General features: G+C 43.9%; 2 protein-coding genes across 2 annotated transcripts; one reads left to right on the plus strand and one right to left on the minus strand.

Annotated features, from left to right (window-relative positions):
- Positions 1–19,713: 19,713 nt before the first annotated feature.
- Positions 19,714–28,967, plus strand: tpp1 (tripeptidyl peptidase I). Its single transcript, XM_046366340.1, has 13 exons — positions 19,714–19,846; positions 20,237–20,308; positions 20,414–20,553; positions 20,688–20,838; positions 22,002–22,123; positions 22,265–22,443; positions 22,783–22,981; positions 24,846–25,034; positions 25,533–25,605; positions 25,953–26,073; positions 26,387–26,545; positions 27,015–27,140; positions 27,991–28,967. Exons 1-13 carry the CDS (start codon positions 19,836–19,838, stop codon positions 28,132–28,134), a joined length of 1,686 nt encoding a protein of 561 aa, XP_046222296.1. The 5' UTR covers positions 19,714–19,835; the 3' UTR covers positions 28,135–28,967.
- Positions 28,968–50,963: 21,996 nt separating this feature from the next.
- On the minus strand, positions 50,964–56,962 carry LOC124046215 (transcriptional repressor protein YY1-like). Its single transcript, XM_046366341.1, has 5 exons — positions 56,359–56,962; positions 55,286–55,448; positions 54,809–54,869; positions 52,773–52,931; positions 50,964–51,905 (listed from the first exon to the last, which is right to left on the minus strand). The coding sequence occupies exons 1-5, from the start codon at positions 56,858–56,860 to the stop codon at positions 51,723–51,725; spliced, it is 1,068 nt and encodes a 355-aa protein (XP_046222297.1). The 5' UTR covers positions 56,861–56,962; the 3' UTR covers positions 50,964–51,722.
- Between the last annotated feature and the right edge of the window lie 15,127 nt (positions 56,963–72,089).

Here is a 72,089-nt window from a genome sequence, read left to right on the forward strand (position 1 = left end):
TTCATCTAGATCTTGTACTACTATGTCGGTCCATCTACGCTGGACCGGTTCGGGTGCTACATGCAGTGCCTTGATTGACTCTGGGGCTGAGGGTTGTTTCATGGACGAAGCATGGGTTCGGAAACATAACATTCCTTTCAGACCGTTAGACAAGCCTACGCCCATGTTTGCCTTAGATGGTAGTCATCTTCCCAGTATCAAATTTGAGACACTACCTTTAACTCTCACAGTATCTGGTAACCACAGTGAGACTATTTCTTTTTGATTTTCCGTTCACCGTTTACACCTGTTGTTTTGGGTCATCCCTGGCTAGTATGTCATAATCCTTCTATTAATTGGTCTAGTAATTCTATCCTATCCTGGAACGTTTCTTGTCATGTGAAGTGTTTAATGTCTGCCATCCCTCCCGTTTCTTCTGTCCCTACTTCTCAGGAGGAACCTGGCGATTTGACAGGAGTGCCGGAGGAATATCATGATCTGCGCACGGTCTTCAGTCGGTCCCGAGCCAACTCCCTTCCTCCTCACCGGTCGTATGATTGTAGTATTGATCTCCTTCCGGGGACCACTCCTCCTCGAGGTAGACTATACTCTCTGTCGGCTCCCGAACGTAAGGCTCTCGAGGATTATTTGTCTGTGTCTCTTGACGCCGGTACCATAGTGCCTTCTTCTTCTCCGGCCGGGGCGGGGTTCTTTTTGTTAAGAAGAAGGACGGTACTCTGCGCCCCTGCGTGGATTATCGAGGGCTGAATGACATAACGGTTAAGAATCGTTATCCGCTTCCCCTTATGTCATCAGCCTTCGAGATTCTGCAGGGAGCCAGGTGCTTTACTAAGTTGGACCTTCGTAACGCTTACCATCTCGTGCGCATCAGAGAGGGGGACGAGTGGAAAACGGCGTTTAACACTCCGTTAGGGCATTTTGAGTACCGGGTTCTGCCGTTCGGTCTCGCCAATGCGCCAGCTGTTTTTCAGGCATTAGTTAATGATGTTCTGAGAGACATGCTGAACATCTTTGTTTTTGTCTATCTTGACGATATCCTGATTTTTTCTCCGTCACTCGAGATTCATGTTCAGCACGTTCGACGTGTTCTACAGCGCCTTTTAGAGAATTGTCTCTACGTAAAGGCTGAGAAGTGCTCTTTTCATGTCTCCTCCGTTACTTTTCTCGGTTCCGTTATTTCCGCTGAAGGCATTCAGATGGATTCCGCTAAGGTCCAAGCTGTCAGTGATTGGCCCGTTCCAAGGTCACGTGTCGAGTTGCAGCGCTTTTTAGGTTTCGCTAATTTCTATCGGCGTTTCATTCGTAATTTCGGTCAAGTTGCTGCCCCTCTCACAGCTCTTACTTCTGTCAAGACGTGTTTTAAGTGGTCCGGTTCCGCCCAGGGAGCTTTTGATCTTCTTAAAGAACGTTTTACGTCCGCTCCTATCCTCGTTACTCCTGACGTCACTAGACAATTCATTGTCGAGGTTGACGCTTCAGAGGTAGGCGTGGGAGCCATTCTATCCCAGCGCTTCCAGTCTGACGATAAGGTTCATCCTTGCGCTTATTTTTCTCATCGCCTGTCGCCATCTGAGCGCAACTATGATGTGGGTAACCGTGAACTGCTCGCCATCCGCTTAGCCCTAGGCGAATGGCGACAGTGGTTGGAGGGGGCGACCGTTCCTTTTGTCGTTTGGACAGACCATAAGAACCTTGAGTACATCCGTTCTGCCAAACGACTTAATGCCCGTCAAGCTCGTTGGGCGTTGTTTTTCGCTCGTTTCGAGTTTGTGATTTCTTACCGTCCGGGTAGCAAGAACACCAAGCCTGATGCCTTATCCCGTCTGTTTAGTTCTTCTGTGGCTTCTACTGATCCCGAGGGGATTCTTCCTTATGGGCGTGTTGTCGGGTTAACAGTCTGGGAATTGAAAGACAGGTTAAGCAAGCACTCACGCACACTGCGTCGCCGCGCTTGTCCTAGTAACCTCCTTTTCGTTCCTGTTTCCACTCGTCTGGCTGTTCTTCAGTGGGCTCACTCTGCCAAGTTAGCTGGTCATCCCGGTGTTCGAGGCACTCTTGCGTCTATTCGCCAGCGCTTTTGGTGGCCGACTCAGGAGCGTGACACGCGCCGTTTCGTGGCTGCTTGTTCGGACTGCGCGCAGACTAAGTCGGGGAACTCTCCTCCTGCCGGTCGTCTCAGACCGCTCCCCATTCCTTCTCGACCATGGTCTCACATCGCCTTAGACTTCATTACCGGTCTGCCTTTGTCTGCGGGGAAGACTGTGATTCTTACGGTTGTCGATAGGTTCTCTCAGGCGGCACATTTCATTCCCCTCGCTAAACTTCCTTCCGCTAAGGAGACGGCACAAATCATTATTGAGAATGTATTCAGAATTCATGGCCTTCCGTTAGACGCCGTTTCAGACAGAGGCCCGCAATTCACGTCACAGTTTTGGAGGGAGTTCTGTCGTTTGATTGGTGCGTCCGTCAGTCTCTCTTCCGGGTTTCATCCCCAGTCTAACGGTCAAGCAGAGAGGGCCAATCAGACGATTGGTCGCATACTACGCAGCCTTTCTTTCAGAAACCCTGCGTCTTGGGCAGAACAGCTCCCCTGGGCAGAATACGCTCACAATTCGCTTCCTTCGTCTGCTACCGGGTTATCTCCGTTTCAGAGTAGTCTGGGTTACCAGCCTCCTCTGTTCTCATCCCAGCTTGCCGAGTCCAGCGTTCCCTCCGCTCAAGCGTTTGTCCAACGTTGTGAGCGCACCTGGAGGAGGGTGAGGTCTGCACTTTGCCGTTACAGGGCACAGACGGTGAGAGCCGCCAATAAACGCAGGATTAAGAGTCCAAGGTATTGTTGCGGCCAGAGAGTGTGGCTTTCCACTCGCAACCTTCCTCTTACGACAGCTTCTCGTAAGTTGACTCCGCGGTTCATTGGTCCGTTCCGTGTCTCCCAGGTCGTCAATCCTGTCGCTGTGCGCGACTGCTTCTTCCGCGACATCTTCGTCGCGTCCATCCTGTCTTCCATGTCTCCTGTGTTAAGCCCTTTCTTCGCACCCCGTTCGTCTTCCCTCCCCCCTCCCGTCCTTGTCGAGAGCGCACCTATTTACAAGGTACATAAGATCATGGACATGCGTTCTCGGGACGGGGTCACCAATACTTAGTGGATTGGGAGGGTTACGGTCCTGAGGAGAGGAGTTGGGTTCCGTCTCGGGACGTGCTGGACCGTTCACTCATCGATGATTTCCTCCGTTGCCGCCAGGATTCCTCCTCGAGTGCGCCAGGAGGCGCTCGGTGAGTGGGGGGTACTGTCATGTTTGTCATTTATTATCATGTCTTGTCCCTGTGCTCCCCATTCTATTCGTTTCCCTCTGCTGGTCTTATTTGGTTCTTTCCCTCTTTCTATCCCTCTCTCTCCCCTCCCTCTCTCACTCTCTCGCTCTCTCTTCTCTCTATCGTTCCGTTCCTGCTCCCAGCTGTTCCTATTCCCCTAATCATCATTTAGTCTTCCCACACCTGTTCCCGATCCTTTCCCCTGATTAGAGTCCCTATTTATTCCTTTGTGTTCCGTTCCTGTCCCGTCGGTTCCTTGTTTAGTATTCACCATGCTGTGATTGTGTTTCGCCCTGTCCTGTCGTGTTTTTTGCCTTCATCAGATGCTGCGTGTGAGCAGGTGTCTCTGTCTACTACGGCCTGCGCCTACCCGAAGCGACCTGCAGTCTGTGGCCGCTTCTCTTGTTATTCCCCTCTACAGACTAGAGGATTTCTGTTATTCCCTGTTTGGACTTGAATAAACTCTGTTTCTGTTAAGTCGCTTTTGGGTCCTCTATCACCTGCATGACAGGCCATGGAAGAACTGGGACAATTTCAGCTTCCGGGAATTGTGTACAGATCATTGAGACATGGGGCCGTGTATTATTATGCTGAAACATGAGGTGATGGCGGCGGATGAATGGCACGACAATGGACCTCAGGATCTTGTCACGGTGTCTCTGTGCATTCAAATTGCCACCGATAAAATGCAATTGTGTTCGTTGTCCGTAGCTCATGCATTCCCATACCATAAAACCACTCGCCTACACAAGTTCATACTGCTTGGCACAGTTGAAACCGGGATTAATTTGTGAAGAGCACACTTCTCCAGCATGCCAGTGGCCATCGAAGCTGAGCATTTGCCGACTAAAGTAATTAACGATGCCGGACTGCAGTCAGGACAAGACTCTGGTGAGGATGACGAGCACGCAGATGAGCTTCCCTGTGACGGTTTCTGACAGTTTGTGTCATGTTTTGTCATTAATTATCATGTCTTGTCCCTGTGCTTCCCCTTCTATTCGTTTCCCTCTGCTGGTCTTATTAGGTTCTTTCCCTCTTTCTATCCCTCTCTCTCCCCTTCCCTCTCTCACTCTCTCGCTCTCTCTTCTCTCTATCGTTCCGTTCCTGCTCCCAGCTGTTCCTATTCCCCTAATCAATCATTTAGTCTTCCCACACCTGTTCCCGATCCTTTTCCCTGATTAGAGTCCCTATTTCTCTCCTTGTTTTCCGTACCTGCCCTGTCGGATCCTTGTCTATATTCACCGTGCTGTGTCTATGTTTTGCCCTGTCGTGTCGTGTTTCCCTCAGATGCTGCGTGGTGAGCAGGTGTCTGAGTCTGCTAGGTTCAAGTGCCTTCCCGAGGCAACCTGCAGTTCTTGATCAAGTCTCCAGTCGGTTCTCGTCTTTACGAGTAGTATTATGCCTTTTGTTTTGTTAAGTATCTTACTGGATTAAAAACTCTGTTTTCGCCAAGTCGCTTTTGGGTCCTCATTCACCTGCATAACAGAAGGATCCGACCAAGGAATGGACCCAGCGACTACAGAGGCTCGTAACACTGCCGTCAAGATCCAAGGAGCCATGCTCGGCAGACACGAGCAGGAATTGTCTGCTGCTCGCCATGCCGTGGAGAACCTGGCCGCTCAGGTTTCCGACCTCTCTGGACAGTTCCAGAGTCTTCGTCTCGTGCCACCTGTTACTTCCTGGCCTGCCGAGCCTCCGGAACCTAGGGTTAATAACCCACCTTGCTACTCCGGGCAGCCCACGGAGTGCCGCTCCTTTCTCACCCATTGTGTTCTCTCTCCAACCCAACACATACTCTAGCGAGAGAGCTCGGGTTGCTTACGTCATTTCACTCCTTACTGGCCGGGCCCGAGAGTGGGGCACAGCTATCTGGGAGGCAAGGGCTGATTGTTCTAACAATTACCAGAACTTTAAAGAGGAGATGATTCGGGTTTTTGACCGTTCAGTTTTTGGTGGGGAGGCTTCTAGGGCCCTGGCTTCCCTATGCCAAGGTGATCGATCCATAACGGATTACTCTATAGAGTTTCGTACTCTTGCTGCCTCTAGTGACTGGAACGAGCCGGCGCTGCTCGCTCGTTTTCTGGAGGGACTCCACACAGTGGTCAAAGATGAGATTCTCTCTCGGGAGGTTCCTTCCAGTGTGGACTCTTTGATTGCTCTCGCCATCTGCATAGAACGACGGGTAGATCTTCGTCACCAAGCTCGTGGAAGAGATCTCGCGTCAACGGTGTTTCCCTGCTCCGCATCGCAACCATCTCCCTCCTCTGGCTCAGAGACTGAGCCCATGCAGCTGGGAGGTATTCGCATCTCGACCAAGGAGAGGGAACGGAGGATCACCAACCGCCTGTGCCTCTATTGCGGATTTGATGGACATTTTGTCAATTCATGTCCAGTAAAAGGCCAGAGCTCATCAGTAAGCGGAGGGCTACTGGTGAGCGCTACTACTCAGGTCTCTTCATCTAGATCCTGTACTACTATGTCGGTCCATCTACGCTGGACCGGTTCGGGTGCTACATGCAGTGCCTTGATTGACTCTGGGGCTGAGGGTTGTTTCATGGACGAAGCATGGGTTCGGAAACATAACATTCCTTTCAGACAGTTAGACAAGCCTACGCCCATGTTTGCCTTAGATGGTAGTCATCTTCCCAGTATCAGATTTGAGACACTACCTTTAACTCTCACAGTATCTGGTAACCACAGTGAGACTATTTCTTTTTTGATTTTTCGTTCACCTTTTACACCTGTTGTTTTGGGTCATCCCTGGCTAGTATGTCATAATCCTTCTATTAATTGGTCTTGTAATTCTATCCTATCCTGGAAAGTATCTTGTCATGTGAAGTGCTTAATGTCTGCCATCCCTCCCATTTCTTCTGTCCCCACTTCTCAGGAGGAACCTGGCGATTTGACAGGAGTGCCGGAGGAATATCATGATCTGCGCACGGTCTTCAGTCGGTCCCGAGCCAACTCCCTTCCTCCTCACCGGTCGTATGATTGTAGTATTGATCTCCTTCCGGGGACCACTCCTCCTCGGGGTAGACTATACTCTCTGTCGGCTCCCGAACGTAAGGCTCTCGAGGATTATTTATCTGTGTCTCTTGACGCCGGTACCATAGTGCCTTCTTCCTCTCCGGCCGGGGCAGCGGGGTTCTTTTTGTTTAGAAGAAGGACGGTACTCTGCGCCCCTGCGTGGATTATCGAGGGCTGAATGACATAACGGTTAAGAATCGTTATCCGCTTCCCCTTATGTCATCAGCCTTCGAGATTCTGCAGGGAGCCAGGTGCTTTACTAAGTTGGACCTTCGTAACGCTTACCATCTCGTGCGCATCAGAGAGGGGGACGAGTGGAAAATGGCGTTTAACACTCCGTTAGGGCATTTTGAGTACCGGGTTCTGCCGTTTGGTCTCGCCAATGCGCCAGCTGTTTTTCAGGCATTAGTTAATGATGTTCTGAGAGACATGCTGAACATCTTTGTTTTTGTCTATCTTGACGATATCCTGATTTTTTCACCGTCACTCGAGATTCATGTTCAGCACGTTCGACGTGTTCTACAGCGCCTTTTAGAGAATTGTCTCTACGTAAAGGCTGAGAAGTGCTCTTTTCATGTCTCCTCCGTTACTTTTCTCGGTTCCGTTATTTCCGCTGAAGGCATTCAGATGGATTCCGCTAAGGTCCAAGCTGTCAGTGATTGGCCCGTTCCAAGGTCACGTGTCGAGTTGCAGCGCTTTTTAGGTTTCGCTAATTTCTATCGGCGTTTCATTCGTAATTTCGGTCAAGTTGCTGCCCCTCTCACAGCTCTTACTTCTGTCAAGACGTGTTTTAAGTGGTCCGGTTCCGCCCAGGGAGCTTTTGATCTTCTAAAAGAACGTTTTACGTCCGCTCCTATCCTCGTTACTCCTGACGTCACTAGACAATTCATTGTCGAGGTTGACGCTTCAGAGGTAGGCGTGGGAGCCATTCTTTCCCAGCGCTTCCAGTCTGACGATAAGGTTCATCCTTGCGCTTATTTTTCTCATCGCCTGTCGCCATCTGAGCGCAACTATGATGTGGGTAACCGTGAACTGCTCGCCATCCGCTTAGCCCTAGGCGAATGGCGACAGTGGTTGGAGGGGGCGACCGTTCCTTTTGTCGTTTGGACAGACCATAAGAACCTTGAGTACATCCGTTCTGCCAAACGACTTAATGCCCGTCAAGCTCGTTGGGCGTTGTTTTTGCTCGTTTCGAGTTTGTGATTTCTTACCGTCCGGGTAGCAAAAACACCAAGCCTGATGCCTTATCCCGTCTGTTTAGTTCTTCTGTGGCTTCTACTGATCCCGAGGGGATTCTTCCTTATGGGCGTGTTGTCGGGTTAACAGTCTGGGGAATTGAAAGACAGGTTAAGCAAGCACTCACGCACACTGCGTCGCCGCGCGCTTGTCCTAGTAACCTCCTTTTCGTTCCTGTTTCCACTCGTCTGGCTGTTCTTCAGTGGGCTCACTCTGCCAAGTTAGCTGGTCATCCCGGTGTTCGAGGCACTCTTGCGTCTATTCGCCAGCGCTTTTGGTGGCCGACTCAGGAGCGTGACACGCGCCGTTTCGTGGCTGCTTGTTCGGACTGCGCGCAGACTAAGTCGGGTAACTCTCCTCCTGCCGGTCGTCTCAGACCGCTCCCCATTCCTTCTCGACCATGGTCTCACATCGCCCTAGACTTCATTACCGGTCTGCCTTTGTCTGCGGGGAAGACTGTGATTCTTACGGTTGTCGATAGGTTCTCTAAGGCGGCACATTTCATTCCCCTCGCTAAACTTCCTTCCGCTAAGGAGACGGCACAAATCATCATCGAGAATGTGTTCAGAATTCATGGCCTCCCGTTAGACGCCGTTTCAGACAGAGGTCCGCAATTCACGTCACAGTTTTGGAGGGAGTTCTGTCGTTTGATTGGTGCGTCCGTCAGTCTCTCTTCCGGGTTTCATCCCCAGTCTAACGGTCAAGCAGAGAGGGCCAATCAGACGATTGGTCGCATACTACGCAGCCTTTCTTTCAGAAACCCTGCGTCTTGGGCAGAACAGCTCCCTGGGCAGAATACGCTCACAACTCGCTTCCTTCGTCTGCTACCGGGTTATCTCCGTTTCAGAGTAGTCTGGGTTACCAGCCTCCTCTGTTCTCATCCCAGCTTGCCGAGTCCAGCGTTCCCTCCGCTCAAGCGTTTGTCCAACGTTGTGAGCGCACCTGGAGGAGGGTGAGGTCTGCACTTTGCCGTTACAGGGCACAGACTGTGAGAGCCGCCAATAAACGCAGGATTAAGAGTCCAAGGTATTGTTGCGGCCAGAGAGTGTGGCTTTCCACTCGCAACCTTCCTCTTACGACAGCTTCTCGTAAGTTGACTCCGCGGTTCATTGGTCCGTTCCGTGTCTCCCAGGTCGTCAATCCTGTCGCTGTGCGACTGCTTCTTCCGCGACATCTTCGTCGCGTCCATCCTGTCTTCCATGTCTCCTGTGTCAAGCCCTTTCTTCGCACCCCGTTCGTCTTCCCTCCCCCCTCCCGTCCTTGTCGAGCGCACCTATTTACAAGGTACGTAAGATCATGGACATGCGTTCTCGGGGACGGGGTCACCAATACTTAGTGGATTGGGAGGGTTACGGTCCTGAGGAGAGGAGTTGGGTTCCGTCTCGGGACGTGCTGGACCGTTCGCTTATTGATGATTTCCTCCGTTGCCGCCAGGGTTCCTCCTCGAGTGCGCCAGGAGGCGCTCGGTGAGTGGGGGGTACTGTCATGTTTTGTCATTAATTATCATGTCTTGTCCCTGTGCTTCCCCTTCTATTCGTTTCCCTCTGCTGGTCTTATTAGGTTCTTTCCCTCTTTCTATCCCTCTCTCTCCCCCTCCCTCTCTCACTCTCTCGCTCTCTCTTCTCTCTATCGTTCCGTTCCTGCTCCCAGCTGTTCCTATTCCCCTAATCAATCATTTAGTCTTCCCACACCTGTTCCCGATCCTTTTCCCTGATTAGAGTCCCTATTTCTCTCCTTGTTTTCCGTACCTGCCCTGTCGGATCCTTGTCTATATTCACCGTGCTGTGTCTATGTTTTGCCCTGTCGTGTCGTGTTTCCCTCAGATGCTGCGTGGTGAGCAGGTGTCTGAGTCTGCTAGGTTCAAGTGCCTTCCCGAGGCAACCTGCAGTTCTTGATCAAGTCTCCAGTCGGTTCTCGTCTTTACGAGTAGTATTATGCCTTTTGTTTTGTTAAGTATCTTACTGGATTAAAAACTCTGTTTTCGCCAAGTCGCTTTTGGGTCCTCATTCACCTGCATAACAGTTTGTGCAGAAATTCTTTGGTTGTGTAAACCCACAGTTTCATCAGTTGTCCAGGTGGCTGGTCTCAATATACGGACAGGTGAGACAAAAAAAACAGTTGCTGTTCATTTTGTACAAGATGGAGATCCTATTAGTTCCCTGAAATACATTGGAATAGATATGCTCAAGATGTCATGCAGGGAAGGGAACAATGAGAGGAAACTTCTTCAAAGAGAATCTTTCTGGACCCACAGGCTCAACACTGTCTTTTCTTGGCCTTAATGAGGAGTTCTGCTTAACGTTTTTATGGTTCCAAACTTCTTTTTTTTTCATCCTAATTTGAATATTGTGTGTAGATATTGATCACATTCCTTGTGTATGGTCATATATTTTGATACATTGAATGTTGATATTGTGTTATATTTTTACCTCCTGTTTCAGGAAGTGATGTCTATATATAGGACCTTCCACCCACACCTGGGACTGTTAGGCCTGATGAAGACCCAAGGGTCAAAGTTGTTATTATAATATCACCAGGGACCATGAGCAGCAGTGTGCAGCATTTTCTTTTTTATTCTCTATCTTTTATTTCAGCTCCTGATACATGGGACTAACACTTGACATGTTGCGTTTATATATTTGTTCAGTGTATGTGATCGATATCTACCTATATAACAATTTATGTCTATTGCTTCATAGGCTACAGGGATTCACCTTAGGCACTGGATCCTGAAGAGTAGGAGCGGCAGCTTGTATGCGGAAGGTTCCCATGTGTAAGTAGAATTGATTGTTTCTCGGAATCCTATTCTAAAGTTGTACCATAGGTTCAATAGCACGTCATTCTTTCGGTAAACGCAAACTTTGATTCACTTATCGCTATGATTGTCCACCAAGGGACAACAAAATGCTCTGGCATAGCAACATCATCGCAGAGCGAATGTCAAAAAACATCCTGAAGACCACAACTGGCAGCCGGATCTCAGCGGAACTCGTAAGTCAGAAATGATCTGCCATTTTGGAATGTGTTAATTATGCACAGACATAATAAATGCTTTCTTCTTGTTTTTGTGCCTTTCTCCTCGACAAGAACTCCCAACATGGCTGTGAAGAAGTTTCTCTTTGGGTTCCCAAAGAATTGGAAGGAATACCTTGAGTGCTTTTTGTCTTGAGCCGAAAGGGTAAGTTGTTTCTGAGGTCGGGCAATTTGTGTCAAGCGTCTGCGTAGGAGTGCTATGCTGATCTAGAATCAAGTCCCCGGTGTCTGTGTTGTTATTCATAGCCTGTGTTTAAACAGGCAGCCCAATTCCCAATAAGATCAGCTCTTTTGCCAATAACTGTGCAATAGATCATAATTTGGCTGTCTGTGTAAACACAGCCATAGTGATCGAAAAGGCAAAACTGATTCGAAATCAGCACTCTTATTCTGAAAGGCTTGATGCATACTGTCCCAGATCAGCTCGTTAAAATATAATGTGTAATTTTTAATGACTGATAAATAAAGACAACATATAAAATCCTCTGATTTCAATAGGTCTTTATCTGTCTCTTCGGCTATTCAGGTTTAACAAGTGTTGTAGTCATATCTGTTTGTGTTTGCTCACTGTATTTATACTGGTAGTACTCATGTCTCTTGTTTTAATTAGAATTATATGTTAATTAAATATTTATCCTCCAACAGCTGCTCCTTGCAGTGCCACCTCTGAGGCTACCAGTTTTAAGGTTTCCTGGAGTGGCCGCCTTCTCAAGACCCCTCCGGAGTACTGGAAAGGGGCCAGAGTCATCTTGGATTGTGACATAAACGTCACCATTCATGGGGGTTATGACGAGTCATCTATCCTTCAATTGGTAAGCTTCTGGTCCATTTTTGTCCTGTATATTGTAGAGCAGTGTACCCCAAGCCATTCCACTTATGTAATATATTCCACTTTCAACACACCTGAATCAACTAATCACCAAGCCATTCATTTGTTGAATTAGGTGTGCTGGTTCTGGAACACATCCAATACGTGGGATGACTGGGGGTTGCTGAGATGTTTGGGAAACTGTTGTAGATTGAGTTGTTGTGTTGCTGCATTAAACTATCTTATTTTCCTTCTTTCTCAGCAAATAAGTACACCTGTAGCCAGAGTATTGTCACTGCTACCACCAAAACCACCCAAGGTTTTTTTTACCTCCAGCAGAAAGTATGTTTTTTTCTATACATAAGCTTGGGAATGCCTTTATCCTCGTATCCCAGCTCCAACCAAGATGGTGACTGCAGTTTATTTGACAGTGTTACGTTGTGTTCTACAGAGCAACTGCGAGATGACACCAGTGAGGAGGAGGCAGTGCCACTGAGAAAAGTGACGGCCTATCACAGGTCGAAGCCAGAGAAGAACTCCTCTCCCGGGTCCCCCAAGCTTCAGAGGTGTAAAGCTGAGGACAACTCCTTTCACAGGGGCCACAGAATACCCAAGAAGACTAGTCCAAACTTTCAGTGGTCTAAGCCTGAGAACCTCTCCACCAGAGGCCCTGGAAAACCCAAGAGGGCCAGCCCAGCATCTCTGAGGTCCAAGTCTGAAGTCTAAGCACCTGGGAGAGCCCAAGAATACCAGCATACCAGATCTCTGAGTGCAGCAGCGCTGGCTGCATATGCAGACCCCACACACAAGTCTTGTATTCTTCCCACGTGTGTCCTTAAGCCCATATAGATATAGATTGTCATCTTGCTTGCATGTGCAAAATGTATATTTAACAACGACTGATACATATACTTAATTCTCTTCCATTTCTAAAAGCTTGTATGTGCAAAATGTATATTTCAATACAGCCGATAGCTTTACTTGCTTCTCTGAAGCTTATAAAAAACGTGCAGCAGTCAGAAAGGTAGTGCCTGAACTAAGTGTGTGCTCTCTTGTGAATTAGTTGCCCACAGTGTCTCCCAATGGGAATGATGATGTGTTCATGAGCTCTGAACAGGATCTACAAACCCCTAGTTCATCGGGCTTCCCATCAGTGAAAACTCCTCAGTGTCTCCACATCACCCCGAGCATGATGGGCTCAGTGAACCGGTAAACAGAACTATCCCACTGACATGGTGGTCCTCTGTAGCTCAGTTGGTAGAGCATGGTGCTTGCAACGCCAGGGTAGTGGGTTTGATTCCTGGGACCACCCGTATGTAAATGTACAAGTATGACTAAGTTGCTTTAGATAAAAGGGTTTGCTACAATTGCATATATTCTGAGATGAAAGGCTAACCCAATCGCTGCTTATATGAGCGATTTAATACTGTATTTAAGTTGTAATGTGCATTGTAAAATCTGAAACTTTTCATCTCATTTTTCAGAGGCGGCGTATGTCTACCAACTTAAAAAAAATGAAAAAAAGCCAAGCGAAACTGCATAAGTTGGGGGCTGCTTCAAAGGTATGTTTTGGTTGGAATATTTCTGAGGAACTTATCAACAAAATAATGGCTTTGTTCAGTCATGTACAGTATGTCTTGGGCCATTGTGAAAATGAAGCTGTCTCAAAGATGCCAGGAGCAACTGCCTAGTGCAGTGCTCTGGCGAAAATGTGCTAGTCAGGAGACCTTTTAAAGTATTTCACTGTTTATAGTTTAGAATTCTTATTGTTATACAGGATGTATACAGAATGTTATATAAAAAAAAGTAAAATTAGCATTTTCCATCTAGTACATGCCAACTCCATCAGACAAACATGTTTTGAAGAGATGCAATATTGTATTGTACACTTTTGATGAACTTGAGAATTTGGAAACCTTATTCATTCAATAATGTGTTTACTTGTCTTTCAGCTGAGAATAATTCTACTTTTGTGGTGTGGGAAATGTTCCCTGACAAGGATGACCATGCAGTGGAAAGTGGGAAAGAAGGGGACTAATTATTTCATGGATTACGACTGAGCTACAGATTCACCATTGGTGTATTCAGTAGACATCAGAGGCAAACGGGCTGAAACGGGGAGGCACCTACCTGAATATGTACAATAGAAAACGCTCGAAGTCGTTGCAAAACGTTTTGCTATGGTTTGCACTACCCCTTGTTCGGATTATTTATTTTTTTAAATCAGGAAGTGAAATACTCCAAGATTCTCAATAGATAATATAGACTGTATTATTATGTCAATTAGGTTATTTGATTCAATCCCCACTGCTGTTGCTTAAAATGTTTTGTTTGGAATATTGTGCCAATGAAGGCAAAGTTGTTTATATTGTGCAACAAAAGGCAAACAATTTTTTTCATCGTGATTGTTTCCAATACATTTTTCACCGAATACAGACCAAGATGATACCTTCTCTAGTATCCTGTAATGCTCAGTGGTGGAAAAAGTACCCTATTTCACAATCTTGAGTAAAAGTAAAGTAAAACTTAATAGAAAATGTCACCCAGTAAAATGCTACTAGTCTGAAAGTATTTGGTTTTAAATATACTTAATTATCAAGAGTAAATCAAATAAATCAAGAGTATATCTAATTGCAAAAAAATATACTTAATAAGTAATAATATAATTTCAAATTCCTAATGTTATTAAGCACCATTTTTATTTTACCTTTATTTAACCAGGCAAGTCAGTTAAGAACAAATTCTTATTTTCAATGACGGCCTAGGAACAGTGGGTTAACTGCCTGTTCAGGGGCAGAACGACATATTTGTTACTTGTCAGCTCGGGGGTCTGAACTTGCAACCTTCCGGTCACTAGTCCAACGCTCTAACCACTAGGCTACCCTGCCACCCCATTTACAGAAAGCCAGGGGCACTCTCCAACACTGAGACATAATTTACAAACAAAACATTTGTGGTTGGTGAGTCCGCCATGACCGGGGATGTTCTCTTGTTAATTGTGTGAATTGGACTATTTTCCTGACCTGTTAACCATTGACAATGTAACGAGTACTTTTTTGGTGTCAGGGAAAATGCATGGAGTCAAAAGTACATTATTTTTGTTAGGAATGTAGTGAAGTATAATAGAAAAGTACAGATACCCCCAAAAACTACTTAAGTAGTACTTTAAAGTGTTTTTATTCAAAACCTCTACAAGATCCCCCTCTAGTTGAGTTGAGCTAAAGTAGGCTAATGCGAATAGCATGAGGTTGTAAGTAACAAGGACATTTCCCAGGACAAAGACATATCTGATATTGGCAGAACGCTTAAATTCTTGTTAATCTAACTGCAGTGTCCAATTTACAGTAGCTGTTTATTTTTATTTTTTTATTTTTTATTTTTCACCTTTATTTAATCAGGTAGGCTAGTTGAGAACAAGTTCTCATTTGCAACTGCGACCTGTTCAAGATAAAGCATAGCAGTGTGAACAGACAAAACAGAGTTACACATAGAGTAAACAATTAACAAGTCAATAACACAGTAGAAAAAAAGAGAGAGTCTATATACATTGTGTGCAAAAGGCATGAGGAGGTAGGCTAATAATTACAATATTGCAGATTAACACTGGAGTGAAAAATGATCAGATGGTCATGTACAGGTAGAGATATTGGTGTGCAAAAGAGCAGAAAAGTAAATCAATATAAACAGTATGGGGATGAGGTAGGTAAAATTGGGTGGGCTATTTACCGATAGACTATGTACAACTGCAGCGATCGGTTAGCTGCTCAGATAGCAAAGTCTCCAACTTCAGCGATTTTTGCAATTCGTTCCAGTCACAGGCAGCAGAGAACTGGAACGAAAGGCGGCCAAATGAAGTGTTGGCTTTAGGGATGATCAGTGAGATACACCTGCTGGAGCGCGTGCTACGGGTGGGTGTTGCCATCGTGACCAGTGAACTGAGTTAAGGCAGAGCTTTACCTAGCATGGACTTGTAGATGACCTGGAGCCAGTGGGTCTGGCGACGAATATGTAGCGAGGGCCAGCCGACTAGAGCATACAGGTCGCAGTGGTGGGTGGTATAGGGTGCTTTAGTAACAAAATGGATGGCACTGTGATAAACTGCATCCAGTTTGCTGAGTAGAGTATTGGAAGCTATGACATCGCCAAAGTCGAGAATCGGTAGGATAGTCAATTTTACTAGGGTAAGTTTGGCGGCGTGAGTGAAGGAGGCTTTGTTGCGGAATAGAAAGCCGATTCTAGATTTGATTTTAGATTGGAGATGTTTGATATGAGTCTGGAAGGAGAGTTTACAGTCTAGCCAGACACCCAGGTACTTATAGATGTCCACATATTCTAGGTTGGAACCATCCAAGGTGGTGATGCTAGTCGGGCGTGCGTGTGCAGGCAGCGAACGGTTGAAAAGCATGCATTTGGTTTTACTAGCGTTTAAGAGCAGTTGGAGGCCACTGAAGGAGTGTTGTATGGCATTGAAGCTCGTTTGGAGGTTAGATAGCACAGTGTCCAAGGACGGGCCGGAAGTATACAGAATGGTGTTGTCTGCGTAGTGGTGGATCAGGGAATCGCCCGCAGCAAGAGCAACATCATTGATATATACAGAGAAAAGACTCGGCCCGAGAATTGAACCCTGTGGCACCCCATAGAGACTGCCAGAGGACCGGACAGCATGCCCTCCGATTTGACACACTGAACTCTGTCTGCAAAGTAGTTTGTGAACCAGGCAAGGCAGTCATCAGAAAAACCGAGGCTACTGAGTCTGCCGATAAGAATATGGTGATTGACAGAGTCGAAAGCCTTGGCAAGGTCGATGAAGACGGCTGCACAGTACTGTCTTTTATCGATGGCGGTTATGATATCGTTTAGTTCCTTGAGCGTGGCTGAGGTGCACCCGTGACCGGCTCGGAAACCAGATTGCACAGCGGAGAAGGTACGGTGGGATTTGAGATGGTCAGTATTCTGCCCTTGAGTTGCGTTCCCATGCAAAACTAGACAGATAGCTAACAACTAAGTCTTCAATAAAACTCCCAAGGCATGACTTTTCTTGAATGAATATATTGAAAACGTTTATGTTGTGGAGCTGCAAAATACAGAAAAGAATATACTTTAGTATTCAATTCACACCGACATACTGTAGCTGTACATTAAACATTTGAAGTTGCATAAATACAAAGCACGCGCTAAGGTACCATGCATATGGCATGATGCCAAACCATATAGCTAATTGTTAACCATATTGTAATTATCTCCTTTCATTACTCTAATAATGTATAACCATCTATGTAGAATAACAAAGCATATTACACTAGAAACAGTAACAAAACTACAGTATTGTATATTTTACAATTCGTTTGCATGATGCATGAGCAAAGTAATACAGCTAACGACATACATTAAAGGCATTGCAATTTGTGAGTAAATGCAACCAATATTGATATGTAAGCAACTCTATCAATAACAAGATTATCATCATTAGCTAAATGCTTGAATCCAATTTACAAACAAATATTTTTCCAAGGCTGAAGCGTGACAAGAAATAACTACATTGAAAGACCTGCACCGTAGCGTTGTTTGTAGCTGCTTCTATGCGTGCAAAACAAATTCTGTACTTCCTGTTTGCGTCGTCTATCTAAGTACCAGAAAGCGCCACTAGGGGTCAAATAACACCATTGAACACAATGAAAATCCAATTTACCATTGTAATAAAATAATCTGTTACCTTCTAATAGGATGGCAGCACAGTCAGTGACCTGTTTGTTGACTTGGCTTTCGAAGACAGGATGGATATAGGTCTGTAAACAGTTTGGGTCCAGGGTGTCTCCCCCTTTGAAGAGGGGGATGACTGCGGCAGCTTTCCAGTCCTTGGGGATCTCAGACGATATGAAAGAGAGGTTGAACAGGCTGGTAATAGGTGTTGCGACAATGGCGGCTGATAGTTTCAGAAATAGAGGGTCCAGATTGTCAATCCCAGCTGATTTGTACGGGTCCAGGTTTTGCAGCTCTTTCAGAACATCTGCTATCTGGATTTGGGTAAAGGAGAACCTGGAGAGGCTTGGGCGAGTAGCTGCGGGGGCGGGCAGAGCTGTTGGCCGAGGTTGGAGTAGCCAGGAAGAAGGCATGGCCAGCCGTTGAGAAATGCTTGTTGAAGTTTTCGATAATCATGGATTTATCGGTGGTGACCGTGTTACCTAGCCTCAGTGCAGTGGGCAGCTGGGAGGAGGTGCTCTTGTTCTCCATAGATTTCACAGTGTCCCAGAACTTTTTGGAGTTAGAGCTACAGGATGCAAATTTCTGCCCGAAGAAGCTGGCCTTTGCTTTCCTGACTGACTGCGTGTATTGGTTCCTGACTTCCCTGAACAGTTGCATATCGCGGGGACTATTCGATGCTATTGCAGTCCGTCACAGGATGTTTTTGTGCTGGTCGAGGGCAGTCAGCTCTGGAGTGAACCAAGGGCTATATCTGTTCTTTGTTCTGCATTTTTTTGAACGGAGCATGCTTATCTAAGATGGTGAGGAAGTTACTTTTAAAGAATGACCAGGCATCCTCAACTGACGGGATGAGGTCAATATCCTTCCAGGATACCCAGGCCAGGTTGATTAGAAAGGCCTGCTCGCAGAAGTGTTTTAGGGAGCGTTTGACAGTGATGAGGGGTGGTCGTTTGACTGATCCGTAGCGGATACAGGCAATGAGGCAGTGATCGCTGAGATCCTGGTTGAAGACAGCTGAGGTGTATTTGGAGGGCCAGTTGGTCAGGATGACGTCTATGAGGGTGCCCTTGTTTACAGATTTAGGGTAGTACCTGGTGGGTTCCTTGATGATTTGTGTGAGATTGAGGGCATCTAGCATAGATTGTAGGACTGCAGGGGTGTTAAGCATATCCCAGTTTAGGTCACCTAACAGAACAAACTCTGAAGTTAGATGGGGGGCGTATCAATTCACAACTGGTGTCCAGGGCACGGCTGGGAGCTGAGGGGGGTCGGTAGCAGGCGGCAACAGTGAGAGACTTATTTCTGGAGAGAGTAATTTTTCAAATTAGTAGTTCGAACTGTTTGGGTATGGACCTGGAAAGTATGACATTACTTTGCAGGCTATCTCTGCAGTAGACTGCAACTCCTCCTCCTTTGGCAGTTCTATCTTGATGGAAAATGTTGTAGTTGGGTATGGAAATCTCAGAATTTTTGGTGGCCTTCCTGAGCCAGGATTCAGACACGGCAAAAAGCCGCTAGCAGTGGCTAATAATGACTAAATGGCTTGTAGCTAGTTAGCTGGTTAGCTTCTGGAGGTTCTTGAATGTGTTCAAAAAATTTAAAATAATAGCGATTTCGTATCACATTGGGTGAGGCAGGTTATCAGAAGGTATAATCAAATTAAAAATCGAAAAGAGATTGAATGTAAATATGGGTCCAGTGGGTGGTTGGGCTGGCTGGGGACGCGACGATTCAGACAGTTAGCAGGCCTGTGCTAACAAGCTAACAGTTAGTAGGCCGGGGCTAAACAAGCTAGCAGTTAGCAGACCGGGGCTGAACAAGCTAGCAGTTAGCAGGCCGAATTAGCAAGTAAGCAGATAGCAAGGGCTAGAAAGTTAGCCTTTGGGGGACGTCGCGATGGGGTTAAGTCTGTTTATGCCTCTTCATGCGGTGACATCGATAGACCGGTCGTGGGTCTGGATATTGTAGCCCAGGAGTATGCGTTGGTGGTAGCACAGGAGCTCTGGCCGGGCTAGCTTCAAGCAGTGGATGGAAACGCTAGCCAGGAGTAGTCATCCGGGGTTGCGGTTAGCTAGTTGTGAAGATCCAGATGAAAATGTTCTGTTTGCGGTGGGAATACCATGCTATTGTTTGAGAGTGCACAGTTATGTACTTAAAGTTATTAATAAACCAATTAGGCACATTTGGGCAGTTTTGATTTTAAAAAAGTGGTTGGAATAATACATTATGGCCGCTCTCGTATTTCAAAGATGATGGTGCAAAAAAATTAATTCATTTCACATTTCCACAAACTTCAAAGTGTTTCCTTTCAAATGGTATCAATAATACATATCCTTGCTTCAGGTCCTGAGCTACAGGCAGTTAGATTTGGGTATGTCATTTTAGGCGAAAATTGAAAGAATGGGGCGGATCCGTAAGAGTTTTTTTAAAGCATGAGTTTCACAAATCTTGTTCATTGCATCACTCATACAAATGTGGATTCTAATGAATAATTTATTTATGAAATTCTAAAGTAAGAATAAGCACAGCAAAAAGCTGACGGCAACATGGGACTTGAGTTTACAGCATTTTGTCCTTTAATGCCGTTAACTAGTCACGTGACAGGCTTACAGCTCATATGGTCATGTGATGAGGAACCGACACTAATATTATCCAGCAAACAACAATTCGAAAACAAAGTCGTTCCTTGCGTTGAGAGTCAACGAATGTAACCAAAATGAGGGTTCTGTAAGTATTTCAATTATAATTATCCACATTTGATTGTTTAGAATGGGACAATAACACCTGAAGTCCTTGTGGTTTTTGTTTCTAGCTAAAAGCATACATTGTTGACCTATTTTACATGAAGACCTTTGAGCTATAACGTTACTTCCTAAGCTATTCTAGATATTTTTGTTTTGTGCACGATTTCCACTGAGTTGTCGAGAATCTCTGCAGCCTTGCACAAGCAGTAAGGCAGATCCTTTGTTTAGTCCAGAGTTCAAACGTTTTCAGAATGTTGTACTTTAATTTACCAGATGTATAACGTTAATGCTTTCGCGCAATTTAAGACATTTATGAACTTTTTTCTCTGATATTTTGTTTTTAAACACCCTCTTTTAAATTTTTTTATTTTAGGTTGGCCTTCTGTGTCCTCATATGCAGTTCATTGATTTTGTGTGAACATCTTGAGGCTGATCAAGACATCTTGTGAGCAAACAACCCTGACATTGTACAGCTTTTGTAAATGAACTACTACAATGTGCGTTTTTTTTTTACCATCATTTGAAGCTACTTCACATAATGTATTTTCAGGATACCAGAAGACTGGACTCGTGTAGGCAGGATTGACCCCACAGAGAAGTTGGAGCTGACCTTTGCTTTGAGGCAGCAGAATGTGGATCAACTGGAACACCTGCTGCTACTGGTTTCGGACCCTGAGTCGGCACAATATGGTAGAAATAATTTCATGCTTACAACGGAAAACATTTTAGGCCATTAGATTTTGAACTTCCTGACTTTTATCCCCTCTGATAATGGATTTTGCATTACCATGTACTCCTTTACAGCACTGTCAATTTTGTCTTAGGCAAGCTTCTTACTCTAGAGGAAGTGGCCGCTTTAGTACGTCCATCCCAGCTGACCCAGAAAGTGGTTCGTCACTGGCTGCAGAGTCACGGGGTCACAGACTGCCAGACCATCCTCACTCAAGACTTCCTCCAATGCACCATGAACACGCAGTAAGGGCCTCTCAGCTTCCACTCTTCTGGGAAGGGTTTTCACTAGATGTTGGAACATTGCTGCGTGGACTTGTTTCCATTCATCCACGAGCATTAGTGAGGTTGGGTGATTAGGCCTGGTTCGCAGTCGGCATTCCAAATCATCCCAAAGGTGTTCGATGGTATTGAGGTTCAGGGCTCTGTGCAGGCCAGTCAAGTTCTTCTACACTGATCTTGACAAAACATGCTGAAACAGGAAAGGGCCTTCTCCAAACTGTTGCCACCAAGTTGGAAGATTTTTTTTTTTTTTACCTTTATTTATCTAGGCAAGTCAGTTAAGAACACATTCTTGTCATTGTATGCTGTAGCATTAAGATTTCCCTTCACTGGAACTAAGGGGCCTAGCCCGAACCATGATAAACAGCCCCAGACCACTATTCCTCCTCCACCAAACTTGACAGTTTGCACTATGAATTTGGGCAGGTAGCATTCGTGATTCATCACTCCAGTGTTTCCACTGCGGTGAGCTTTACACCACTCCAGCCAACGCTTGGCATTCGCATGGTGATCTGAGGCTTGTGTCCGGCTGCTCGGCCACGGAAACCCATTTCATGAACCACCCGACAAACAGTTTGGGCTGACGTTGCTTCCAGAGGCAGACTATTTTATGCGCTACACACTAAAGGACTCGGCGGTCCTGTTCTGTGAGCTTGTGCAGAAATTTGACGCGCTGGCTTGTTCGAAAGGTGGCATCCTGTGACTGTGCCAAGTTGAGTAACTGAGCTCTTCATTAAGGACATTCCACTGCCAATGTTTGTTTATGGAGATTGCATGGCTGTGTGCTTGATTTATACACCTGTCAGCAATGGTGTGGCTGAAATGGCTGCATCCACTCATTTTAAAGCTGTGTGTGTGTGTACATGAAGGCAGGGTAAAGTGACTAGGTATCAGGATTAATAATAATAAATAGAGTAGCAGCAACATAATGAGTGGAAAATGTGTATATCTTGTGAGTGTGCATAGTCAGTCCGGGTAACCATTTAATTAACTATTTAGCAGTCTTATGGCTTGGGGTAGAAGCTGTCTTGAAACCTGTTGGTCCGAGAGCCGACGCTCCAGTACACAGGCCCAGCACTCCATACAGATGCCACAGAGAGTGAGGCTTTCTACTTCTCCCGTTTCAGAGTGGCAGAGGCCCTGCTTCCAGGCATTGAGTTTCACCGCTACGTAAGAGATGGCATCTCCCTGGTGAGGTCATCATCTGCATACCACGTGCATGAGGATGTTCTCCAACATCTTGACTTTGGTGAGCAGCAATTTCATCTTGACCATTTCTTATCGACAGAAATGCTATTATCTTATAGCTTGTCTGGTAGTAGTATAACAACAAATAAGTTAAGAGTATGACAAACGATGTTATGGATGTGATTTGTTTTTTCACCCATAGTTGGCGGTGTTCACCGCTTTCCACCCAAGGGGCAGGACCTCAATGAAGTCTTGACAAAGAGGAGACGGTCTGGAGCGAAGTTTCATCTTGGAAACACACCCGCCACCCTCCGGTCTCGCTACAACCTGACCGCAGCGGACGTGGGTTCAGCTCAGAACAACAGTCAAGCCGTGGCTCAGGTATTTGGCCCCTTGTTACGTCAATACCAATGGGATAGCTGTGTCAGACGAGAACAGTTGATAGAAAATACAGGGGGCAAATGCTTTGCCTCATTCTAACAATGAACTTGCCTGTCTGGTATAATGGGAATCTAAAGGCTCAATTCAATTAGCACACTTTGCTCAGTAGCTCTCTTTCCCATTGTCAAGTAAACTGATCTTTGGTACTGTATATAAACCTACAACTACTGCCAGGTACCCCCCCCCCCCCCCACAGATATAGGGTGAAATTTGTATGGTGGATATGGTTTGTTTGAATTCCAGCATAATATTATATTAGCTATCATCTTATCTGTCCAGTTCTTGGAGCAGTTCTACCACCCTGCTGACCTGGCTGAGTTCATGACGCTGTTCGGACGTAGCTTCCAGCACCTGTCTAAGATTGACCGGGTGGTTGGTGTTCAGGGAGCAGGGAAGGCCGGTCTGGAGGCCAGCCTGGATGTAGAGTACATCATGAGCACAGGGGCCAACATACCTACATGGGTCTTCACCAATCCAGGTATACTAACAATGACAAACCAGAGTGTGAATGTAGCCTTAGTCACATGACAAGTGCAGAGGTTTATTTTAATTTGTATGTTCATCCTTTGGCAGACGTGACTTATAATAAGTTAATTGAACTAAGGAATTTGAGACGACCACATATCATTGTAGTAAGTAGGCTAAAACCTTTCCAGAAAAGCTAGCAATGGCCACAATGCTATTGAGATCAAATACCAAGTGGTATATATTTAGCCTCTTCCAACTATCTTTAGCTATGTCTCATATTGTACCAATCCAAAGTTTGGACACCTACTATTTCAAGGGTTTTTCTTTATTTGTACTATATTGTAGAATAATACTGAAGACATCAAAACTACGAGACGACACACATGGAATCATGTAGTAACCAAAAAAGTGTTTTAGATTCTCTACATTTGCCACCCTTTGCCTTGATGGCTTTGAACACTCTTGGCATTCTATCAACCAGCTTCACCTGGAAGTCTTTTCCAACAGTCCTGAAGGATTTCCCAAATATGCTTAGTACTTCTTGGCTGTTTTTCCTTCATTCTGCAGTCTCTCATCTCAAACTATCTTAATTGGGTTGAAGTCAGGTGATTGTGGAGGCCAGGCCACTCCTTCTTGGTCAATTAGCCCTTCCACAGCCTGGAGGTGTGTTGGGTCATTGTCCTGTTGAGAAACAAATGATAGTCCCACTAAGCGCAAACCAGATGAGATGGCGTATCGCTGCAGATTGCTGTGGTAGCCATGCTGGTTAAGTGTGCCTTATTCTAAATTAATCAGTGTCACCAGCAAAGCACCGTCACACCTCTTCCATGCTTCACGGGGGGAACCACACATGCAGAGATCATCTGTTCACCTAATCTGCATCTCACAGACATGGCGGTCAAAATCAAAAATATGACATTTGGACTGATCAGACCAAAGGACAGATTTCCACTGGTCTAATGTCCATTGTTCGTGTTTCTTGGCCCAAGCAAGTCTCTTCTTATTGGTGTCCGTTAGTAGTGGCTTCTTTGCATCAATTTGACCATGAAGGTCTGACTCACACAGTCTCCTCTGAACAGTTGATGTTGAAATGTGTCTGTTACTTGAACTCTATGAAGCATTTATTTGGGCTGCAATTTCTGTTGCTGGTAACTCTAATGAATTTATCCTTTGCAGCAGAGGTAACTCCGCGTCTTTCTTTCCTGTGGCGGTCTTCGAGAGCCAGTTTCATCATAGTGCTTGATGGTTTTGGCAACTGCACTTGAAGAAATTTTCAGAATTGACCGATCGTGTGTTAAAGTAATGATGAACTGTCGTTTCTCTTTTACTTATTTGAGCTGTTCTTGCCATAATATGGACTTGGTCTTTTACCAAATAGGGCTATCTTCTGTATATACCACCCCTACCTTGTCAGAACAACTGATTGGCTCAAACTCATTAAGAAGGAAAGAAATTTCACAAAGTAACTTTTAACAAGGCACACCTGTTAATTGAAATAGGTGACTACCTCCTGAAGCTGGTTGAAAGAAGAGTGCGCAAAGCTGCCATCCAGGCATGATGTGGCTACTAGAAATTCAAATCTAAACTATTTTGATTTAACACTTCAATTTTATTTTTTACATTATTTCATAGTTTTGATGTCTACACTATTATTTTACATTGTAGAAAATAGTCAAAATAAAGGAAGAACCCTGGAATGAGCAGGTGTGTCAACTTTTGACTGGTACCATATGTTTATACTAATATACCACTTTAGAATGAAGCAATGCATTGGGGTTGCACTCTTAGTACAGGTAGGTAGTATGGTGTTGATGTTGAAACAGCCTTTTTCTGATAGTGGTTTGATAATGGGACACTGCTTGACTGCTCATCAGGTCGGCATGAGACCCAGGAGCCATTCCTCCAGTGGATGTTGCTGCTCAGCAACATGACAGACATACCTTGGGTCCACACCATCAGCTACGGGGACGATGAGGACAGCTTGTCCTCCGCCTACATGATGCGCATCAACACTGAGTTCATGAAGGCTGGCGTACGGGGCATTTCTATACTGTTTGCCTCAGGTTAGTCTGTGCTAGCCTGGGCCCAAATCTGTTTATGCCAACACCAGTTGTCATTGTCACACATTTCATGTGACAATGACCAATGGTGTTGGCAAAAGCACACAACTAGTTCTGGAACCAGGCTAAGTCAGTGCCACAGTCAGTGCCACAAAATTTAAAAAATATTACTTGGAAGTGTTTTACGATCTTGATTGAGTAGTCAGTGACAGCGGATTTAATATGGTATAGACTATTTGAATAGTTCAAACTCAAGCAGGTGTTGTGGATGTTGTGTGAGGTGGCCTTGGTTTTTGTGGGGCTGCCATTTAGTTACTCTGGAAATGTGTGCGTAATATCAGATGAGTCAGGCAGGCCTATGAAACATGAACAAGTCACCATCTATAGTTGAGTAAATTGACGACTAAAATTGTGGACAACAGTTTTTTTTTATAATCCATAAATCATGAGTAAGTTAATTTCCTTGGCATTTGCTTTCATACTTGAACTGTCTTGCCTCAGGTGATAGTGGAGCTGGCTGCAGACACTTGACTAAAGGAGAGAATTCTTTCCGACCAAGCTTTCCTGCATCAAGGTGGGTCATTGCCACTGTCTAAATAAACTAATGGCACTTGTATTTTTGGGGGTATTTGATGTTTTATTTGAATCCATGAAGTATGAAAAGTGTTCAATCCAGGTGCGGGTTATAGGCATTGGGTTTTTAAAGGGAATTTCTCGATTGATTTCACATGTGCAGTGTTTAATGTCGCAACAGCATTTAAATGCAGCAGTGCAATGTGTGTGCTTCTGAGGCTCTAAACTAGTCAACAATAGTCTGTTTTGTAATCTGAAATCAATAAAATAAGAACCAGTGTCTTTGGTCTGTTTTCCTGTCCATACCCAAATCATCTGTTCTCTGAAGTTACGTTTATATGCTTTCAGCCCATACGTGACGACAGTGGGGGGAACTTCATTCAAGAATCCATTCAAAGTCACCTATGAGGTCACAGACTACATCAGTGGCGGCGGCTTCAGCAATGTTTTTAAGATGCCGGACTACCAGGTATTAAGAGCGTCTGTCTATACAGGACATAAAGCCACAGATACGGCCATAGGTTTTCCCAGATCTGTGCTTTTTAAAATTGATCTTTAGAATTTGAAAAACGATATGTTGTACGTAACTGAGTGAAAAGACTAACATGTATTCACTAACTATCAGATTAGGTACACAAAGGTTCTGTCAACAAATGAGGTCCTGTCTACTGGTAGAATTAGCCATCACTGATGCATAGTAAATGTGTGAAATATTTATTTCCGTATGGTTTATTTGGCTAGACTTATTCAATCATCTGATAGCCTGTCACTTTTTGCCACAGGTCGGTGCTGTGGAGGGTTATCTGAAAGCAGTGCCGGGTCTCCCTCCAAAGACTTACTTCAACACCAGTGGAAGGGCCTACCCAGACATAGCTGCTCTCTCAGACAACTACTGGGTGGTCACCGACAGGGTACCCATCCCCTGGGTGTCTGGTACTTCTGTAAGAAAATAGTATCTCATAGGGTGAATCTCAAAGTATATTTTGTTGATTCCTCATGTCCTCTCACAACCTCAACAGATTGGAGAAGATATGAGGTTCCTTCTCTCAAACCTCCAATATACTTTGAGAAGGAGGCAAAGTAAAAACTCAAGACTTTTTAGATTCACCTATAGATTTTTTTTCTTCTCTCACCTGCTTATCTCCCAAATATATAAGGTTTTCAATTATCTGAGAGAAATATTATATTTACATTTTAGTTATTTTAGACTCTTATCCAGAGCGATGTACAGGAGCAATTAGGGTTGTGCCTTGCTCAAGGGCACATCGACATGTTTCACCTAGTCGGCTCGGGGATTCGAACCAGCGACCTTTCGGTTACTGGCCCAATGCTCCTAACCATTAAGCTACCTGTCGACTCTTGGATCATATAATGCATTAACAATTAATATTTACTCGTGTTGTTCTTTAGGCCTCCACCCCTGTGGTTGGAGGAATCCTCTCTCTGATCAATGACCAGCGCTTTCTGAAAGGCCTGCCTTCTCTGGGCTTCCTCAATCCCCGCCTGTATCAGCTGCAGGGCCAGGGACTCTTTGATGTAAGTCACTGATCATTAGATATGGAAAAATAAGACTAGTTTCTTGTTGTGTATGGTAGTGTCATGTATTTATCTTTTGTGTATATTCACAGCAGTGGTGGAAAAAAATGACCCAATTGTCATACTTGAGTTAAAGTAAATATACTATAATCAAAACTGACTCAAGTGAAAGTCAACTGGTAAAATACTAGAGTAAAAGTATGTGGTTTAAAATATACTTAAGTATCAAAAAATAAATGTAATTTCCAAAATATCTTTATGTATTAATCACTTAACTCCAACCACACAGCATTTACTTATTGATAGCTAGTGGCACACTGTAACACTTAGACATATTTACAAATGAAGCAATTGTGTTTAGTGAGTCACCAGCTCAGAAGCAGTAGGGATGACCTAGGATGTTTTGATACGTGGTTGAATTTAACCATTTTCCTGTCCTACTAACTAAGCATTCAAAATGTACCTTTGGGTGTCAGGGAAAATGTATAGAGTAAAAAGTACATTATTTTCTTGAGGAATGTAAGTAAAGGAAAAGTTGTCAAACATAAATGGGAAAGTACAGATGCCCCCAAAACTACTTAAGTACTACTTTAAAGTATTTTTACTTAAGTACTTTACACCATCTGATTTGCAGCAATGGAGCATCTTGTGTCGCGGTCCTAGAGTACTGCAGGGGATCTGCAGCCAGATTAATGTATATCATTTTTTAATGTTACTAAAAACAGATTAAACTAAAAGTTTGAGAACCCCTGATTTAGTGTTTCCCAGTTTTCTATTCTGAACACCACCAAAAGATGGCAGTAGAGAAGAGTCATTGCATTTACTGACTGTTTTCTGTTCCTACCCCCAGGTGACTGATGGTTGTCACCTGAGCTGTCTGGACGAGAAGGTCCAGGGGCAGGGATTCTGCGCGGCACCGTCATGGGACCCAGTCACCGGATGGGGAACGCCCAACTACCCTGCTCTGCTGGCTGCCCTGGTGTTGGAGAAATGAACTCCTGGGGCTCTGTTCAGACAGTGGAAATGTAACGAAGCTAGTGTGTGGAACAAACCTTTGTAGAGTAAGGATTGTTGTGTCAGCTCTATATTTGTTACATTTCTAGCTGCAACATTCTGAACGTTTCACCTCAGAATACACCCCTGACACATTTGAAGTATTTCAGCTGCCTGCTTATATGGTGTCTAGCAATGTCCCTTTCCATTGTAAATTACACTGGACAGATTCTTCATTTTTAAATGGAAAATGCCATTTTGGTGTTTCTTTCGTCTCAGGTTGTTTGATACTTTTTGAAGGATGGACTAATATAATGTGGTCAGTGATGTAAAATGTACATTCATTTTCACAAGTTCATCAGTCAGCCATATGATTGTAACCAGATCAGGTGGGGTAATCAATGACAACGTAGGTCGACATAAAAAAAACCTGTGTATCTTGTTTTTGCATGCGTGCTCTGATAAATATTTCTGCTCAAAGGAGGTTAAAGTTAGGCCCATGCTTTACATTTATCTGAATCTTGGCCAGAGTTTTGTATGAGGAGAGAAGCAACATTTACCATTGCGTTACTGATTTAAAATATGTTCTGCTGTGGTTGCACACAGAGGCCGATACCAAATACTTACCAATTTTACTCTTGATGTGCTCATTGAACAAATTAATTCTGCTAATCTCTATCCACCAGAATTGTTGCACTTGTTTTTACTTTTTTAATAGATTTTGGGGGAAATGGTCCATGCAATGTATTAAAGACTGCATATGTCACATTAATTAACAAGCATGTTTACAATCAAAGTCTTTGCCTTTAGGAATTAAACTGTGTGTACGTGAAATTGTATCAGTAATAAGACTGAATAACCAACCACAAATGGATATAGGAACAGGATGATTATCCATGGGTCACTGTCCGAGTATCAAACTGCAGAGCAAAATCAGATGTGTGGCAGAGAAAGGAAAAAAATAGAAGTGGCATTCTGACCATTTATTGAAAAGTCATTGTACACAAAGTTAGTACACCATGTTGGTACTTATTGGGAACAGTCCTTACCAATAGGAAATGTCACAACAGATTAAATATTTTATTTTATCTGTACAACCTTAAAGGGGCGCTCTTGCAGGTACTGCATCAAGTTTTGGACATATGATATTCATCCATTTGATTCTTGACTATTCACTGTGTACTAAACATTAAGGACAGCTCTTTACATGACAGGCTGGCAAGGTGCATGCTATGATCCTTAATTGATGTCATTTGTTAAATCTACTTCAATCAGTGTAGATGAAGGGGAGGAGACAAGTTAAAGAAGGATTTTTAAGCCTTGAGACATGGATTGTGTATGTGGGCCATTCAGAGGGGGATTGGGAAAGACTAAGTGCCTTTGAGCAGGCTATGGTAGGTTCAACAGTTTGTTTCAAGAACTGCAACGCTGCTGGGTTTCTCATGTGTTTCAAGAATTGTCCACCATCCAAAGGACATCAGCATCTCTGGAATGCTTTCGACAGCTTGTAGTCCATGCCCCAACGAATTGACGCTGTTCTGAGGGCAAAAGGTATTCGTAATGTTTGGTGTACTCAATGTAACTTAAATGTGCTTAGTTAATCTGTCTTACTCTCAGAGGGGTATACTATGATTTGAAGCTAGATCTACTCAGGGTTTTCTAAAGCTAGCCAGCCTCACATTCTAGCTCAGGCTTCATCTGTACTACGATGGTAGATCTCGCTCGTCCGCCTGCTGCTGACTCTAGCAGACTCATAACTGCGCGTGCATGTGGCTAGACAAACGCTAAACTCTTTGAGGCAATGCTGAAACATCCAGCAATGGATAGTTACAGGGGAGAGGAATGAGCCAATCATAAACTGTGGATTATTAGGTGACTGGTTTGAGGGCCAGATTGGGAATTTAGCCAGGACACCCCTATTCTTTTTTTATTTTTAAGGGGTGGATCAGCTTAATATTGCGGAAAGAATATTACTTCCATCAATGTAATTGTCTGCATCATTTCCAATCCCCCACATATTGTTTGGGTAAATACACTTCTCAAAAAAATAAAGGGAACACAACACAATGTAACTCCAAGTCAATCACACCTCTGTGAAATCAAACTGTCCACTTAGGAAGCAACACTGATTGACAATAAATGTCACATGCTGTTGTGCAAATGGAATAGAAAACAGGTGGAAATTATAGGCAATTAGGAAGACACCCCAATAAAGGAGTGGTTCTGCAGGTGGCGACCACAGACCACTTCTCAGTTCCTATGCTTCCTGGCTAATGTTTTGGTCACTTTTGAATGCTGGTGGTGCTTTCACTCTAGTGGTAGCATGAGACTGAGTCTACAACCCACACAAGTGGCTCAGGTAGTGCAGCTCATCCAGGATGGCACATCAATGCGAGCTGTGGCAAGAAGGTTTGCGGTGTCTGTCAGCGTAGTGTCCAGAGCATGGAGGCACTACCAGGAGACAGGCCAGTACATCAGGAGACATGGAGGAGGCTGTAGGAGGGCAACAACCCAGCGGGAGGACCGCTACCTCCGCCTTTGTGCAAGGAGGAGCAGGAGGAGCACTGCCAGAGCCCTGCAAAATGTGCACGTGTCTGCTCAAATGGTCAGAAACAGACTCCGTGAGGGTGGTAATGAGGGCCCGACGTCCACAGGTGGGGGTTGTTCTTATAGCCTAACACCGTGTAGGACGTTTGGCATTTGCCAGAGAACACCAAAATTGGCAAATTCGCCACTGGCGCCCTGTGCTCTTCACAGATGAAAGCAGGTTCACACTGAGCACGTGACAGAGTCTGGAGACGCCTTGGAGAACGTTCTGCTGCCTGCAACATCCTCCAGCATGACCGGTTTGACAGTGGGTCAGTAATGGTGTGGGGTGGCATTTTTTGGGGGGGCCGCACAGCCCTCCATTGCTCGCCAGAGGTAGCCTGAGATGAGATCCTCAGACCCCTTGTCAGACCATATGCTGGTGCGGTTTGCCTTGGGTTCCTCCTAATGCAAGACAATGCTAGACCTCATGTGGCTGGAGTTTGTCAGCAGTTCCTGCAAGAGGAAGGCATTGATGCTATGGACTGGCCCGCCCGTTCCCCAGACCTGAATCCAATTGAGCACATCTGGGACATCATGTCTCGCTCCATCCACCAACGCCACGTTGCACCACAGACTGTCCAGAAGTTGGCGGAAGCTTTTGTCCAGGTCTGGGAGGAGACCCCTCCGGAAACCATCCACCACCTCATCAGGAGCATGCCCAGGCGTTGTAGGGAGGTCATACAGGCACGTGGAGGCCAGACACACTACTGAGCCTCATTTTGACTCGTTTTAAGGACATTACATCAAAGTTGGATCAGCCTGTAGTGTGGTTTTCCAATTTAATTTTGAGTGTGACTCCAAATCCAGACCTTCATGGGTTGATAAATTTGATTTCCATTGATGATTGTTGTGTGATTTTGTTGTCCGCACATTCAACTATGTAAAGAAAAGAGTATTTCATAAGAATATTTCATTCGTTCAGATCAAGGATGTGTTATTTTAGTGTTCCCTTAATTTTTTTGAGCAGTGTATATACAGTTGGGCAAAAGTATTTAGTCAGCCACCAATTGTGCAAGTTCTCCCACTTAAGAAAATGAGGCCTGTAATTTTCATCATAGTTGACGTGTACCTATGACAGACAAAATTAGGGGGAAAAAATCCAGAAAATCACATTGTAGGATTTTTAATGAATTTATTTGGTGGAAAATAAATATTTGGTAACCTACAAACAAGCAATATTTCTGGCTCTCACAGACCTGTAACTTCTTTAAGAGGCTCCTCTGTCCTCCACTTGTTACCTGTATTAATGGCACCTGTTTGAACTTGTTATCAGTATGAAAGACACCTGTCCACAACCTCAAACACTGCAAACTCCACTATGGCCAAGACCAAAGAGCTGTCAAAGGACACCAGAAACAAAATTGTAGATCTGCACCAGGCTGGGAAGACTGAATCTGCAATAGGTAAGCAGCTTGGTTTGAAGAAATCAACCATGGGAGCAATTATTAGGAAATGGAAGACATACAAGAACACTGATAATCTCCCTCAATCTGGGGCTCCACGCAAGATCTCACCCCGTGGGGTCAAAATGATCACAAGAACGGTGAGCAAAAATCCCAGAACCACATGGGGGGACCTAGTGAATGACCTGCAGAGAGCTGGGACCAAAGTAACAAAGCCTACCATTAGTAACACAATATGCCGCCAGGGACTCAAATCCTGTAGTGCGAGACGTGTCCCCTGCTTAAGCCAGTACATGTCCAGGCCCATCAGCATTTGGATGATCCAGAAGAAGATTGGGAGAATGTCATATGGTCAGATGAAACCAAAATATAACTTTTTGGTAAAAACTCAACTCGTTGTGTTTGGAGGACGAAGAATGCTGAGTTGCATCCAAAGAACACCATACCTACTGTGAAGCATGGGGTGGAAACAGCATGCTTTGGGGTTGTGTTTCTGCAAAGAGAGCAGGACGACTGATCCGTGTAAAGGAAAGAATGAATGGGGCCATGTATCGTGAGATTTTGAGTGAAAACCTCCTTCCATCAGCAAGGGCATTGAAGATGAAACGTGGCTTGGGTCTTTCAGCATGACAATGATCCCAAACACACCGCCCGGGCAACGAAGGAGTGGCTTCGTAAGAAGCATTTCAAGGTCCTGGAGTGGCCTAGCCAGTCTCCAGATCTCAACCCCATAGAAAATCTTTGGAGGGAGTTGGAAGTCCGTGTTGCCCAGCAACAGCCCCAAAACATCACTGCTCTAGAGGAGATCTGCATGGAGGAATGGGCCAAAATACCAGCAACAGTGTGTGAAAACCTTGTGAAGACTTACAGAAAACGTTTGACCTCAGTCACTGCCAACAAAGGGTATATAACAAAGTAAGTATTGAGACAAGCTTTTTTCCGGATGCCCCAAACAATCGGAAAGGGGATTCATCAGATAAAATGACTTTACCTCAGTCCTCAGCAGTCCAATCCCTGTACCTTTTGCAGAATTACCAGTCTGTCCCTAATGTTTTTCCTGGACAGAAGTGGCTTCTTTTGCTGCCCTTCTTGACACCAGGCCATCCTCCAAAAGTCTTCACCTCACTTTGCATGCAGATGCACTCACACCTGCCTGCTGCCATTCCTGAGCAAGCTCTGTACTGGTGGTGCCCCAATCCAGCAACTGAATCAACTTTAGGAGATGGTCCTGGCGCTTGCTGGACTTTCTTGGGCACCCTGAAGCCTTCTTCACAACAATTGAACCTCTCTCCTTGAAGTTCTTGATGATCCGATAAATGGTTGATTTTTAGATGCATTCTTAATGGCAGCAATATCCTTGCCTGTGAAGCCCTTTTTGTGCAAAGCAATGATGACAGCATGTGTTTCCTTGCAGGTAACCATGGTTGACAGAGGAAGAACAATGATTCCAAACACCACCCTCCTTTTGAAGCTTCCAGTCTGTTATTCAAACTCAATCAGCATGACAGAGTGATCTCCAGCCGTGTCCTCGTCAACACTCACACCTGTGTTAACAAGAGAATCACTGACATGTCAGCTGGTCCTTTTGTGGCAGGGCTGAAATGCAGTGGAAATGTTTTTTGGGGATTCGATTCATTTGCATGGCAAAGAGGGACTTTGCAATTAATTGCAATTCATCTTCTCACTCTTCATAACATTCTGGAGTATATGCAAATTGCCATCATACAAACTAAGGCAGCAGTTTTTTAACATTCTCAAAATTGTACATTCTCAAAACTGTACATGAAATTTTCTGACCTGTGTGCCAACACTTCACACTGCATAATCCACTCAAACTGGATAGTTTTATGTTGATGCTGTTATATTTTCGCTTATATATTTGTATAATATTTTCTAGGTCTGACATGATGTCCCCTTCAATCACTGATGATAGGAATGCTCAGTTGACTACTCGCCTTGAATAGTAAATCGCTTTTTTTAGTGCGTCTCCATCATATTTGTCCCACTGTATTGGGGTTAGTCAATGGAGGTTTTAAACATAAATGTTCACCTTTCAGCCTGGAGAAAAGGTTGAAGGCCACGGGGAAGAGAAACTGGATTGTATGCTGGTTTCTTCAACACTGTGCAGCAATTATGGAAAGTCTGCAGACTAAGATGACTCTCTGTCTGCTGGCTACAATCCATTGGCTGGTCCTGTAGCGCTCTTTCTATTGTGGCCTGGTCAGAAAGTATGCAAGTACTGCAGCCAATTCAGTGTTGTTGAACACTGCATCACACCCTGGCATATCACTGCTAAATCTCATTCACCCAGGTGCTTTGAACTATATCAAAGATTTCTATCATAATTCAAGATTTTTTATGAACATTTCTTAAAATTGTTTTTCAGATGGACAAACCGTTGCTGTGAGGCTCTCCAGAAAAATCAAGCGGACACGAGAGTGAATAAAACAGCAGATCAACGCCTACAATTGAAGGAACAAGTCACCTCAATTCCACCCAAGACTGGAGTACGTGGATGTTCTCCAGAAAGACCATATAGTCTGGTCCTAGTTGTCCAACAATTTGGGGGACAGTCTGCTCTGGGCAAAGCAGCGTGCAGTGATGCTGCATAACATACAAAATTGCCTTTTTTTATTGCCAGAGAGAGTTGGGGCTTTTTGAGGAGGCCCTTGCTTCTCTCGGGCAGTGTGAGGCTGAGCCAACACAAGCATTAGAATGACACATTTCCTGAACAAATTCAGTGATATCTGCTAACCAGACCTCTCATTAAGCGATGGTCAGACGATGGTCTTGTATTGCTAAAGAATGGGTGACTCTGTGCTGCTCCGAAATAAAATGCAGAACATATTAAAGCTCCAGCAAGCATTTTCAATGTTGACTAGTGATGGCTCGGTCAGCACAGATGTAGAGGAGGACAGTGATTCAGAAGATTGAGGAATTAATGTCTGTCTGTGTTTGTGTGTGAGTTCTACACAGACAAACTATACACTGAGTATTCCAAACATTAGGAACACCTGCCCTCAGAACAGCCTCAATTCATCAGGGCATGGACCTGTACCACTGCACATTGACTCGATACCAGTCCCTCCTGTATATAGCCTCGTTATTTTATTGCTACTTTTTAAAAACTTTACTTAGTAAATATTTTCTTAACAGCATTGTTGGTTAATGGCTTGTCAGTAAGCATTTCACGGTAAGGTCTACACCTATTGTGTTCGGCGCATGTGAAAAATACAATTTGATTTAACTCTACAATGTGTTGGAAGCCTTCACCAGGGATGCTGGCCTATTTCGACTCCAATGCTTCCCACAGTTGTGTCAAGTTGGCCAGATGTAATTTTCCCTGTTCCAGGCCCAGCTCCACTCCCATCTCAACTCCTACCGCCAGCTCTAGGCCCAGCACCATCCCCAGCTGAAAACAGATATTCTAAAAATCAAACATTTGCTCTATATTTTCATAATCAGCAGACATATTGGCCCAGAAAAAAACAAGTGGTAGATGGCCATATATAGCAAAGCCCACCGTTGCCCTTTAGCGAGAGCAGTGGCCACAATGGGTATCTGTTCAAAGGGAATGTCATGATTGTCTAAAGTAATGAGTCAAGCCACTGCCTGTACTGTACATGTCAATGTTGTTCATCTCAATGACCAAGACATTACAATTCTGAATTGAAACATTGTAGAGTGTTGCATCTTACTTATTGTGAACTTGATGCCATGGCCTGCCTCCAAAATGGTAGATAGTCGGTCCATGCCATATTGGGAAGGCTTTAAAAAAAACTCTATTCCACCTGGCATGCCCTCTACTTCAATGACCACCTTCTTGGCAGCCACAGCCATATGGAACTCTGCCATGTCCACTTGCTTCATCTAAACAGAAACAGAAATAAGGCTTTAGTGAAGGAAAATCAAGTGTACACATTATTCCACGCTTCTACCAGTGATCCAGAAATCTGCTTACTTGAATATCAACAATGTAAACCAACAAGGCACAGCTACCACAGATGTTTTTATAAATCAAATGTCAGCCCTCTACCTGAGAATTTTAGTGGGTACACCTTTTGCTTTACGGTGATCCCTCATAAACAGGTTGTAAGCTGACATGTTACATTTGTAGAGCTTAGTTTTATTTGAGGGACAGCTTGACTCTGGGCCAATTTTCTTCTTTCATTCCCAAACCAATTCTAGAGGAAACAATAGGAAGATAACACAATAGTAAATAATACTGAATCACATTTCAAATCAGAGCAATTGCACATAGTACTTTATAAAGAGTAGACAAAAATATTGCTCCACCAACTCAGCTTTTTATCTAGCAGATGATTGAAAAAGGAGCCCTGATATAAACTAGAGGCAAAACACAAATCGCTATGGGAAAAGTTTAAATAACTTAGGAATTACTATTATTATCACAACAGCAGAGGATAGGATCCAGGATTGTAATGTTCTTTTTTCAGTCATAACCCTCTGATAGCTAGCCATGGGGCAGGGGTAAGACCTGACAGCAGCAGTTGGTACTGGTCATATAGTCTTAGTAAAATTGTCTGGATTTATGGATGGTTCTTGATTTGTAGAGTGATGGGATGCTTTGAGACTTGGCACTGCCGAACCATACCACCCAAGGAAGCAGAAGGTTAGGATTCTTTCAATTAATGTCTTATTTAAAAGGTGAGGCCAAAGGAAGAAGTCATAAGCCAATTTTTTTGCCCAGAACCCACAGAGATATTACAAAAAGACAAAACCATATCTTATGTTCACGGAATATAAAACAGAACATTATAATGACCCTCACCTCCACCACTCTCTCTGACAGTACAATTCTGGTGAGGCGACTCTGGGATGCTGGCCTTCTAAGCAGAGTTGCACAGAAAAATCCATATCACAGACTGGCCAATAAAAATAAAAGATTAAGATGGGCAAAAGAACACAGACACTGGACAGAGGAACTCTGCCTAGAAGGACAGCATTCCGGAGTCGCCTCTTCACTGTTGACGTTGAGACTGGTATTTTGCAGGTACTATTTAATGAAGCTGCCAGTTGAGGACTTGAGGCATCTGTTTCTCAAACTAGACACTAATGTACTTGTCCTCTTACTCAGTTATGCACTGGGGCCTCCCACTCCTCTTTCTATTCTGGTTAGAGCCTGTTTACGTTGTTCTGTGACGGGAGTAGTACACAGAGTTATACGAGATCTTCAGTTTCTTGGCAATTTCTCGCATGGAATAGCCTTCATTTCTCAGAACAAGAATAGACTGACAAGTTTCAGAAGAAAGGTCTTTGTTTCTGGCCATTTTGAGCCTGTAATCAAACCCACAAATGCTGATGCTCCAGATACTCAACTAGTCTAAAGAAGGGCAGTTTATTGCTTCTTTAATCATCAGGACAACAGTTTCAGCTGTGCTAACATAATTGCAAAAGGGTTTTCTAATGATGAATTAGCCTTTTAAAATGATAAACTTGGATTAGCAAACACAACGTGACATTGGAACACAGAAGTGATGGTTGCTGATAATGGGCCTCTGTACGCCTATGTAGATTTTCTATAAGAAATCTGCCGTTTCCAGCTATAATAGTAATTCTCAACATTAATAATGTCTACACTGTATTTCGGATCAATTTGATGTTATTTTAATGTACAAAAAATGTGCTCTTCTTTCAAAAACAAGGACATTTCTAAGTGACCCCAAACCTTTGAACGCTAGTGTACTTGTTGGTAGAGTTATTAAAGTGACAATGCATAGATAATAACAGAGAGTAGTAAGCAGCATAGAAGAGGGTGGGGGCAATGCAAATAGTCTGGGTAGCCATTTGATAAGCTGTTCAGGAGTATTATGGCTTGGGGGTTTAGAATCCTCTGGGACCTAGACTTGGTGCTACGGTACCACTTGCCATGCGGTAGCAGAGAGAACAGTCTATGACTAGGGTGGCTGGAGTCTTTGACAATGTTTAGGGCCTTCCTCTGACACCGCCTGGTATAGAGGTCATGGATCACAGGAAGCTTGACCCCGATGATGTAGTCTGTAATAGTTTGCGAGCCCTGTCACATCCGACGAGAATCGGAGCCGGTGTGGTACGATTCTATCTTAGTCCTGTATTGATGCTTTGCCTGTTTGATGGTTCGTCGGAGGGCACAGCGGGATATCTTATCAGCTTCCGGGTTAGAGTCCTGCTCCTTGAAAGTGACAGCTCTACCCTTTAGCTCAGTGTGAATGTTGCCTGTAATACATGGCTTCTGGTTGGGGTATGTACGTACAGTCACTGTGGGGACGACATCCCCGATGCACTTATTGATAAAGCCAGTGACTGGTGTGGTGTACTCCTCAATGCTCTCTGAAGAATCCCGGAACATATTCCCGTTTGTGCTCGCAAAACAGTCCTGTAGTTTAGCATCTGCTTCATCTGACCACTTTTTTTATAGACCGAGTCACTGGTGCTTCCTGCTTTAATTTTTGCTTGTAAGCAGGAATCAGGAGGATATAATTATGGTCAGATTTTCCAACTGGAGGGCGAGGGAGAGCTTTGTACACGTCTCTGTGTGTGGAGTAAAGGTGGTTAACCTCTTGAACCTCTGGGGGCAGTATTTAATTTTTGGATGAAAAACATTCCCGTTTTAAACAAGATATTTTGTCACGAAAAGATGCTTGACTATGCATATAATTGACAGCTTTGGAAAGAAAACACTCTGACGTTTCCAGAACGGCAAAGATATTGTCTGTGAGTGCCACAGAACTAATGCTACAGGTGAAACCAAGATGAAACTTCAAACAGGAAGTGAGCCAGATTTTTGAGGCGCTGTGTTCCAATGTTTCCTTATATGGCTGTGAATGCGCCAGGAACGAGCCTACACTTTCTGTCGTTTCCCCAAGGTGTCTGCAGCATTGTGACGTATTTGTAGGCATATCATTGGAAGATTGACCATAAGAGACTACATTTACCTGGTGTCCGCCTGGTGTCCTCCGTCGAAATTGGTGCGTAATCTCCAGGTGCATGTATTTTTCCATGTGATTCAGAGGAGAAACCAAACTGCCACGAATGACTTATCATCAAATAGATATGTGAAAAACACCTTTAGGATTGATTCTAAACAACGTTTACCATGTTTCTGTCGATATTATGGAGTTAATTTGGAAATAAGTTAGGCGTTTTGATGACTGAATTTTCGGGGGGTTTTCTTAGCCAAACGTGATGAACAAAATGGAGCGATATCTCCTACACAAATAATATTTTTGGAAAAACTGAACATTTGCTATCTAACTGAGAGTCTCCTCATTGAAAACATCCAGGTAAATTATTTTATTTGAATGCTTTTCTTGTTTTTGTGAAAATGTTGCCTGCTGAATGCTAGGCTTAATGCTATGCTAGCTATCAATACTCTTACACAAATGCTTGTTTTGCTATGGTTGAAAAGCATATTTTGAAAATCTGAGGGGACAGTGTTGATAACAAAAGGCTAAGCTTGAGAGCCAATATATTTATTTCATTTCATTTCATTTGCGATTTTCATGAATAGTTAACGTTGCATTATGGTAATGCATAGTCAAACATGTTTGTGACAAAATATCTTGTTAAAAACGGGAACGTTTTTTATCCAAAAATTAAAAGAGCGCCCCCTATCTCGAAGAAGTTAAAGTGACTTGTGATACCTTTATTAAATCCATTAATTAAAGTGGACAGTGATATGGGTCTGTATGTTAGTAATGGCTGTTTAGCAGTCTGATGGCCTTAAGATAGATGCTGTTATTCAGTCTCTCGGTCCCAGCTTTGATGCACCTGTACTGACCTCAACTTCTGGATGATAGTGGGGTGAACAGGCGGTGGCTCAGGTGGTTGTTGTCCTTGATGATATTTTTGTCCTTCCTGTGACATCGGGTGCTGTAGGTGTGCCGGAGGGCAGGTAGTTTGCCCCCGGTGATAAGTTGTGCAGATCACGCACTACCCTCGGGAGAGGCTTGTGGTGCAGTTGCCGTCCCCGGCGGGGGACAATCTCTCGATTGTGCATCTGTAAAAGTGTGTGAGGGATTTAGGTGACAAGACAAATTTCTTCAGCCTTCTTCACCACGCTGTCTGTGTGGGTGGACCATTTCAGTTTTTCGGTGATGTGTACGCCGAGGAACTTGAAACTTTCTACCTTCAGCCACTACTGCCCCGTCAATGTTGATAGGGGGGGGGGTGCTCCCTCTGCTGTTTCCTGCAGTCCACAATCATCCCCTTTGCTTTGATGACGTTGAGTGAGAGGTTGTTTTCCTGACACCACACTTCGAGTGCCCTCACCTCCTCCCTGTAGGCTGTCTCGTCATTGTTGGTAATCAAGCTGTTGTGTCGTCTGCAAACTTGATAATTGAGTTGGAGGCATGCATGGCCACGCAATCATGAGTGAACAAGGAGTACAGGAAAGGGGGCTGAGCACGCATCCTTATGGGGCCCCAGTGTTGAGGATCAGCGAAGTGGAGATGTTGTTTCCAACCTTCACCACCTGGGGGTGGCCCATCAGAAAGTTACTGTTACCCAATTACACAGGTCAGCATTGAGACCCAGGGCCTTAAGCTTAATGATGAGCTTGGGGGGGGGGTACTATGGTGTTGAATGCTGAGCTCTAGTCAATGAACAGCATTCTTAAATAGGTATTTCTCTTGTCCAGATGGGGTAGGGCAGTGTGCAATATGATGGAGATTGCATCGTCTGTGGACCTGTTGGGGCAGTATGCAAACTGAAGTGGGTGTAGGGTGGCAGGTAAGGTGGAGGTGAAATGATCCTTAACAAGTCTCTCAAAGCACTTCATGATGACAGAAGTGAGTGCTACAGGGCAATAGTCATTTAGTTCAGTTATCTTTGCCTTCTTTGGTACAGGAACAATGGTGGCCATCTTGAAGCATGTGGGGACAGCAGACTGGGATATGGGAGCGATTTAATATGTCTGTAAACACACCAGCCAGCTGGTCTGCACATGCTCTGAGGATGCGGCTAGGGATGCCGTCTGGGCCAGCAGCCTTTGCGAGTGTTAACACATTTAAATGTTTTACTCACTTCGGCCACGGAGAAGGAGAGCCCGCTGTCCTTCATAGCGGGCCGCGTCAGTGGCACTGTATTATCCTCAAAGCGGGCAAAGACGGTGTTTAGCTTGTCTGGAAGCAAGACATCGGTGTCCGTGACGTGGCTGGTTTCCTTTTTGTAGTCCATAATTGCCTGTACACCCTGCCACATACGTCTCGTGTCTGGGCCGTTGAATTGCGACTCCATTTTGTCCCTATACCGACATTTCGCTTGTTTGATTGCCTTGCGGAGGGAATAACTACAGTTTTTATTCGGCCACATTCCCCCAACCTCTTTCCATGGTTGAATGAGGTGGTTCGTGGTTTGTGCTTTCAGTTTTGCGCGAATGACGCCTTCTATCCAAGGTTTCTGGTTGGGATAGGTTTTAGTAGTCACAGTGGGTACAACATCTCCAATGCACTTCCTAATAAACTCACTCACCGAGTCAGCGTATAAATCAATGTTATTGTCTGAGGCTCCCCAGAACATTTTCCAGTCCACGCGATCAAAACAATCTTGAAGCGTGGACTTCGATTGGTCAGACCAGTGTTGAATGGTTCTTGTCACGGGTACATCCTGTTTGAGTTTCTGCCTATAGGACGGCACAAGCAAGATGGAGTCGTGGTCGGATTTGCCAAAGGGAGCGCGGGGGAGGGCCTTGTATGCATCGCGGAAGTAAGAGTAGCAGTGGTCCAGTGTTTCTGCTAGAGCGGGTACAACAGTAAATATGCTGGTTGAATTTAGGTAGTCTTGTTCTCAAATTAGCTTTGTTAAAATCCCCAGCTACAATAAAAGCAGCCTCAGGATATATGGTTTTCTGATTTCTGATACGAGGCCAATAAATCATCAAATCATCTGAACCAATTATTCGACTATGTTATGTTAACTATCTGTCGTAATACACCCAGAAATTATGAAGCAATGAAGACCATCTGTAATGCACCCGTGTAGGTTTTTCCACCTTGCCGGTTCAGCAATTTGAACCAACCCGTGGGCTAGCAACACAACCACAGCCTAGCAATGAATGCACCCGTGTCGGCCTGCAACCTGGAACGCTCCCGCAGTCTAGCAACGAGACCACAGGCTAGCAATGTCAGTTAAACTAGCCAGCTGGGTCACGAGTTGCCGGAGCTCATTCAGAGGAAGTTTAAAACGATGTTTTAAATATTTTGTATTAATTTCAGAGCTACAAATGCAATGCACTTATTATTTATTAATGACCATTTTGCTTCCTATGGCGGGCAAGGCAAGGGAGGTCTGGTCATCGGCCATGCTGGAAATGTGTTCTCGTGTTATTGTGTCATTGTCAACACAGTACATCTACACCACAAAATGAAACGTTGATTTGAACTATCTGACCAACTAGTGGGTCAGGCGGCGCCCCAATGTCTGATTCATATCGCTTGATTTCTGATGATAGTCGTCGATTATATGATTGTATTGGGTGGAATCAGAGAGGTGCCCGCTGCCTTATGCCTTGATCACACCAACAGTGTCTTACGCAAAATAGTACACAGCATCATCTTGATTTGTGTGTGTAACAAAAGTCCAACATTCACCTTCTGCTAACATTTCTGTCAAACCGTCCACGCATAGTTCGTTAAATCCAACATATGCACCACAGAACGCACTGCATCTGCAACGCAATGCTGCAAGGAAAATGCAGCGTTCTATTGGAAATTAATGTACTTCTGGTGTACCAAAATGCAAATCACGGTTGATGTGATCGAGGCCGATGGGGCAGTTGTTGGGGGGTTAACTGTGTTGCTCATGGGCAGAACGGCAAGTTTTTCCACCTTGCCGGCTCAGCAATTGAACCACCAACCTTTTTGTTACTGGCCCAACGCTCTTAACCGCTAGGCTATCTGCCGCTACCTTAAGCACCTTTTCCAGCCGACTATCGATAAAAAAAGATTAAGTCAAACAAGTTATAACGTGTGTGAAGTTTCAAATTAATTCTGTCATTACTAAATGTGATAGGTATTGTTACATTAACCACAAAATATTTGTTTAAAAATATTTAATCAGTTGTCTTCCTCAATTTCTTTGCAGGAGGGAGGGAATCTGATTTAATTGGTCCTCAATTTACAGCTCAGACACTTCATTCAAGATAATGCTGTTAGCCTGGTTTACAGGTGAATTATCTGATTTGATCCATAAACAAATACACAATGGGCCAAAACCAGAAAGGGTAATTCCCAGGCTGAATGGCAGTTATTCAGGGTACTGAGAAATAAGTCCACCTTGTTAACACGGAAATGCAAATCTAGCTTCGAAATGATGGAAAACCACTAAATCCATTTTACCGAGATTGAGCTTTCAGAAGTTGTAAAAGGCACTCGCATCTATTGATATTAAGAAAGTGGCTGGCCAGGATGAATTAAATGCCCCTCTCACTTTCATCTTAAATATTTAATTGGTGAGTAATACCATTCCAAAAGTCTGGAAAGCAGCCTGTCACGCCTTTAAATAAAGGCATAAGAGCACCTCCTCTCAGCTGCCCACTGCACTGAGGACAGGAAGCACTGTCACCACCGATAAATCTATGATTATCGATCATTTCAATAAGCATTTTTCCACGGCTGGCCATGCATTCCATCTGGCTGCCAACATCTCAGCACCCCTTGTAGCACACCCCAACTGCTAAATCTGGATCCCTACAAATCAGCGGTCTAGACAATCTGGACCCTTTCTTTCTAAAATTATCAGCCAAAATTGTTGCAACTCCTATTACTAGCCTACTCAACCTCTCTTTCGTATCATCTGAGATCGCCAAAGATTGGAAAGCAGCTGCGGTCATCCCCCTCTTCAAAGGGGGAGACACTCTAGACCCAAACTGATATAGACCAATATCCATCCTGCCCTGCCTTTCTAAAATCTTCGAAAGCCAAGTTAATAAACAGATCACCAACCATATCGAATCCCACCGTACCTTCTCCACTATGCAATCTGGTTTCCGAGCTGGTCATGGGTGCACCTCAGCCACGCTAAAATACAGTACTGTGCAGCCGTCTTCATTGACCTGGCCAAGGCTTTTGACACTGTCAATCACCACATTCTTATCGGCATACTTGATAGCCTTGGCTTATCAAATGACTGCCTCGCCTGGTTCACCAACTACTTCTCCGATAAGAGTTCAGTGTGTCAAATCGGAGGGCCTGTTGTCCGGACCTCTGGCAGTCTCTATGGGAGTGCCACAGGGTTCAATTCTCAGGCCGACTCTTTTCTATGCATATATCAATGATAGCCCTTCCTTGGAGACTGTGCTAAAAACCCTCCAAACGAGCTTCAACGCCATACAACACTCCTTCCATGGCCTCCAACTGCTCTTAAATGCGAGTAAAACAAAGTGCATGCTCTTCAACCAATTTCTGCCCGCACCCACCTGCCTGACTAGCATCACTACTCTGGACGGTTCTGACCTAGAATATGTGGACAACTACAAAGTAGGTGTCTGGTTAGTCTGGTTAGACTGTAGACTGTAAATCTCCAATCCAAAATTAAATCTAGAATCGGCTTCCTATTTTGCAACAAAGCCTCCTTCACTCATGCCGCCAAATATACCCTCGTAAAACTGACTATCATACTGATCCTTGACTTCGGCGATGTAATTTACAAAATACCCCCCAACACTCAAACTGGATGTAGTCTATCACAGTGCCATCCGTTTTATCACCAAAGCCACATATACTACCCACCACCACGACCTGTATGCTCTCATTGGCTGGCCCTCACTTCATAGTCGTCGCCAAACCCACTGGCTCCAGGACATCTGTAAGTCATTGCTAGGTAAAGCCCCGCCTTATCTCAGCTCACTGGTCACCATAGCAACACTCACCCGAAGCACACGCTCCAGCAGGTATATTGCACTTGTCATCCCCAAAGCCAACAATTCCTCTGGCTGCCTTTCCTTACAGTTCTCTGCTGCCAATGACTGGAACGAATTGCAAAAATCTCTGAAGCGCGAGTCTTATATCTCCCTCAATAACTTTAAGCATCAGCTGTCTGAGCAGCTTATGTGGAAACCACATATCCTGAGGCTGCATTCATTGCAGCTGGGGATTTTAACAAGGCTAAACTGAAAACAAGACTATATCGATTGTGCTACCAGGGCTGGTAAAACCCTGGATCATTGTTATACTAACTTCCGTGACGCATATAAGGCCCTACCCCGCCCTCCTTTCGGAGAAGCTGACCACGACTCCATTTTGTTGCTTCCAGCCTATAGACAGAAACTAAAACAGGAAGCACCCGCTCTCAGGTCTGTTCAACGCTGGTCCGACCAATCTGATTCCATGCTTCAAGATTGACATAATACGGAACATATCCCAATAGACGTAATCGAAGCAAACAACAACATTGACGAATACGCTGATTCGCTGAGCGAGATCATTAGCAAGTGCATTGGCGATGTCGTACCCACAGCAACTATTAAAACATTCCCCAACCAAAAACTGTGGATTGATGGCAACATTCGCGTGAAACTGAAAGCGCGAACTCCTGCTTTTAACCAGGGCAAGGTGACCGGAAACATGACCGAATACAAACAGTGTAGCTATTCCTCTCCGCAAGGCAATCAAACAAGCTCAGCGTCAGTATAGAGACAAAGTAGAGTCGCAATTCAACGGCTCAGACACAAGAGGTATGTGGCAGGGTCGACTGTCAATCACGGATTACAAAAAGAAAACCAGCCCTGTCTCGGACCAGGATGTCTTGCTCCCAGACAGACTAAACAACTTCTTTGCTCGCTTTGAGGACAATACAGTGCCATTGACATGACCCGCTACCAAAACCTGCGGACTCTCCTTCACTGCAGCCGACGTGAGTAAAACATTTAAACGTGTTAACCCTCCCAAGGCTGCAGGCCCAGATGGCATCCCAAGCCGCGTCCTCAGAGCATGCGCAGACCAGCTTGCTGGTGTGTTTACGTACATATTCAATCAAACCTTATCCCAGTCTGCTGTTCCCACATGCTTCAAGAGGACCACCATTGTTCCTGTTCCCACGAAAGCGAAGGTAACTGAGCTAAACAACTACTGCCCTGTAGCACTTCCATCATCATGAAGTGCATATCACCTCCACCCTACCTGACACCCTAGAACCACTCCAATTTGCTTACCGCCCCAATAGGTCCACAGACGACGCAATCGCAACCACACTGCCCTAACCCATCTGGACAAGAGGAATACCTATGTGAGAATGCTGTTCATCGACTACAGTTCAGCATTTAACACCATAGTGCCCTCCAAACTCGTCATCAAACTCGAGACCCTGGGTCTCGACCCCGCCCTGTGCAACTGGGTACTGGACTTCCTGACGGGCCGCCCGCAGGTGGTGAGGGTAGGTAACAACATCTCCACCCCGCTGATCCTCTCCTGTACTCCCTGTTCACCCACGACTGTGTGGCCATGCACGCATCCAACTCAATCATCAAGTTTGCAGATGACACTACAGTGGTAGGCTTGATTACCAACAACGACGAGACAGCCTACAGGGAGGAGGTGAGGGCCCTCGGAGTGTGGTGTCAGGAAAATAACCTCACACTCAATGTCAACAAAACAAAGGAGATGATCGTGGACTTCAGGAAACAGCAGAGGGAGCACCCACCTATCCACATCGACGGGACAGTAGTGGAGAGGGGAGAAGTTTTAAGTTCCTCGGCGTACACATCGCAGACAAACTGAATTGGTCCACCCAAGGCGCAGCAGTGCCTCTTCAACCTCAGGGGAATTAAGACATTTGGATTGTCACAAAAAGCACTCACAAACTTTTACAGATGGACAATCGAGAGCATCCTGTCGGGCTGTATCACCACCTGATACAGCAACTGCTCCTACCACAATCGTTAAGGCTCTCCAGAGGGTAGTGAGGTCTGCACAGCACATCACCGGGTGCAAACTACCTTGCCCTCCAGGACACCTACACTACCCGATGTCACAGGAAGGCCGTAAAGATCATCAAGGACAACAACCACCCGAGCCACTGCCTGTTCACGCCGCTAACATCCAGAAGGCGAGGTCAGTGCAGGTGCATCAAAGCAGGGACCGAGAGACTGAAAAACAGCTTCTATCTCAAGGCAATCAGACTGTTAAACAGCCACCACTAACATTGAGTGGCTGCTGCCATACATGTAAAAAAATGTTTATCACTAGCCACTTTAAACAACGCCACTTAATATGTTTGCATACCCTACATTACTCATCTCATATGTACAGTGGGGAGAACAAGTATTTGATACACTGCCGGTTTTGCAGGTTTTCCTACTTATAACGCATGTAGAGGTCTATAATTTTTATCATAGGTACACTTGAGAGACGCAATCTAAAACAAAAATCCAGAAAATGACATTGTATGATTTTTAAGTAATTCATTTGCATTTTATTGCATGAAATAATGATTTGAAACATCAGAAATGCAGAACCTAATATTTGGTACAACAACCTTTGTTTGCAATTACAGAGATCATACGTTTCCTGTAGTTCTTGACCAGGTTTGCACACACTGCAGCAGGGATTTTGGTCCACTCCTCCATACAGACCTTCAACAGATCCTTCAGGTTTTGGAGCTGTCGCTGGGCTATATGGACTTTCAGCTCCCTCCAAAGATTTTCTATTGGGTTCAGGTATGGAGACTGGCTAGGCCTCTCCAGGACCTTGAGATGCTTCTTATGGAGCCACTCCTTAGTTGCCCTAGCTGTGTGTTTCAGGTCGTTGACATGCTGGAAGACCCAGCCACGACCCATCTTCAATGCTCTTACTGAGGGAAGGAGGTTGTTGGCCAAGATCTCGCGATACATGTCCCCATCCATCCTCCCCTCAATATGGTGCAGTCGTCCTGTCCCCTTTGCAGAAAAGCATCCCCAAAGAATGATGTTTCCACCTCCATGCTTCACGGTTGGGATGGGGTGCTTGGGGTTGTACTCATCCTTCTTCTGCCTCCAAACAAGGCGAGTGGAGTTTAGACCAAAAAGCTCTATTTGTGTCTCATCAGACCACATGACCTTCTCCCATTCCTCCTCTGGATCATCCAGATGGACATTGGCAAACTTCAGATGGGCCTGGACATGCGCTGGCTTGAGCAGGGGGACCTTGCGTGCGCTGCAGGATTTTAATCCATGACGGTGTAGTGTGTTACTAATGGTTTTCTTTGAGACTATGGTCTCAGCTCTCTTCAGGTCATTGACCAGGTCCTGTCGTGTAGTTCTGGGCTGATCCCTCACCTACCTCATGATCATTGATGCCCCACGAGGTGAGATCTTGCATGGAGCCCCAGACTGAGGGTGATTTACCGTCATCTTGAACTTCTTCCATTTTCTAATAATTGTGCCAACAGTTGTTGCCTTCTCACCAAGCTGCTTGCCTATTGTCCTGTAGCCCATCCCAGCCTTGTGCAGGTCTACAATTTTAGCCCTGATGTCCTTACACAGCTCTCTGGTCTTGGTCATTGTGGAGAGGTTGGAGTCTGTTTGATTGAGTGTGTGGACAGGTGTCTTTTATACAGGTAACGAGTTCAAATAGGTGCGGTTAATACAGGTAATGAGTGGAGAACAGGAGTGCTTCTTAAAGAAAAACGAACAGGTCTGTGAGGGCCGGAATTCTTACTGGTTGGTAGGTGATCAAATACTTATGTCATGCAATAAAATGCAAATTAATTACTTAAAAATCATACAATGTGATTTTCTGTATTTTTGTTTTAGATTCCGTCTCTCACAGTTGAAGTGTACCTATGATAAAAATGACAGACCTCTACACGCTTTGTAAGTAGGAGAACCTGCAAAATCGGCAGTGTATCAAATACTTGTTCTCCCCACTGTATATACTGTACTCAATACCATCTACTGCATCTTCCCTATGCCGTTCTGTACCATCACTCATTCATATATCGTTATGTACATATTCTTCATCGCTTTACACTTGTGTGTAAGGTAGCGGTTGTGAAATTGTTAGGTTAGATTACTCGTTGGTTATTACTGCATTGTCGGAACTAGAAGCACAAGCATTTCGCTACGCTCGCATTTACATCTGCTAACCATGTGTAAGTGACAAATAAAAATGTATTTGAAAATGTTTGAATTGATCACTGTACCTGTACACAGCCAAACTGTAAATAAGCACACCCGACAACCTCAACCCCATATTATTACTTACCCTCTTGCACCTCAGTATCTCTACTTGCACATTATCATCTGTACATCTATTACTCCAGTATTTATGCTAAATCGTCATTATTTTCACCTCTAGGGCCTATTTATTGCCTACCTCCCTACTCTTCTACATTTGCACACACTGTACACAGATTTTTCTATTGTGTTATTGACGGTCTTTGTTTATGTGAAACTCTGTGCTGTTTGTGTCACACTGCTTTGCTTTAGCTTGGCCAGGTCGCAGTTGTAAATGAGAACTTGTTCTCAACTGGCCTACCTGGTTAAATAAAGGTAAAATAAAATAAATAAATCCCACATCTAAACTGTCTGCACTGGCAAAAGATATGTAAAACCTGGTAAACTCACTTTCTTCATAATAACTCAGTCCTCAATTCCAGTCAGGTTTTAGAGCCAAGCATTGTACAATTACTGCAGTAAGTAACATTGTAGGTGATATTCTAGATACCCATGAAGAGAAAAATCAGTTTTTCACATTTTATTGACTTATCAAAGGCCTTCGACACTTGACTATGCATTGCTGTTGTATAAAAAGGTTGGTTTAAAAGCGCTAATGCAACGGATTGGTTCCAAAACTACCTTTCTGACAAAACCGTGTGTAGCACAGAAGGGTATGGAATCAGAGTTTCAAAGGCTTACAAAAGGAGTTCCCCAGGCCTCAATTTTAGGTCCGATCCTTTTTACACTGTATATAAATGATATAGGGAAGACGGTTGACTCTGCAAATCTCCATGCTGATTACAAAATAATTTATTCTAGCGCATCTAATATTGAGGCTTTTCAGGACTTAGTTGCCTTTGATGTTATTCAAAGGTAGCTTTTCAAATTGAAACTTATGATTCTCTTCCCTGAAAGCAAACAGACGGAGTCACTTGCAGATTTTAACTAAGGCCAGCAAATTGATACAGTCACCTCCTATAAGTATCTTGGGAAGTGGTTAGATAAAAAGTTGAATTTTAAACAGCACATAACATGATTGAGAAACTGAAATTGGGTTTCTATTTTAGGAACAAATCTTGCGTTTCAATGTTAGTCAAGGATCTTGTTCAAAGCACTTTATCAGTGCCGGATTATGGCGATAGTCTATATATGCAGGCCTCAGCAAGTACCTTAAACTCTGGATACAGCGTATATTATGGTGTTTTAAGATTTATTACAAATGCTAGATCACTCACCCATCACTGTGATCTGTATGCTATGGTGCAATGGACCTCTCTTAACCACTGGTACACTTGTTTACAAACAAACATTGACAGGACAACTCCCTTCGTATCTATGTTCCTTACTGACCAGATCAGTCACTCAAAGTTTTTGCTCACAGTCGCTGCTGTCCTTGTCTGTTCCTAAGGCTAGAACTGAGATGTGGATTTTTTTTCTCCCATTATGCCCCTTCAACCTGGAACATGCTTCAAAAGATAAAGTTAAGGGACTTCAGTGTCCTTGCCTGTTTTTAAGACTGATCGACAACACTGTTTGCAATAGCTTCAGTTGTTTCTAATCTTAAATTGTATCCCCAACCTGTGACACAGTCTTGTTTGTATTTAGAATTTCTCATGTACACGCTGCCATTTCCTGCCAGGTCACCCTCGCAAAAGAAGTTTAACCTCAATGGGTCTTACCTGGTTAAATAAAAAAATACAATAGGAATTGTCTGAAACAAACAAATCATTGCTTGCTTATGGACAGGTTTTTATTGGCCGATTATTGGGGAGGTCAATATTAGCGAAAGTTAATTGTGCCTGTAAAAAAATATTTCAGTAACGCAATTGTTTCACCAGTTCTGGTTGTATTGTGTGTTCAACTAAACAGAAAGGATTTGATGGATATGACATGTTTTTGCTCTCTGGCAGTGCAGGGATAAAAGAAAACCACTACTTAAAATCACATTGCCATTATTTACATGATTCCAATACATGTGTACGTTACAAGTATACAAAATGAAAATCTGTAAAGAACAACCCTACCCATCCAAATAAACGTTTTACAGGGGTGAAAAGCAAGGAAGTACAATAAACTGAAAATTCTCCTCCAAGAGCCATCATAGATTTCAATCCCCAGGGAAAACAAACATGCATAATACCACTAAGCCAGAGAAAGTGTACAATATGCACACTAAAAAAAAGGGTACAAAATTTAAAAGCAATTATTTTGCTATGCTGATGGAGAACATAACTTTAAAATGTCAATTCCTTCTCTTTGGGTGCTGCATTATAAATAACTTGTCTTATCGGTTGCAGGTCCAAGAACTTCCTATCTTCACAAGAAGAAACGTAATGCTTTTCTTTCAAGATCGTGCCAAGGTGGCAGGGTTGGTGTTAAGCATCATTAGAGTTTGTTGTTTTCTCCTCTGTACATTAGGCGAAGATATGGGGGGGGGGGGGGGTACCCTCACAGTGGTTAGTTGGTTCACTGATTGTTTTTAGCTTTAGCATGTGTGAGGATGTGAGACTTGAGGTTGGTAGATTGGGCAAACTTCTTGTTGCAGCCGTCGAACGGACAGACGTAGGGTCGGTCTCCAGTGTGAATCCGCACGTGCGTGCGTAAGTTAAAGTCCAAAGAGAACCGCTTACCACAGCCCTCAAACGTGCACTTAAAGAGAAGGAGAGAGTAGATTTTATTATGAGGCTACAATGCTGGTTGACAATCTGGGCACCTATGGGTGTATGGCTATACATGCCATGTTTAAGTTAAGTTGAAAGTGTTGCAAATCAAACAAAATGTATACACAAGGTTGCAAACTGGTGAGGGCACAAAAAAGTGACAAAAGCACACGGAAACAAGAAGAACAGTGTAAACTGCTAGAATGGGGTTTTCGGAACACCAAAATTTTACTAACAATGTGATACCAGGACAGGTATCACGATACCGAGTAGTATTGCAGTAGAAAGCGGAGAAGGTAGATCCGGTAATATGGGGCATAACTTTTGAGTGGTTTGGGCTAGAAACTGACAATTTTCAGTGATGTAAAGGCACAAGCATGACTGTCACTGTGCTCCATTTTTCCTCTATGGCAGTGTGACAGCAAAGCAGCTTGCTAACATTAATAACTTTGTGTGTAATAATTTGTGCTTTCAAAACATACATGCAACTATAGTCACATTATTATTTCAAACACAGGTTGCTTACCTGGAGTTGCATTCCAAATGTGATCACACAGGGTGAGACTCAATTGCATACCCCTCGCATCCTCTGGCTGAGTTTTGAGGAGGCGAGGGGAGAGAGGACACGAGGAGTATGCAATTGAGATTCTCCCAGGGAGATCTGTTCATGCATCTCTTTTATAGCGCCACCGCCCGATTTTTATGGCTCTACACTACTCATGTGGATTACCTATTGAGATCAAAATGGCAAATATCGCCAAAAAGTGCAGATGGCATCCCTGTGAAACTGTAATTGTTAGACAAGAAGTAGATCTCTCAATTAGAAGCCATTTTGAAGGGGCTGGGGGAAACATACCTGGAAAGGCTTCTCTCCGGTATGAACAAGTTGATGCCTCTTCAGTTTAGAGCTTTCAACAAAGGCCTTTCCACATTCGGCGCAGACGTGAACACGCGGTCCGTGGGTGTGCAAATGCTTCCTCATCGCCGAGTTATCCCTGAACATTTTAGTGCACCCCTGCAGAGGCAAAGGTAGCAATTAATCATTGTGTAATTTCAGAAATGACAAGATCAAAAGGTCCACATCAGAGCACTTAAACCTTTCTCCAGGTTTCTGTTTTCCCAAAAGCACACTATTTTAAAAAGATGTCCTCAACAATGTTTAAACCACATTAGGAGACTACTCGAGGTCTGGGAAAAATGTAAGAATTGTATTTATGGGTGTTACCCTTTAACGCAAGTGCTCACCAGGAAGAGACTGTTTGGTTACCTTCTTGATGACGGGGGGCAGTATTTTCACATCTGGATGAAAAGCATGCCCAAATTGAAGATACTAATATTATTAGTATTTGGATAGAATTTGGGTAGAAATCCCATTTGGATAGGATTTTGATAGAAAACACTGAAGTTTCTAAAACTGTTTGAATCATGTCTGCGAGTATAACAGAACTTATTTAGCAGGCGAAACTCAGAGGACAAACCATTCAGTTTTTTTTAGGTCACTCTTTTCAATGGGTTTTCATGGGGAATCCAGAGTTCTAAGGGACCTTCTTGTAGTTCCTACCGTTTCCACTGGATGTCACCAGTCTTTAGAAATTGGTTGAGGTTTTTCCTCTGTGTAATGAATTAGCCCTGTTCAAAACGAGGGTCACTTGTAGTGTACTGTTAGATAGAGGCGCGTGACCAGAAAGCTAGCTACAGTTTGTTTTCCTGCTGTATTGAACACAGATCATCCCGTCTTCAATTTCATTGATTATTTACGTTAAAAAATACCTAAAGTTGTATTACAAAAGTAGTTTGAAATGTTTTGGAAAAGTTTACAGGTAACTTTTGAGACATTTTGTAGTCACGGTGCGCAAGTTGGAACCGGTGTTTTTCTGGATCAAACGCGCCAAATAAATGGACATTTTGGATATATATAGACAGAATTAATCGAACAAAAGGACCATTTGTGATGTTTCTGGGACATATTGGAGTGCCAACAAAAGAAGCTCGTCAAAGGTAAGGCATGAATTATATTTTTATGTCTGCGTTGTGTAGCGCCTGCAAGGTTCAAAATATGCTTCTCTCTCTTTGTTTACTATGGTGCTATCCTCAGATAATAGCATCGTTTGCTTTTGCCGAAAAACCTTTTTGAAATCTGACATGTTGGCTGGATTCACAACAAGTGTAGCTTTAATTTGGTATCTTACGTGTGTGATTTCACGAAGGTTTCATTTTTATAGTAATTTATTTGAATCCCAGGTGGGACGCTAGCGTCCCCACGTATCCCACAGAGGTTAAGCAGTGTTGCTGTAGCACTCATATGATTGCAGTTTGCTAAACAAATGGCCACTGGACAGATACCAATAATCATATCATTCTGACAGGTAGCCATGGGCTACTTTTTAGTTAACTGAGAAGGTTTTTGGGAACGCCTTTCCATCTCTACCAGAAGAAAGTTATCATTGGCATCATCGCTAATGGCTACACAACATGTAAACACAAACCAACAAATCGGTGAGCGTCTGCTCGTGTCAAAAGCCACTCTTCCTATTATACCTACCAAGTTAGAAGTTCAAAACCGGCGCTAGAAAGTCTAGGCTCTATCAATGATAGAAATAATGATATGCTTATATACATGTTTTGATGTAAATCTGGATGAGGGGGGGGCTATATCTTATCAGTGTAATCAAGCTGTAGACAATAGAACATCACGCATTTGAATGTTTGAAATTGTAGCGCGGTGGTATAAACGTACATGGCTGCAAGGGATCTTGTCAGACATAAAGTAGGGTGTGGTTTTGTTGCATCCAATGGCAGTGTCTGTGATAAGGTAACGCAAAGGTACCACTTGTGGATTTGACAACGCTAACGATGGAATCTAGTCCTTAAAGACTAGTAGAGCATGCTTACTTTGTGGGGGCAGGCTATCGTCCTGGGAGAGTCGTCCTCCTTTATTTTCCGTGGCTTCATCCTGTAAAAGACATGATAGGTCAAAACTTGTATTCACTACACTTGAGGAGAATTCAAGAGGGGAACGTTGTAACAGTACATAAGCCTACATATGGTTTTATTTATTATATCACGCAACAGGGGCGTCAGGTAGCCTAGTGGTTAGAGCGTTGGACTAGTTAACTGTAAGGTTGCAAGATCGAATCCCCAAACTGACAAGGTAAAAATCTGTCGTACTGCCCCTGAACAAGGCAGTTAACCCACTGTTCCTAGGCGTCATTGAAAATAAGAATTTGTTCTTTAACTGACTTGCCTAGTTAAATAAAAACAGGTAATGTTTTGCAACAGAAAAAAAACAAGGGTTTCTAAATGGACAAGTCCCTCCCAGTTTCCCTCCGTTAGGTGCCTAATGAACATGTGCTTGTGTCACCAGCTCACCTGGCGAACTCTGCCAGCTGTTTGGGGTCTGACAGGTCAATCCCTGGGATGCCTCCAGGCGGGAGCTTCTTCCCTGTCATGTACTCTGAGTAATCGGGAGGGGAACTCTCCCCGATGACATGCTCCTCCACCATAGTGTCATGGTCAATTTCCTTCTTGTCATCTGAGTCCGAGCAAAAGAGCAGAGTTAAAACGGATATTATTTGCATTTGATAATCTCATATTTTACAGTTGAAAGCAGTATTTGGTCTGCACAGTTGAACTGCAAGTGCACATTTTAGTTCCATTTAAATGGCCCTAGTTTTTAAATGGTACGACTTAGGGAATAGCCATAGCTGTACTTGCAACAATGCAGACAGACTAACATCGGGATTTGGAAAAAACTCTAATCAACGTAGCTAGCTAACTGGCTGCCGTTTTAAGTTTGTGAACACACATTCATTTGTTACTAGAATTAAAGTTAGCTAGCCATAGCGAACTGTCTGACGAAAGTCAAATAATCGAACGACATCTTCTCACTCAGGTCAGTCGGTCTCATAAAGCCAACAAGGCAGACTTTGCACAACTTGTTGTTTTTGTTTTAAAGACGCATATAAATAATTGAGATTCCATTCTTGTCGACTCTTCGCCGCGGTTAGAACGGTGGCTAGCTGTAGCATATCCAGTCTGACATCTACCCTCCCCACCCTCCCCCGCTTTTCAAGAGTTTCGAACAGAGGCCCCTGTGTTGAACTGCGCCACAGCGGCCTACTCCTGGAGCCAGCAACAGCGCGCTCGCTCCCAACCGCCGCCATCTTTCCCCGGCCAAATCAACACCATTTTCCGGTCCGCCATACTGTTCCAGGGGAACATGGCGGCGCCCATCAACACATAAAACATGGCTTCCCATAAAAACAAAAACATTTCAAATACACAGCATGCAATTCGGACTTGAAAAACAGTTAAGAATTCTGCTAAAATTAGCCAGAGAACCACGCCCGTACGAGGCCCAGTTTACAGGGCACACAACGCAAGAACACAGCTGGCAAATTTGCAAGAACACACTTTCAATAGAACTCTAACGTTAAACTTACCCGATGCCCACATGGTCACCGAAAACTCTCCTTCCAAAGTCTTTATCTGTACTTGTTTCTGTTCCCATTTTCTACCACTGGCCTCAGGTGCACCCAAGTAACTCTTTTTATTTCTCCTCACGCTTCCCCCCTTCTTCATTCGCCCCGAACTCTTCCCGGCGACAGTCACCAGAGTTTGTTCGATATATTCCTCTTCGGCGGCAGGGACTGGGACAGGTATAAGAATTTGGTCCTCGTAATCATCGTCTCCGTGCATGTCCGAATCATCTTCACCAACCACTTCTTCTCGTGTTTGCACCAATATTACCTCCTGATGATGGTGATGCATTGAGTGTGGATCATCGGAGTCAAGGGGCTGTAAAGCGATCATGGGCTGTTCATCGTCGTCCTCTCCAACAACTGTTGTCTCTATGGTCTCCACTTCGATTTCATGGAGTTCCACTATCTCAGCTGGCATCTCTGAGCCGTCCGTTTCGATGTACAGGGTATCGCATGATGCCATGTTGGAAACCCCTGAATTCCTCACCACCTGTTATGTTTTTTTTTTTACTGTCTTCAACCTACTCAACTCTGTTCTACTCCCGTCTCCACAGCATTGTGAAAAAAATAGCTACTTTAAGGTCACGTGATTATACGGCTACTTTTCAAAATAAAAGTCCCCCTGAAATAATTTAACTAAATTAAAATCACAACAAATATAGTTTAGTTACTTAAACATACATTTATTGAAAAAACGAACAATATATTTTTGAAATCAATTTAATTACACTGAAAATATATGCAACATGTTAAAGTCTTGGACCCATGTTTCATGAGTTGAAATAAAAGATCCCATAAATTTTACATAGGTTTTACAAAGGTTATTTCTTTAAAATGTTGTACACACATTTGTTTACATCCCTGTTAATGAGCCTTTCTCCATTGCCAAGATAATCCATCCACCTGACAGGTGTGGCATTTCAAGAATCTCATTAAACTTCAAGATCATTACACAAGTGCACCTTGTGCTGGTGATGATAAAAGGCCACTCTAAAATGTGTAGTTTGCCACACAATACAATGCCATAGATGTCTCAAGTTTTGAGGGAGGGTGCAATTGATATGCTGACTGCCGGAATGTCCAACAGAGCTGTTGCTAGATAATTTTAGGTTATTTTCTTTAGAGAATTTGGCAGTATGTACAACCAGCCTCACAACCGCAAACAACGTGTATGGTCTCGTGTGGGCAAGCGGTTTGTTGATGTTGATGTCAATGTCGTGTGGGCGAGCGGTTTGTTGATGTCATGAGTGCCACATGGTGGCGGTGGGGTTATGGTATAGGTAGGCATAAGCTACGGACAACGAAAACAATTGCATTTTATTGATGGCAATTTCAATGCACAAAAATACCATGAAGAGAATTTGTTGCATGATGCATTTATATTTTTGATCAGTATATAATGATGATGTTGATCGTAATAGTCCCCTGTAAAAAACAACAACAATAACCACACAATACCAACACTGTTGCCCAGAGGTGTCAAATCGTAACAGAACAGGATTTAATCATACTTTGAAGATAACATTTTCAAATTGGTCCATTCCAAGAGTAACTTTGGATGGGGCACAGTGTCCCCCGACAGCCCCTATGCTGCAATAGCCTGTGTGCCGGGAGGCTATGGTCAGTCTGTCTTATCTGGTGTACCGTGTGATCTGTGTGATCTGGGGTGGCAGCGTACCCTAGTGGTTAGAGCGTTGGACTAGTAACCGGAAGGTTGTGAGTTCAAAACCCCCGAGCTGACAAGGTACAAATCTGTCGTTCTGCCCCTGAACAGGCAGGTAACCCAATGTTCCCAGGCCGTCATTGAAAATAAGAATATGTTCTTAACTGACTTACCTGGTTAAATAAAGGTAAAAAAAAAAAAATCTTAGGCATGCTCTTTCTAATTTCACTCTCTCTCCCTTTCTCTCTTTGTCTCCCCTCCCAGAGGACCTGAGCCATAGGAACATGCCTCTACCTCGCCTGACGACTCCTGACTGTCCCTGTTCCCCAGTCCACCCAGTTCTGCAGTAACCCTGACCTGATTCAATGGGTGTGCTACCGTGTCCCAGAACACCAGTGTCATACTATAGAGATTGACTGCATAAGATACTTTTTTCAGCCAAAATCTACTGTCACCGGTGACAAAAATGGATATTCTGAACATACATGTAGTTCCTCATTTACAGCTGTTTTCTACTGTACTGTTAAAACTATAGAAGTTGTCACCATACAATTTCAGTATCTCCGCTGACGAAAGTTGACATTCTTACCACAGATCCTCATCACAAGTTTCAAGTTTTATTAGTTTAGTATAGGATATGCATGGTATACATTGTCCAACAAAATGGTTACTTGGAGGTTCCTTCTCGACAATACAAGAACAATAAGAAATAGTAAAATATAAGAATACAAATATAAAGTAAATGACAGTAGAATATAATAATATTTTAGCAAAAGTATAATACAGGAAGGCACAATTTATAGTACAATATTTACACGTGTATTGGGAAGGAGGGATGGAGGGCAAGTGTTTAAACTGAGCAGTATAATATAGGTCTGGTAGCCACAGGGATGTGTGATAATGTGCAGAAAGTCAGAGCTTTGCTTGTTGATTGCTGCTAGAAAAACATTTTCAGGTCTTGCCATAGATTTTCAAGCAAATTTAAGTCAAAACTGTACTCAGGAACATTCACTGTATTCTTGGTAAGCAACTCCAGTGTAGATTTGGCCTTGTGTTTAAGGTTATTGTCCTGCTGAAGGGTGAATTAATCTCCCGGTGTCTGGTGGAAAGCAGACTGAACCAGGTTTTCCACTATGACTTTTTTAGTTCTTAGTTCCATTACGTTTGTTTTTATCCTGAAATACTCCCCAGTCCTTAATGATTTCTTAATGATTATACCCATTACATGATGCAGCCACCACTATGCTTGAAAATATGGAGAGGAGTACTCAGTAATGTGTTGTATTGGATTTGCCCCAAACACTTTGTATTCAGGTGTCACTCCCTGACCTTAGTATTCTTTGTTTTCTTTATTATTTTGTTTAGATCAGGGTGTGACATGGGTGATGTATGCGTTTTTGTACTGTCTATGTTATGTTGCATGTTAGCACAGTGTTTAAATAGCAGTCACGTTCGTCTTATCATTTTGTTGTTTTTGTTTAAGTGTTCTTTGTGTTCTTCCTTCAATAAAGAAGAATGTATTCACACCATGCTGCGCTTTGGTCCCCTCCATACGACGATCGTGACATCAGGACAAAATGTTAATTGCTTTGCCACATTTTTTGCAGTATTACTTTAATGCCTTTTTGCAAACAGGATGTATGTTTTGTGATATGTTTTATTCTGTACAGGCTGCCTTCATTTCACTCTATCAATTAGGTTAGAATTGTGGCGTAACTACAATGTTGTTGACCATCCTCTGTTTTCTCCTTTCACAGCCATTAAATAACTGTTTTAAAGTTAGATTTGATTTGTTTATTAGTCACATGCAATGGGTCGCAGATGTAATTGCAAGGTACAGAAAAATTCTTAAGCTCTGAGCTCCAAAAGTGCAGGTCACAAAGAGACCATTGGCCTCATGGTGAAATCCCTGAGCGATTTCCTTCCTCTCCGGCAACTGAGTTAGTCTTTGTAGTGACTGGGTGTATTGATACACCATCCAAAGTGTAATTAATAACTTCACCATGCTCAAAGGGATATTCAATGTCTGCTTTTTACATTTTTTACCCATCTACCAATAGGTGCCCTTCTTTGCGAGGCATTGGAAAACCCCTCTGATCTTTTTGTTGTTGAATGTGTGATTGAAATTCACTGCTCGGTTGAGGGACCTTACAGATAAAATCATGTTACATACTATTATTGCACAGAGAGTGAGTCCATACAACTTAGTATGTGACTTATTAAACACATTTACCTCTGAACTTATTTTGGCTATCCATAACAAAGGGGTTGAATACTTATTGACTCAAGACATTTCAGCTTTCCAACTTTTCATTTTTAATTCATTTGTAAAAATCTCAATCGTATTAATTTTAAATTCAGGCACAACAAAATGTGGAAAAAGTCAAGGAGTGTGAAATACTTTCTGAAGGCACTGTACATGTGCTGTATAATGTTATACCCATCTATAACAGTCAATAACAGTGTAACAACTGTTTATAACAATGTACAGCACATCTAACAATGCACAGATGTTTCAAGAGCATAAACTATTTGATTTCTGAATCCTCAGACCCCTTATTGGGAGCAGACTACAAATAACCACTAGAACTCAACAATATGCCTCAATGCCTCCTAACATGGCATCAAGGAGAGTGGATAGGATCAGAGAAATAGAATGTATCTTGAAACAGGAAAAATATACTATGATTTGTGATCTTGTTCAAGTAAACGTAGGACTTTTAATTTGAAGCTTTTTGAGCAATTTTGAAGCCCTGGAACCCTTTTAGCCATGACCCAGTTAATGTCGCTGATTTCATGGGTCTCGCTTTGGCTACGTAGTCTCGCGAGACTTGTGTTTTACACACACACCTCTTATTGCAGCCGTGACCTAGACACACAGGCCACCCACCAAAACAGGCAACATTCCAACATGATTATGTAGATGATTTATGAATATGAATACTGTATAGGTAAAAAACGTGTAAAATTTACAAGTTAATTTTGCACATTTTTGGGGTATTTTGGGTAATTTCCCTTAGCAACATTGAGGTTGTGTCACACCCTGACCTTAGAGTTCCTTATTATTTTCTATGTTTGGTTAGGTCAGGGTGTGACTCAGGTGGGAAAGTCTATGTTTTCAATTTCTTTGGTTTTGGCCGTGTGTGTGGGGGGTTCCCAATCAGAGGCAGCTGTCTATCGTTGTCTCTGATTGGGAATCATATATACGTTGTCACTTTCCTTTTGGGTTTTGTGGGATCTTGTTTTCTGTTTAGTGTCTGACAGAACTGTTCACGTTTGTTATTTTGAATAAAAGGAATCATGAACACTTACCACGATGTGCGTTGGTCCACTCTTCCTAGCACCGAGAGCCGTTACAGGTTGCCATGTTACATATTTTTAAGGAGTCATACTAAGACCAAGGTCTCTTTTCCAGATGAGCTCTGAATTACAGAAATAGAAACATCAAAATACAAATAGGCCTACTAAATGCAAGCAGAAGAAAACACAAACAGACACATTCATTATAAGGTCCCCGATCAGCTCTCTGAATTGCCCTAGAGGCACCAAAACATCCAATATGAGAATATTTATTCGATTGTTCCATAATTACGGTTCAATAAAACAAACTGATTTACCTAACTCAGTAAAAACAGAAGGGATTTCCAGAGTTATAGCATCCCTACAGGCTACCGGACTGAAGGAATCCTGAAACAATACAAGATCAGAGCTGTTGGAACATGCTAAATACAGTGCATTCAGAAAGTATCAGACAGCTTTACTTTTTCTACATTTTACAGCCTTATTCTAAAATGAATTAAATTGTCCCCCCCTCAGCAATTTACACACAATTACCCAATAATAACAAAGCAAAAACAGGTTTTTAGAAATGTTAGCAATTTTTTTTTTAAAGCCCCTGGAAATATTACATTTACACAAGTATTCAGATCCTTTACTCAGTACTTTGTTGAAGCACCTTTGGCAGCGATTACAGCCTCGAGTCTTCTTGGTATGACGCTACAAGCTTGGCACACCTGTATTTGGGTAGTTTCTCCCATTCTTGTCTGCAGATCCTCTCAAGCTTTGTCAGGTTGGATAAAGGTTAAATAAAGGATTATAAAAAAAAGGACATTCAGAGACTTGTCCCAAAGTCACTCCTGCGTTGTCTTGGCTGTGTGTGTAAGGTTCTGTATTTATTTTCTTAGTCAACCTTGTGTTCTGTTTCATTGTGTTCTTGAACGTAGCCCTGTCTTTCATTTTTGTTCATTGATTTAACCTGTGTTAGTTACTCACCTGGTCTCATCAGCTCCTTATTTAGTTCAGTTCATTCTGTTTGTGCCTTTGTGAGGTATTGTTCATTTTGACTCTACTCAGCCTTTTCCTAACTAATTTGTGAGAACCAGTTATAGCCTTCAGTCCTAGTTTTTTTTCACCTGCCTGTTTGCCTGCCTGTGTATGACCATTGCCTGCCTGTGACCATGATACATGCTGTGAAGGAGAAATAAACACCTGCTGTTCTTTGCGTGGGAATCTACACCTTTTTCTCCCTGAGAATTCATTACAGTGTGCTTAGGGTTGTTGTTGTGTTGGAAGGTGAACCTTCTCCCCAGTCTGAGGTCCTGAGCGCTCAAGCAGGTTTTCATCAAGGATCTTTCTGTAGTTTACTCCATTAATCTTTCCCTCGATCCTGCCTCTGAAAAACATCCCCACAGCATGATACTGCCACCACCATGTTTCACCGTAGGGATGGTGCCAAGTTTCCTCCAGTTGTGACACTTGGCATTCAGGCCAAAGAGTTCAATATTGGTTTCATCAGACCAGAGAATCTTGTTTCTCATGGTCTAAGAGTCTTTAGGTGCCTTTTACTGAGGAGTGGCTTGGTTTTTGCTCTGACATACACTGTTAACTGTGGGACTGTATATCCAAATCATGTTCAATCAATTGAATTTACCACAGGTGGACTCCAGTAAAGTTGTATAAACATCTCAAGGACATTCAATGGAAACAGGATGCACCTGAGCTCAATTTCGAGTCTCATAGCAGAGGGTCTGAATATTTATGTAAATAACATATTTCTGCTTTTGATTTTTAATACATTTGCAAAAATGTCAACCTGTGTGTGTAGATTGCTGAGGATGTTTTTTATTGAATCAATTTTAGAATAAGGCTGTAACGTAACAAAATGTGGAAAAAGTCCAGGGGTCTGAATACTTTCTGAAGGCACTGCAGATTTTTCTCAGATGACATAACAGCAGGACCTTGCTTGTTTTGAGAGCTGTTTGTTGTCCTGTCTTTAGTTTTAATCCAAAGGTCTTATATTAAGTGAGAAAACCATTGTATAATGGTTGAAACATATTTCTTAGTTTTGAGGTTCATATGGATCAGTAACCCGTTGAGCTGATACAAGGACGAACACAGAATGCATAAATAAGATAACGAAAATGTATGTGCAACTTTTACAAGCTTTGAATCACACAGTAGGCTATAAATAATATGTTGCTGAATTTTTGCAGTTCTGTTTTCTGGGGCACGGAACAATTCATTTTTGGTGAGTGGCCCTTGCACTAGGTTATATTATAGCTATTAATTCAGTCGTTCTCAACTGGTTTTGCCTTGCGACCCAAATTAAACCGGTTGGCTCAGTCGCTACTCGTGGCCCAATATTCGCATTGCAAAAAAAACACAAAAATATCTGGAAAAGTATGTTTTAATGCAATATGCAGTTGAAGTCAGAAGTTTACATACACTTTAGCCAAGTACATTTCAACTCAGTCTTTCCACAATTCCTGACATTTAATCATAGTAAATTCCCTGTCTTAGGTCAGTTAGGATCACCACTTTATTTTAAGAATGTGAAATGTCAGAAAAATAGTAGAGATAATTATTTATTTCAGCTTGTATTTCTTTCATCACATTCCCTGGGGGTCAGAAGTTTACATACACTCAATTAGTATTTGGTAGCATTGCCTTTAAATTGTTTAACTTGGGTCAAACGTTTCTGGTAGCCTTCCACAAAATTCCCACAATAAGTTGGGTGAATTTTGTCCCATTCCTCCTGAGAGCCGAGTCAGGTTTGTATGCCTGCTTGCTCGCACACGCTTTTTCAGTTCTGCCCACACATTTTCTATAGGATTGAGGTCAGGGCTTTGTGATGGCCACTCCAATACCTTGACTTTAATGTCCTTAAGCCATTTTGCCACAACTTTGGAAGTATGCTTGGGGTCATTGTCCATTTGGAAGATCCATTTTACAACCAAACTTTAACTTCCTGACTGATGTCTTGAGATGTTGCTTCAATGTATCCACATCATTTTCCGTCCTCATGAAGCCATCTATTTTGTGAAGTGCACCAGTCCCTCCTGCAGCAAAGCACCCCCACAACATGATGCTGCCACCCCCATGCTCCAAACATAACGATGGTCATTATGGCCAAACGGTTCTATCTTTGTTTTATCAGACCAGAGGACATTTCTCCAAAAAGTACAATCTTTGTCCACATGTGCTGTTACAAACCGTAGTCTGGCTTTTTTATGGCGGTTTTGGAGCAGTGTCTTCTTCCTTGTTGAGCGGCCTTTCAGGTTATGTCAATATAGGACTCGTTTTTACTGTATAATTTATTTACGATAGATACTTTCCTCCAGCATCTTCACAAGGTCATTTGCTGTTCTGGGATTGATTTGCTCTTTTCGCACCAAAGTACGTTTATCTCTAGGAGACAGAACGCATCTTCTTTCTGAGCAGCAGCGTAGTCCCATGGTGTTTATAATTGCGTACTATTGTTTGTACCTTCAGGCGTTTGGAAATTGCTCCCAAGGATGAACCAGACTTGTGGAGGTCTACATTTTTTTTTCTGAGGTCTTGGCTGATTTATATTGATTTTCCCATGATGTCCAGCAAAGAGGCACTGAGTTTGAAGGTAGGCATTGAAATACATCCACAGGTACACCTCCAATTGACTCAAATGATGTCAATTAGCCTATCAGAAGCTTCTAAAGCCATGACATAATTTTCTGGAATTTTCCAAGCTGTTTAAAGGCACAGTCAACTTAGTGTATTTAAACTTCCAACATCAACTATATATTTTGATAGCAATTACATGACAAATCGGACCATATTCTAGATGACAGAAACAAACATCTCTCTGGTAAGAAGAGTGGAGGGGGCGTATGCCTCATGACTAACGGGACATGGTGTGATGAAGAAAACATACAGGAACTCAAATCCTTCTGTTCACCTGATTTAGAATTCCTCACAATCAAATGTAGACCGCATTATCTTCCAAGAGAATTCTCTTCGATTATAATCACAGCCGTATATATCCCCCCCCAAGCAGACACATCGATGGCTCTGAACGAACTTTATTTAACTCTTTGCAAACTGGAAAACATTTATCCGGAGGCTGCATTCATTGTAGCTGGGGATTTTAACAAAGCCAATCTGAAAACAAGACTCCCTAAATTTTATCAGCATATCGATTGCGCAACCAGGGGTGGTAAAACCTTGGATCATTGTTACTCTAACTTCCGCGACGCATATAAGGCCCTGCCCCGCCCCCTTTCGGAAAAGCTGACCACGACTCCATTTTGCTGATCCCTGCCTACAGACAGAAATTAAAACAAGAGGCTCCCACGCTGAGGTCTGTCCAACGCTGGTCAGAACAAGCTGACTCTACACTCCAAGACTGCTTCCATCACGTGGACTGGGACATGTTTCGTATTGCGTCAGATGGGAATATTGACGAATACGCTGATTCGGTGTGCGAGTTCATTAGAACGTGCGTCGAAGATGTCGTTCCCATAGCAACGATAAAAACATTCCCAAACCAGAAACCGTGGATTGATGGCAGCATTCGCGTGAAACTGAAAGCGCGAACCACTGCTTTTAATCAGGGCAAGGTGTCTGGCAACATGACTGAATACAAACAGTGCAGCTATTCCCTCCGTAAGGCTATCAAACAAGCTAAGCGTCAGTACAGAGACAAAGTGGAATCTCAATTCAATGGCTCAGACACAAGAGGCATGTGGCAGGGTCTACAGTCAATCACGGACTACAAGATGAAATCCAGCCCAGTCACGGACCAGGATGTCTTGCTCCCAGGCAGACTAAATAACTTTTTTGCCCGCTTTGAGGACAATACAGTGCCACTGACACGGCCTGCAACGGAAACATGCAGTCTCTCCTTCACTGCAGCCGAGGTGAGTAAGACATTTAAACGTGTTAACCCTCGCAAGGCTGCAGGCCCAGACGGCATCCCCAGCCGCGCCCTCCGAGCATGCGCAGACCAGCTGGCCGGTGTGTTTACGGACATATTCAATCAATCCCTATACCAGTCTGCTGTTCCCACATGCTTCAAGAGGGCCACCATTGTTCCTGTTCCCAAGAAAGCTAAGGTAACTGAGCTAAACGACTACCGCCCCGTAGCACTCACTTCCGTCATCATGAAGTGCTTTGAGAGACTAGTCAAGGACCATATCACCTCCACCCTACCTGACACCCTAGACCCACTCCAATTTGCTTACCGCCCAAATAGGTCCACAGACGATGCAATCTCAACCACACTGCACACTGCCCTAACCCACCTGGACAAGAGGAATACCTATGTGAGAATGCTGTTCATCGACTACAGCTCGGCATTCAACACCATAGTACCCTCCAAGCTCGTCATCAAGCTCGAGACCCTGGGTCTCGACCCCGCCCTGTGCAACTGGGTACTGGACTTCCTGACGGGCCGCCCCCAGGTGGTGAGGGTAGGCAACAACATCTCCTCCCCGCTGATCCTCAACACGGGGGCCCCACAAGGGTGCGTTCTGAGCCCTCTCCTGTACTCCCTGTTCACCCACGACTGCGTGGCCACGCACGCCTCCAACTCAATCATCAAGTTTGCGGACGACACAACAGTGGTAGGCTTGATTACCAACAACGACGAGACGGCCTACAGGGAGGAGGTGAGGGCCCTTGGAGTGTGGTGTCAGGAAAATAACCTCACACTCAACGTCAACAAAACTAAGGAGATGATTGTGGACTTCAGGAAACAGCAGAGGGAACACCCCCTATCCACATCGATGGAACAGTAGTGGAGAGGGTAGCTAGTTTTAAGTTCCTCGGCATACACATCACAGACAAACTGAATTGGTCCACTCACACTGACAGCGTCGTGAAGAAGGCGCAGCAGCGCCTATTCAACCTCAGGAGGCTGAAAAATTCGGCTTGTCACCAAAAGCACTCACAAACTTCTACAGATGCACAATCGAGAGCATCCTGGCGGGCTGTATCACCGCCTGGTACGGCAACTGCTCCGCCCTCAACCGTAAGGCTCTCCAGAGGGTAGTGAGGACTGCACAACGCATCACCGGGGGCAAACTACCTGCCCTCCAGGACACCTACACCACCCGTTGTTACAGGAAGGCCATAAAGATCATCAAGGACATCAACCACCCGAACCACTGCCTGTTCACCCCGCTATCATCCAGAAGGCGAGGTCAGTACAGGTGCATCAAAGCTGGGACCGAGAGACTGAAAAACAGCTTCTATCTCAAGGCCATCAGACTGTTAAATAGCCACCACTAACATTGAGTGGCTGCTGCCAACACACTGTCATTGACACTGACCCAACTCCAGCCATTTTAATAATGGGAATTGATGGAAATGATGTAAATATATCACTAGCCACTTTAAACAATGCTACCTTATATAATGTTACTTACCCTACATTATTCATCTCATATGCATATGTATATACTGTACTCTACAACATCGACTGCATCCTTATGTAACACATGTATCACTAGCCACTTTAACTATGCCACTTTGTTTACTTTGTCTACACACTCATCTCATATGTATATACTGTACTCAATACCATCTACTGTATGCTGCTCTGTACCATCACTCATTCATATATCCTTATGTACATGTTCCTTATCCCCTTACACTGTGTATAAGACAGTAGTTTTTTTTGGAATTGTTAGTTAGATTACTTGTTGGTTATCACTGCATTGTCGGAACTAGAAGCACAAGCATTTCGCTACACTCGCATTAACATCTGCTAACCATGTGTATGTGACAAATAAAATTTGATTTGATTTGATTTGATTTGATGAATAAAGTTAATACGCTCTGATTTGAGATGCTGGCTGGGCTGGACCACAAAATCAACAAGGGCTGGGTTTCCCAAAAGCTTCATTAGCACTGAAATCATCTTAATTCCATTGAAACTAAATGGACGAAAGATGATTTTAGTGCTATGAGGCTTTTCGGAAACCTAGCCCAGATCCTCTAAATCAGGTATTCCCAAACTGGGCTACGCACAATGCCGTCGGGGGTACGCCAAATAAAAATGTGATTCAAAATATTTAAATATATATATATTTTTTGCTTCACATTTTCAAACAGTCCATTTATATTTTCCAATGGGTCTATACATTTGGGTGAGGTTTTTTTCTCGCCTTAGTAGCCCCGTCTCACTGCCAAAGATAAGAATTAAACCTCAATCTCATGTTCAGCGAAATAACAACACAATGTCAAATACAGGTAGGCTAGTCAAATCATTAACATCCAATCATATTATCTGTTGCTCTCTCGCGGGAATTCCACTAACTGTCCATATGTAGCCAAACATAGCTGCTGCTGCTCATTCCATTTGCTCGAAAATTGAGAAATGGTTAAAAAAGTAAGGCCAGCGTCCATAGAGACACTTACCAGCTCAACTGGTAGTACTGCTACTACCAGCAGTTCTACATCTGCATCTGTCGTCGATACAAGTTGTTCTGCTTCCACGAGCACGTTCAATGCTGGCATCAGTAATTCTACATTAGTTGTTAGCCCAGCTAGCATGGACACTGGCAGTTGTGAATCTGATGCAGCCGAAGAACAACTGCCCCCTTGCCCGGGAAAGCACCGAATAAGCACCGACCATTTAAGAGAGTTGGGGTTCACTTACATTGGGAGTAGTGCCTTTCCTCAGCCATGGTGTGTTATATGTGCAAAAGTACTATCTCACAACTCGATTAAACCTTCACTCTTGCACAGACATTTAGAAACAAAACATGGCAATTTGAAAAACAAGCCACAGGTGTTTTTTGAGCTAGAATTAAGATGTCTTTTGAGTAGTAAGACATGTATAAAAGCAACAGGTACCATTAATATGAAGGGGCTAGAAGAGTATTATATGGTGAGCTACCGAGTGGCTAGGACAGGCAAGCCCCATACTATTGTGGAGGACTTAATTCTTCCTGCTGCTGCAGATATGGCTAGGACAATACTGGGGCAAAAGGTTAAAAAAAACATACAGACAATGCCTCCATCAAACAACACTGTTTCCCGATTACTGCTTTGCATACAAGGCAGTAAATTCTATGCATTACAGCTGGATGAGTCAACAGCTGTGATGGAAAATGGTATATGTCCGTTATGTTTATGGGGGGGGGGGGTCAATTAAGGAAGACATCCTCTTCTGGAAACCAGGACAACAGGAGAGGATATTTTTAAAGTACTGGATGTAACGGCTCGTCTGTTGCATCCCCAGCCGCGCCCTCAGAGCATGCGCAGACCAGCTGGCCGGTGTGTTTACGGACATATTCAATCAATCCCTATACCAGTCTGCTGTTCCCACATGCTTCAAGAGGGCCACCATTGTTCCTGTTCCCAAGAAAGCTAAGGTAACTGAGCTAAACGACTACCGCCCCGTAGCACTCACTTCCGTCATCATGAAGTGCTTTGAGAGACTAGTCAAGGACCATATCACCTCCACCCTACCTGACACCCTAGACCCACTCCAATTTGCTTACCGCCCAAATAGGTCCACAGACGATGCAATCTCAACCACACTGCACACTGCCCTAACCCACCTGGACAAGAGGAATACCTATGTGAGAATGCTGTTCATCGACTACAGCTCGGCATTCAACACCATAGTACCCTCCAAGCTCGTCATCAAGCTCGAGACCCTGGGTCTCGACCCAGCCCTGTGCAACTGGGTACTGGACTTCCTGACGGGCCGCCCCCAGGTGGTGAGGGTAGGCAACAACATCTCCTCCCCGCTGATCCTCAACACGGGGGCCCCACAAGGGTGCGTTCTGAGCCCTCTCCTGTACTCCCTGTTCACCCACGACTGCGTGGCCACGCACGCCTCCAACTCAATCATCAAGTTTGCGTACGACACAACAGTGGTAGGCTTGATTACCAACAACGATGAGACGGCCTACAGGGAGGAGGTGAGGGCCCTCGGAGTGTGGTGTCAGGAAAATAACCTCACACTCAACGTCAACAAAACTAAGGAGATGATTGTGGACTTCAGGAAACAGCAGAGGGAACACCCCCCTATCCACATCGATGGAACAGTAGTGGAGAGGGTAGCTAGTTTTAAGTTCCTCGGCATACACATCACAGACAAACTGAATTGGTCCACTCACACTGACAGCGTCGTGAAGAAGGCGCAGCAGCGCCTATTCAACCTCAGGAGGCTGAAGAAATTCGGCTTGTCACCAAAAGCACTCACAAACTTCTACAGATGCACAATCGAGAGCATCCTGGCGGGCTGTATCACCGCCTGGTACGGCAACTGCTCCGCCCTCAACCGTAAGGCTCTCCAGAGGGTAGTGAGGACTGCACAACGCATCACCGGGGGCAAACTACCTGCCCTCCAGGACACCTACACCACCCGTTGTTACAGGAAGGCCATAAAGATCATCAAGGACATCAACCACCCGAACCACTGCCTGTTCACCCCGCTATCATCCAGAAGGCGAGGTCAGTACAGGTGCATCAAAGCTGGGACCGAGAGACTGAAAAACAGCTTCTATCTCAAGGCCATCAGACTGTTAAACAGCCACCACTAACATTGAGTGGCTGCTGCCAACACACTGTCATTGACACTGACCCAACTCCAGCCATTTTAGTAATGGGAATTGATGGGAAATGATGTAAATATATCACTAGCCACTTTAAACAATGCTACCTTATATAATGTTACTTACCCTACATTATTCATCTCATATGCATATGTATATACTGTACTCTACATCATCGACTGCATCCTTATGTAACACATGTATCACTAGCCACTTTAACTATGCCACTTTGTTTACTTTGTCTACACACTCATCTCATATGTATATACTGTACTCGATACCATCTACTGTATGCTGCTCTGTACCATCACTCATTCATATATCCTTATGTACATGTTCCTTATCCCCTTACACTGTGTATAAGACAGTAGTTTTGGAATTGTTAGTTAGATTACTTGTTGGTTATCACTGCATTGTCGGAACTAGAAGCACAAGCATTTCGCTACACTCGCATTAACATCTGCTAACCATGTGTATGTGACAAATAACATTTGATTTGATTTGATTTGATTTGATAAGAAGAGAGTCAGACCGAAATGCAGCGTGTAGGTTACTCATGACTTTAATGAATGAAAAACGGTACATGAAATAACTGATAATACGAAAACAACAAACGAAACGTGAAACTAATTACAGCCTATCTGGTGACTACTACACAGAGACAGGTACAAACACCCACAAAATACAACGCCAACTCAGGCTACCTAAATACTGTTCCCAATCCGAGACAACGAGAATCACCTGACTCCAATTGAGAATCGCCTCAGGCAGCCAAGCCTAACTAGACACACCCCTAATCATACACAATCCCAATTAATACAACCCCAATACGAAACACAACATATAAACCCATGTCACACCCTGGCCTACCCAAACATATACCAAAAACACAAAATACAATGACCAAGGCGTGACAGAACCCCCCCCCCCCCTAAGGTGTGGACTCCCGGACACACCTCAAGAGCATAGGGAGGGTCCGGGTGGGCGTGGACGTGGACCCCACTCCATTAATGTCCTATTTCCTCCCCTTCGCGTCCTGGGATAATCCACCTTCTCCGCCGACCATGGCCTAATAGTCCTCACCCAGATCCCCACATAACTGAGGAACAGCTCGGGACAGAGGGGCATCTCAGGACAGAGGGGCATCTCAGGACAGAGGGGCAGCTCAGGACAGAGGGGCAGCTCAGGACAGAGGGGCATCT

This window comes from Oncorhynchus gorbuscha, linkage group LG10 (genome assembly GCF_021184085.1).
Source record: "Oncorhynchus gorbuscha isolate QuinsamMale2020 ecotype Even-year linkage group LG10, OgorEven_v1.0, whole genome shotgun sequence".
Classification (NCBI taxonomy): domain Eukaryota; kingdom Metazoa; phylum Chordata; class Actinopteri; order Salmoniformes; family Salmonidae; genus Oncorhynchus; species Oncorhynchus gorbuscha.

Coding starts and splice junctions, on each gene's coding strand:
- tpp1 (XM_046366340.1), top strand. Junction 25,606..25,952: donor CCAAGCTTTCCTGCATCAAG/GTGGGTCATTGC, acceptor ATATGCTTTCAG/CCCATACGTGACGACAGTGG. Junction 27,141..27,990: donor AGGGCCAGGGACTCTTTGAT/GTAAGTCACTGA, acceptor TCCTACCCCCAG/GTGACTGATGGTTGTCACCT.
- LOC124046215 (XM_046366341.1), bottom strand. CDS start 56,860: ATGGCATCATGCGATACCCTGTACATCGAAACGGACGGCTCAGAGATG. Junction 55,449..56,358: donor GGTGACCATGTGGGCATCGG/GTAAGTTTAACG, acceptor GCTCGGACTCAG/ATGACAAGAAGGAAATTGAC. Junction 54,870..55,285: donor CAGCTGGCAGAGTTCGCCAG/GTGAGCTGGTGA, acceptor TGTCTTTTACAG/GATGAAGCCACGGAAAATAA.